General features: G+C 43.6%; 3 protein-coding genes across 3 annotated transcripts; all 3 read right to left on the bottom strand.

The window, feature by feature from the left end:
- Window positions 1-13,798: 13,798 nt before the first annotated feature.
- LOC117186659 (EF-hand domain-containing family member C2-like) lies at window positions 13,799-16,705 on the bottom strand. The gene is made up of 4 exons (XM_033387697.1): window positions 16,540-16,705; window positions 15,924-16,471; window positions 15,565-15,835; window positions 13,799-15,498 (listed from the first exon to the last, which is right to left on the bottom strand). The coding sequence occupies exons 1-4, from the start codon at window positions 16,588-16,590 to the stop codon at window positions 13,978-13,980; spliced, it is 2,391 nt and encodes a 796-aa protein (XP_033243588.1). The 5' UTR covers window positions 16,591-16,705; the 3' UTR covers window positions 13,799-13,977.
- A 17,137-nt stretch (window positions 16,706-33,842) lies between these two features.
- On the bottom strand, window positions 33,843-37,373 carry LOC108157213 (G protein-activated inward rectifier potassium channel 3). Its single transcript, XM_033387542.1, is given in 6 exon segments — window positions 33,843-34,033; window positions 34,089-34,213; window positions 34,282-34,608; window positions 34,611-35,057; window positions 35,126-35,400; window positions 37,087-37,373. Coding segments are annotated over 5 exon segments (1,314 nt in total). The 5' UTR covers window positions 37,296-37,373; the 3' UTR covers window positions 33,843-34,033; window positions 34,089-34,157.
- Window positions 37,374-39,407: 2,034 nt separating this feature from the next.
- LOC117186097 (serine/threonine-protein kinase zyg-8-like) lies at window positions 39,408-40,646 on the bottom strand. Its single transcript, XM_033386194.1, has one exon. The coding sequence runs from the start codon at window positions 40,644-40,646 to the stop codon at window positions 39,408-39,410; it is 1,239 nt and encodes a 412-aa protein (XP_033242085.1).
- Window positions 40,647-72,089: the final 31,443 nt, after the last annotated feature.

A 72,089-nucleotide genomic window follows, 5' to 3' on the forward strand; every position in this document is an offset into this window, starting at 1 on the left:
CACCCCCTTCCGCCCACACAAAGGACGAAAATCTGTTGCATCCACAATATTGCACATTCGAGAAAACTAAAAACGCAGAATCATAGATATTGACCATATCTATCAGATTGCTGAATCTGGATCAGATCAGATCATTTTTATAGCCAATAGGAACAAATCAATTTGCAGTGGCTACGCAGCGCCCGACGTCACGCTCAGACTGATTTTCTGTCTCTCTCGCACGCACTCTTTGTCGTGTCGTTTAATATTAGCGGCGTCTGCCGGAGGAGAGCCATACTGACTTAGTATCGGGTATAACTGTAGAGTTGCGGTGTCCGCAGCAACTCACAACGTTCCCCCTCGTTATACCCGATACTCAAAATGAGTATTGGGGTATATTAGATTTGTGGTAAAAGTGGATGTGTGTAACGTCCAGAAGGAATCGTTTCCGACCCCATAAAGTATATATATTCTTGATCAGCATCAATAGCCGAGTCGATTGAGCCCTGTCTGTCTGTCCGTCTGTCCGTCCGTCCGTCCGTCCGTCCGTCTGTCCGTCCGTCCGTCCGTCCGTCCGTCCGTCCGTCCGTCCGTCCGTCCGTCCGTCCGTCCGTCCCCTTCAGCGCCTAGTGCTCAAAGACTATAAGAGCTAGAGTAACGATGTTTTGGATCCAGACTTCTGTGATATGTCACTGCTACAAAAATATTTCAAAACTTTGCCACACCCCCTTCCGCCCCCGCAAAGGACGAAAATCTGGGGCATCCACAAATCTCAGAGACTATTAAGGCTAGAGTAACCCAATTTGGTATCCGCACTTCTGTTAGATCTCACTATAAAACGTATATCTCAGAATTTCGCCCCACCCCTTTCCGCCCCCACAAAGAACGAAAATCTGTTGCATCCACAATATTGCACATTCGAGAAAACTAAAAACGCAGAATCATAGATAATGACTATATCTATCAGATTGCTAAATCTGGATCAGATCGGATCATTTTTGTAGCCAAAAGCAAGAAATCAATTTGCAGTGGCCACGCAGCGCCCGACGTCACGCTCAGACTGATTTTCTGTCTCTCTCGCACGCACTTTTTGTCGTGTGGTTCAATATTAGCGGCGTCTGCCGCAGGAGAGCCATACTGACTTAGTATCGGGTATAACTGTAGAGTTGCGGTGTACGCAGCAACTCACAACGTTCCCCCTCGTTTTCTTTTAAATTTGTATTATTGCTGAGCTTTCTTTCTAATCTTTAAAATCGCGCCATAGCTTGTGGTTTTGAATCTCCTAAATCCTTTTCTTTTTTAAATGGTATTTTAACCACATACCTACCATTCTCATATCTTCTTGTTGTTTCCAAGACATCTTCTTCTAAGTCATTCTATTCACTTTCCAATTCCCAGAACCGCTCTAAGTCCCCAACTTCAATTGTTGTCGCCACAAAAAATTTATCACCTTTTTATTTGGTGCAACCGGATATAATCCATCCGAATTCTGTATTTTGACCAAGTAGTCCGTCTATTTTTACTACTCCGTCTTATAAAATACTGTTATACAGATCTACAAATCTTGGTTTGTTAAAGTTAGGGTCTGCCAACACATAATTTCGCCACTTAGTTTTGTCAATATTAAAAGACTTTAATGGTAAAGCTTTCATCAGTTTCGGAAGAATAATTGCTTTAATATTTAAAGGACCTTTATTATAATCACGAGTTTTTACCGATAAAGTAAATTTGTACTCTTTTCCGTACTAAGTTTAATATTTGCGCAGCTTCTTCTGAAATTATGGTACATTGCAACCCACAATCAATGAGAGCTCTAAGGTTTTGATAGCCCCATTCCTTGACCTTACTTTTATAAGTGCTGTGGCTAAGAACGCTTGTTCTTTTGTTAAGCAAGTGTTAAAATTTTCCCTCTTTTCGTAGGGAATAGCGAGCATCGTATGATGAAGCTTTTTATCCAGATCGTCAATACCATTTGTAGCTGTATACAAAGGGCGTGAATTTAGTACTGCTTCAATTTGACATAATAGAGTTGCCATTTCCTCATAGGTTAAATTATTGTCCCCCAATTACCCTTTTTAAGTGATATTTCACTGATTTTACCCCAGCTTCCCAAATAACGCCGAAGGTCCTGGCGGGGGAATGAAATGCCACTCGATCTGTCCTCTTTATAATATTGGCACCACTTTTATATTGTCCTTAATGGCTCTTTGGTATTCCTCGTCTAATTTGCGCGAAGCTCCCACAAAGTTGGTTTCATTATCGGAAAATATTTGTGCACATTTTCCTCTTTTTGAGAAAAATCTTCTAAGTGCAGCTAGAAATGCATCTGAAGTAAGATCGCTGACTACTTCCAAATAAATAGCCTTTGTCTCCATGCATACGAATACGGCAATAAATCCCTTATAGGATTTCTGCCCCCGGTTTTTAGAGCATCGGATATGCTAAAGCCCGGCGAAGTCTACCCCTGTATTTGTAAACGGGTGCGACATTGCAGCTCTGTGTTTCGGCAGATTTCCTATAATTTGTTCTGGAGTATTCTGTCGATACCTAGCACAGGTGACACACTCTTTAAAATTTTTCTCTAAGCAATTTCTTAGCCCAAATATCCAAAATTTTCGCTGGATATAGTTGCGCATCAGATTAATTCCACCGTGCAATGTTTCTTTATGTGCATTCCTGATAATTAGAGACGTCAAGTGACACTTTTCTAAAATCAAGGGATGTTTAACTTCAAACTCCGCGTTGGAGTTTTGCAATCTACCTCCAACACGTGACAATCCATCTTTGTCTAAAAACGGATTTAAGCTTAATAGTTTATTTTTTGTTTAAATTTCCTTTTTATTAATTAGGCTAGCTATTTCGGAACTGTATTGGATGGCTTGTTGTTGTTATACCCGATACTCAATATGAGTATTGGGGTATATTAGATTTGTGGTGAAAATGGATGTGTGTAACGTCCAGTATAAAGTATATATATTCTTGATCAGCATCAATAGCCGAGTCGATTGAGCCCTGTCTGTCTGTCCGCCTGTCCGTCCGTCCGTCTGTGCGTCCCTATCAGCGCCTAGTGCTCAAAGACTATAAAACCTAGAGCAACGACGTTTTATATCCGGACTTCTGTGATATGTCACTGCTACAAGTTTATTTCAAAACTTTGCCACACCCCCTTCCGCCCCCGCAAAGGACGAAAATCTGGGGCATCCACAAATCTCAGAGACTATTAAGGCTAGAGTAACTAAATTTGATATCCGCACTTCTGTTAAATCTCACTATAAAACGTATATCTCAAAATTTCGCCCCACCCCTTTCCGCTCCCACAAAAGACGAAAATCTGTTGCATCAACAATATTGCAGATTCGAGAAAATTAAAAGCGCACAATCATAGATAATGATCATATCTATCAGATTGCTGAATCTGGATCAGATCAGATCATTTTTATAGCCAAAAGGAACAAATCAATTTCCACTGGCTACGCAGCGCCCGACGTCACGCTCAGACTGATTTTCTGTCTCTCTCGCACTCTTTGTCGTGTCGTTTAATATTAGCGGCGTCTGCCGGAGGAGAGCCATACTGACTAAGTATCGGGTATAAATGTAGAGTTGCGGTGTCCGCAGCAACTCACAACGTTCCCCCTCGTTCGTACTAAGTTTAATATTTGCGCATCTTCTTCTGAAATTATGGTACATTGTGACCCACAATCAATGAGAGCTATAAGGTTTTGATAGCCACCATTCCTTCCCTTTATTTTTATAAGTGCTGTTGCTAAGAACGCTTGTTCTTTTGTCAAGCAAGTGTTAAAATTTTCCCTCTTTTCGTAGGGAATAGCGAGCATCGTATGATGAAGTTTTTTACAAATCCCACATAAAATTTCAGATAAGCATATATTTTTTTTTTTTACCATATTGCACGACTTTTTTCAACGGTTTCCTCTTTATCCTGCGACGTGTAAAAAGAAGTGTACCGTTATTCTAAAAATTCCATTACATCTGGCAATGCTTGGATCTCTTTTGTCCTTTTTATATGACTTTCATATATGTAATTATAAGGTATCTGTTGCGTGACCTTCCATCCATGGCCACAATTATTAGTTATTGATCTGAATTATGAAGTCTAGTGTAAGTTAGGCTAGGGCAAAGCGGGAGCGCAATAAAAGCTCGCTCTCTCGCTCTTGGCGAATTCGCCCCGCTTTGCCACCGTAGGTTAGCTAGAGTAAGAGATTTGAATTGTGAAGAAAATATAGTTGTTCGCCAACCTTGAATTAGATCGTTTTTCGCCCCGCCAAATAAATAATTTAAATTACAGCCACCCAAAGTTTTCGGTAATTGATTAGAAAAACTCTTCTAATTTTTCATGGCGCCCCCGGGTGGACTGTAAAGTGAATTATAGGCAACAACAATAAGTGACAGTGACACAAGAAATTGCAGTATACATATGCAAACATATTCGTTGCCCGCGTCGTGTGTGTGTGCAATCGGCAATCAATTTGTAAAATATCATCGCGTCGGTCGCGCCAACAATAATTTTTGTGCAAATTCTGCTACCGCCGAGGGATGCCCTGCGATAAAGACAGGAAAGTAGCAGTTGGATTCAAAGATACAAAAGAGGAATCAGAGGTATTTGTGCAGAAAATTGAAGGCTGAGCAAAAGACATTCGGATCTCTCTTTGAGGTGTCTTGTGCTGAAAACATTGCACATCGCCTTCAATTCTAGGCACAGACGTATGATATACATATGTATAGTAGAGCTTGATTGCATGCATTTTATTAGTAATTGCATAAATATAACTAAAAACACATAAATACATACATATCGACACATACAGACATATGTGAACCGCTATTTGGACGCAACAGTTTGTATACATATGTACATACAACATACATCTTTCGTTTACTGCAATCACTGTCGCCCCCCCCCCCCCCCCCCCCCCCTCCTTTTATTTTGTTCTACCTTTCTTGTCGTTAGAACCTCACAAAGTTTGTTCGTTCGTTCACCCAAGCCGCGGCGTATAGAAAATACCCACACATACATACAAGCAGCAGCACCGGTGCATTATTTCGTTTTCGCTTCTCCACAGCTGCTTGCGTTGTATTTGTTGGGAGAATTTTCGTTGCCGCTCTTGAGCTTAACGGTGCGCCAAGTGACGCGCTACCCTGTATCTAACGGGTATATTGTTTTCGACCGTCACTTGCAACGACTCTTTCCCTTGATACCTCGTGCCTCGACATTCAATTCAAATTCGTTTTCGATTATCGTTCTCGTTCAAACATATAAAAAAAATAATAATAATAAAAATAATAAATAAATAAATAGAAATAATAGTGGTTTGTTGTGTAAAATCTTCATACATAAACATTATGGCAGAAAAAAGTAAATCCACTCTTGAAGACTTAAAGATTAAGCTCAAAAGTCGAGTAAAAAGCATTCGCCGCTTAGAGGATCGATTAGATCAAGGGTCGATTCCTTTGCAATTACCGGAATTACAATGTAGATTAGATTGTTTGAATGCTTCAATTGAAAAGGCTAACCATTTGCAGGAGCAAATCGAGGACATAACAGGTGATGATGCATATGCAGCCGAGTTGGAAGAGCTGATAATTGTCACCAAAGGAAAGATAATGTCGCTTATCGCCGCCTTTGATGCAGCAAGCGAGACGAAGCCAGTGTCTTCTTCAGCCCCAACTCATGCTAGACTTCAGAAATTGGCATTACCCAAATTTAGTGGTAAACACTCGGAATTCAAAAATTTCATTAGCCTTTTTGAGAGACTAGTCCATAGCGACAACAGCATACCGGTGATCGAAAAATTTAATCATTTGATTTCGTGCCTCTCTGATGAAGCATTAGGAACAATAAAGGCGTTCCAAGTCACCGAGGCAAATTATGAAAAGGCCATGGCTGGCCTAAAACGAGTATATGACAACGATTATTTGATTTTCACGAATAATATTTCCACATTGTTCAATCTGCCGAGAATGTCGCATCAATCTGCATCATCTCTAAGAACTCTAATCGATACTGTTTCGTCGATTTACGGATCGTTACTGTCGATCGGAGATGATACAAAAATTTCGAATGCAATGCTCATTCATCTCGTTTTAAACAGAGTCGACCCAGTGACGAAACAAAAGTGGGATGAACAGCTTACTTATGAGAAGTTGCCGCTTTGGTCCGACTTTGAGAAAGTCTTGAATCGTCGGTACCAGCATCTGTCTGCTGAAGAATCAACTAAGCCAAGGCAAGACAAAGTCATGCCAAGCAAGCAACATAATCGCAGTTCATTTGCTTGTTCTTCCACTTCCACCAACAGTAGAACTCAGCTAGAACTTGTAGCTACTGCAATTCAGGAGACCATGTAGTGTCAAATTGCCCTTCATTTTCGCGTCTCTCGGTGATGCAAAGGTTTGAGTTTGCTAAGTCGGCATCCCTATGCATTAATTGTCTGCGAAAAGGCCACGCTGTTGTACAATGCAAAGCCAATAAATGTCGAGTGTGCAGCCGCTCACATCATACATTATTGCATCGATACACAGTGTCGGCTAATAGTCTCGCGTTGCCACCACCCCAAGAGAGTCCTTCTCCTCCATCAAATCAGAATCAACCTTTCACGTCACATGTTTTGCATGCGACAGCGTTGGACAGGGTAATTCTGGCTACGTCGATCGTAAGCGTCCGAACTAAGAGCGGTGAACACATTCTGGCCAGAGCTCTGCTCGACTCTGGATCACAAACAAATTTTATTACCGAGGACCTCGCTAATCGCTTACAGATCCGTAGAGAGGAGTCCTGTATTAACTTGCTTGGAATTGGTGAATCTAATTCTCAAGTAAAGGATAAAATACACACAGTGGTGAAGTCGCGAATAAATGGTAGTGAGTTCTCCTTTGATTTTTGGATCCTGAAATCAATTTCAGGTTATCACCCTGACCAGTCAGTGAATGTGACTGACTGGCGAATCCCAGAGAACCTACCACTGGCAGACCCTTATTTCTACAAGCCACAAAGAATAGATATGTTAATTGGAGCAGAATCGTTCTTTGAATTATTAGCTGTTGGTCAAATTAAACAAGGTCCTGACTTTCCAACTCTTCAGAAAACCCTTCTTGGTTGGGTTGTGTCGGGAAAATATGTTTCCAGGAGTTCTGCTCCTCAAATTACAAACAGTTTGAGTTGCAGTGAAAAGTTGCTAGTATCCATCGATAGGACCTTGAAAAAGTTTTGGAAGAAATGCCATCTACCAAGAAAATTTCCACACCTGAGCACAAGCTATGTGAAGAACACTATCGTAAGACGACTCAGGTACTATCATCAGGTCGGTTCGAAGTAAGGCTCCCGTTTAAATCAGATCCAAATTGTTTAGGCAACTCCTTTGAGGTTGCGAAACGGCGGTTTTTGTCGCTTGAAAGACGATTGCATCGTGACCCTGAGTTGAAGAAAATGTACTTGGAATTCATGGAAGAGTACCTCTCCTTAGGTCATATGTCTCCTACTGACAATACGATTCCTTCTACTCTACACTACGTAATCCCTCATCAGTGTGTTCTGAGGCCCCAAAGTACGTCTACCAAGCTCCGAGTCGTGTTCGATGCTTCGTCCAAGACGTCCTCACAGGTGGCCTTAAATGACATTCTGATGGTGGGACCTACCATTCAAGAGGAATTATACTCGACACTGCTCCGTTTCCGTCTGCACAGGTTTGCCCTGACTGCTGATGTTAAAAAGATGTATCGCCAAGTGATGGTGAACGAAGCGGATCGGCAGTTTCAGCTCATACTGTGGAGAAGAGACCCTTCTGAATCCTTGAGATTATACAAGCTCAACACTGTAACCTATGGGACTGGACCAGCCCCATTCTTAGCTATCCGGTGTTTGAAAAGGTTGAGTGAGTCTGCGAAGCTCTCATTCCCTAGAGCTGCTAACGTTATTGGGTCCGACTTTTACGTCGATGACTTGTTGACTGGTGCTGCATGCGTAGAGGAGCTAAGGGCAATTAAGTCCGAAGTGTCTCAGGTTCTTCAGACCGCAGGGTTTGAGTTGACTAAGTGGTTTTCAAACTCACCCGAGATCACCGCATCTGAGAGCACAGCCAAACCCATAATAATCTCGGATTCAGAGTCGACAAAGGCGTTAGGAATCTCATGGTTACCTACTGACGATGCCTTTAAGTTCAAAATTGACAATTCAGTTATGGGTCTCCGAGCGACAAAACGGAACATACTATCGGTGACATCAAAGTTGTTTGACCCCCTTGGCTTATTAAGTCCTATCGTTATAAAAGGCAAGATCCTATTGCAGGAGCTTTGGCTTAACAAACTAGATTGGGATGAGTCGATCCCGCTGCATTTGGAAACAGCGTGGAATAAGTTGAAAAATACACTATCTCAATTGGAAGACATATCCATATCTCGGTTTGTGTATTCCGATCCGATGTCACCGGTTCAAATACATGCCTTTGCTGACGCCTCCATGAGAGCGTATGGAGCGTGCGTCTATATACGTAGCAGAACTGCAGAAGGTTTAAAAATATCATTGTTGACTTCGAAATCCAAAGTAGCGCCGCTCAAGACCAAAACGCTCCCAAGGCTTGAGTTATGTGCCGCTCACCTTCTCGCAGATCTCTGTCACAGAATCAAGCCTCTATTAAACGTGCCCATTGAACGAGTCGTTTATTGGTCGGATTCAGAGATAACTCTCCATTGGATCCGGTCTCATCCATCGTCGTTGTCGACTTTCGTTTCAAATAGAGTGGCTGAGATTCAAGAGTGGTCAGATGATGCTACGTGGCGGCATGTACCCACGAAACAGAACCCAGCAGATATTGTCTCAAGAGGTTGTGACGTCGACGAAATCGTCCTGAAAGAGGAAGAAGAAAACTGGCCCAAGAACGCTCATTTCGAACACTCCGATGATCTTCAGCTGGAAAAGAGGAAGACTGCGGTCGGGTTGACCGCGGCTGTGCGAAGTTCGGAGCTGTTAGATGTCATCGAGGGATTCTCGTCACACCTCAAACTGCTTAGAGTGTTCGTGTATGTGTTCCGCTTTATAAGAAAATGTAAAGACCCAAGCCTAAATTTCGAAAAAACTATCTCACCGACCGAATACAATGAAGCTTTTTATAAAATTGTCGAAATCATCCAGCATCACGAGTATCAAGGAGAAATTGAAAAGGTTAGGAAAGGATCTACAATTGGTCCTAGTCTTCAGCGGTTGAACCCATTCATCCATGACGACACAGGGACTTGGTGCAACTTTTCGTTGTTGCGAGTGGGGGGGCGACTAGCCAAAGCTCCTATATCATACGATGCCAAGTTTCCTCTGCTTTTGACTAAGCGCTCGCAATTCGTGCGAAGCTATATTCGTCATCTGCACCATTCGAATTTTCATGTCGGCCCACGAGCACTTGTGAGCATCCTTCGACAGAGCGTGTGGATAGTGAACGCTCAGGAGGTCTGCCGTCAGACAGTTCGATCGTGTATGCGCTGTTTTAAATGCAAGCCTCGATTGCTGACGCAACTCATGGGGAATTTACCCGCAGATCGACTCCGTGCTCTCCGCCCACTTTCAATTTGCGGCGTTCATTTTTGTGGACCAGTGCACACGACATTGAAAATTCGCGGAAGGCCCCCATACAAGTCATACATTGCGCTTTTTGTTTGTTTTGCGTCCAAGGCGGTTCACCTAGAAATAGTTTCCGATCTAACCACTGATTGTTTTTTGTTGGCTTTTCAAAGGTTCGTCGGGTGCCGAGGATATCCCCAAGTCGTTCATTGCGACAACGGGACGAACTTCGTCGGAGCGAGCCGCCATCTCAGCGCTCTGCGGATCAGGCTCAAGGAGCAAGGAGACGCAATTCGCGACTTCGCGTCAAAGAACGGATGCGAATTTGCGTTCATACCGCCGCGAGCTCCTCACATGGGAGGGCTATGGGAGGCAGGTGTAAAAACTGCCAAGAGCCTACTCCTACGGGCGGTAGGCAGCGCGCTCCTAACCGCCGAAGAGCTCGCCACAGTCCTCGTCGGCATCGAGGCCATAATGAACTCGAGGCCGCTGGGAGCCATCAGCCAAGATCCAAGCGACGGCGAGGCCCTAACACCCGGGCACCTGCTGACAGGCGGGTCGCTCATCGCCCCCCAGCACTGCGGACTCCGGACCAGGAGAGTCTCAGTTGCTTGCGGCGATGGCGACTTGTCTCGTCAGTCAGGCAAGCGTTTTGGCAGCGATGGTCCCGCGAATATGTCCTGGGGCTGCAAATTCGGGGCAAATGGCACCAGCAGCAACCGAACCTCGAGGAAGGAGACCTCGTCATCGTGGCCGAGGACAATCTGCCGCCTCAGGAGTGGCTCGTGGGGAGGGTCATCGCCACGCACGCAGGAGAGGACGGCATGGTCAGGGTCGTCGAAATAAGGACTAGCACTGGAGCGGTTTTTCGGCGGCCCATACACAAATTAGCGCCGCTCCCAATGTGTTGAAGCCGATGCAGGCGTTCAACGGGGCCGGTGTTGCGTGACCTTCCATCCATGGCCACAATTATTAGTTATTGATCTGAATTATGAAGTCTAGTGTAAGTTAGGCTAGGGCAAAGCGGGAGCGCAATAAAAGCTCGCTCTCTCGCTCTTGGCGAATTCGCCCCGCTTTGCCACCGTAGGTTAGCTAGAGTAAGAGATTTGAATTGTGAAGAAAATATAGTTGCTCGCCAACCTTGAATTAGATCGAGCTTATCAAGTTTTTCGCCCCGCCAAATAAATAATTTAAATTACAGCCACCCAAAGTTCTCGGTAATTGATTAGAAAAACTCTTCTAATTTTTCAGTATCTTTGATTAATTTTTTCAACACTATGTGCGCGAAAATCACATTAACTTCTTCTGTTAATTGTAACTTTAATTTGATTAAATGTATTGACTCATTTATAGAATCAGAAAACCATTTAATATGTTTCGCTGAATCGTGATCTAGCAATGGTAAGTCTAGTAAACGATTCAGCTGATCCGAAAAAATTTTTCGTTTATTTTCATACCGCTTGGTCAGCAATTCCCAAGCGGCAATTTAATTCTCCAGCGGCCCAGTTAAAAGGTGAGCTACCATACTCCGTGCCTCACCCTTTATCGCGATTTTCAAATAATTGAATTTTAGAGATGTACTTAGACTATCTCTGTTTTGAATTAATTCACAAAAGATTTGTGAAAAGCCGTCCCACTCTTTTTCTTCGCCCGAGAATGTGGGTACTTCCACTTTCGGAAGATCAGGCAAATCGATATCTTCTTTTTTTATCGTCGCCCCTTTAGTATCCATGCTGTTTCCCTTAGCTACGGTTTGCATCCTAACTTCTAGGTTGCTTAACATGCTTTGAATATCAAAGTCCAACTTGCCGATCTGCTCGTTGAAGCTGTCGTTTGTTTCATAGCTATGATAAAATTCCTAAATTTTTAAGCTCAGTTTTTTACTGAGGAACTCAATTTTTTCCTTTCTCATTCTACACTCTCCCAGTTTAGCCTGATCAAACCTCTGCATGGTTTGCTCTAAATATGTCTTCAGGTTTTCCACTATTCTGTCGATTTCCTTAGATACTTTTTCTATGCTATTGTCAATTTTGGGCTCTCTGTCTTCCTTCAAAGTTTCAGTCTCCACTGATTGTAACTTTTTTCTACCTTCCCTTTCGTTAGGGTTTCATTATTTTTGGACTCTACATACTTTTTATGTATGTCCTCTATATTTTTAATAATTTTTTCGTACTGCTGTCTCTTATAGTAGTCATGATCGACTACTCTATATGCTAACAGTGCAGAATTATTGACTGTAACTTTGTTCTTAAGGTCTCCTAACCTTTGGATTACATCGCTGGTCAAATGACCAGCTTCGATCTTCTTAATCTCCTTTGCTATCGAGTCTTGAGCCTCTAATAGCTTAATTATTTGTTCCGCTTAATTATAGCTTACTTTAATTTGTTACTTAATTAGGCTTAACAAAAAAAATTTAAAATATCTGACTTAGCTGATGAATTCTGTTTCTGCTGCTGAAGTCGCTGCTCCTGATGTCGTTGTCGCTGCTGCTGGTGTTGCCTCTGCTTATGTCGCTGCAGCTATTTTCACTGCTGCTGATGTCGATGCTGCTAAAGTCGCTGTCGCTGATGTCGCTGCTAAAGTCGCTGCCGTTATTGTTGCTGGCACAGTGGGCACACACAAAACAATTTATTTATTTATTTTTTCACAGTCACAGTCAGAGCTATTTGCCACCTTTTTTTCAATTGCTAGCCATTAAGAACTTTCGATGTTTCGGATTATTATTTTTTTCTTTCGATGTTCCGGCCTTGAAAACGCCACCGTCGCGAAAAATTTTTATTTTCAATTACAATAGATATACATCTTTTGTTATCTATTAAAATACAGCCTGTCCAGCTCGTATAAACTTCCGTATCATAAATTTTTTTTATTATCTGATCACAATAGATATACCCAGTTATCTATTAAAAATACAGCCTGTTTAGCTCGTATTTTCCAAATTATTAATTGAAACTTCCGTTTCATTAATTTTTTTTATACTCTGTTCCTTCCTACAGGAGGGAAATCAGAATTCTTATTTTGCTACCTTTAGCTCTTGCTCAGTCTCAAAGGAGCTGGTTTAACTCTGTGCTCTTACCACAGGGGGAAACAACGGAGAGTCTCAAAGGACCAAAATGTTAAGACCTTAAAAGAAAAGTCTAGACATTTGCGAGTTGAGTTGTAAATTAAAAATTTTAAATTTTATTCTTAAAATCAGAGCCTTATGTGTGATCTGACAATGAGGTAGGAGGTACATTTTTGTATTTTATAATTATCGTTAGACCTACGCAAAGGATACATTTTAATGCTGCTGTCTATTTGAGTGCAAGCTTACATTAGTGTTATTTTAGGACTGCATTGGTAAGGTAAGTTCTCCACTTGTGTTTTGTTGTAGTATCTTTTAATGGGTTACAGATCTTTGTTTACACCCGAACTGTCCTTACTTATCTACTTTATGTGATTTCTTTAGAGATCCATTTTTTGGATACATGAGTGAATGTGTACAATAATATGTTTATGTTATAACATTCTGCAAGGGGCCGAAAGTGGCATGATCTCGACGATAATCTGTTCATGTTTGAACACCTCTTTTAAACAATACCATCCGCCATTTCAAAATCTACTTCAATTCCATCCTCTAGCATTTGCCGAATCCTAACTACTTCCTTATCTCGCATCTGTTCTGTTTGCCTTAGACAACCGCACGCTTAGTACCCTTCAATTACATCGATGAACATAAATTTGTCTTACGCTTTACAAATGAGTTGGTCATAAGTATAGCTAAATAATGCCAAAGATGAAAAACTATTTTTGAGCTCTAAATTGGCTTGAAAACAAAAATATGAAAACTATTGAAAATTCAATATGTTTGGAGAAACGTACGTAATGAATCATGGAAGTGTCAGTTTCGTTGGCAGAAGGGCAGATACCACCAACATGGGCGAACTAGTTGTGGGTAAGATCGTCTTACGACAGAGGCTACTCTTTTGTCCTGAGCCTTGAGTAGAGGTTTCAACCACTCAGCCACTTCCGAACTTCGTGTGCATGGTTTTATTGTTAATGCTTTTACCTCTCACTCTTTACGATGCCTCGCTGGGATTCAATGCACTGAATAACTAGAAAGCACTTGGATAAGAAGATATAAGAGTGATCTTTCGAGGCACAGCTTCAAAGGCCTGCTTAACAGTTTTTTGCCGTTCGGTCAAATCTTATTTCTGTGATTAATTTGAACATGTACAATCCCATATATGTACTTATATATAAAAGTAATATCATACAACATTTTTTTTTTAAATTTTAATACAAGTTCCTTTGAAGTCTTCCTACCAAGAATATAAATATATTTAAAAATAAAGTAGCTCATGGCATATTATACAACAAATTTGTACCCATAAAAACTGTAGCCTTATATGAAAAATAACAAAATAAACTGTCCAAATATCACATAGGCTTAGTCCGAACTAGATTTTTACATCCATGTTATTTTGGTCATTTTGTTTTTTGTCATTATGTAGCTGGAGTTCTTCAGTTGCCGATGGAGGCAATATTCTGGCACCGCCCATCATGTCTTTTCCACTCTCGTTTCCAGATGATAAATTCAGTGGTAGGTTTAATTTACTCAGAAAACAGGATAAGTTCACTAATCGGCCTTTGTGCTGGAATGGAATCTTGGGGCACAGCTCAAAAGCATGGTTTACAGGTGGCATGTCACAGCCTTTGCTACAGGACACATCGATAAAGTTCATTAGATCACAGATCTCAATCTCGTTACACTCATTGCGATTTAGAATTAATAAAATATTGTCAATCAATTCCAGTGAAAAGGGAAGACGACAGCCGCGAAGTGTGGAGCGAACTTTTGATTCAGGCAAGAATGGTTGGTTGGTAGGATTGATGTGATGGAAATGTTCCATCATGTCGTCGCGAGCGTTCCACAATGCACGCTTTAACTCTAGATGTGCTGCTGCCCGTACATTTACCCTAGAGCAACCACTTGTAGAAGTTTGTTCTGCTGAAAAATGTCGACAGAGCGTAATGATTTCGTGGTCGCTGATTACTTTGCCCAATACTCCGATTAATGCTCCCTTGAAGCTTTCGAAAGATACAAATACGTCGCGCTTGTTTTCCAAATTGTAACAATCTGGCACGCAGGTTCCCGCAAACTCAGACATACGGTTTTGAAGCGCAGAGCGGATTTTCTGCATAATGGCGGATAGGTTTGCGTGGATAAACTGCTCTGGATGGTGCTCCATAAACATAAGGGTATACTCGTCTGCAGATACCAAATGAAATATAAAGTCTTTCAGGGACATGGTGGACCCGATGAAAAAGTTCCAGGGCATATAGTATTGTGGTTGCTTATAAGAGAATTTCTCTTGTCCGGGCAATTCTATGCGAGTGCGTTTCATAAACTCGCCTCCGAGGAAACCAGAGTTACGTACGGCCACTTCTTGTATCTGTAATGTATCGTCACTCAGGTAGTAGCTTATCACAAAGATGCGTTCACAATTTTCCTTGATAGTGGAAAGCATCTTGGCACCAAACCGCAATACATAGCGATCAAACTTAATAAACTTTTTAAAGTCAGTCTTTGGCGGTTTCGGCTCCACAGATAAGCAATTTCCGACCGAGTCTTCGTAGCTTCCCCAGCCATTATATGGTGGAAGAACACGCTCTTTTTGGCGGTAGTCAGTACAGTCGTCCGATCTTGTAGGAATAGCTAGTGGTGTGAAATCTTGTACACCATAGCGTTGGCGATAATATTGCTGAGTAAAAGGGTCCAGTTCGGTAATGATCACAGCCCGACCATAGACATTTATCACACTGCCAATTTGCAGATCCCGTTCGCTATAATACATAATATCCTGGTTGCCTGTGTTTAGAGGGTCAACACAGTAACGTACGTTGCGCATATTAGTTCCTAAAACATTAAGTAGTGTTATCGGCGTCATCTGTCCTGGCAATAACAGTCCGTTAAACTCCTATAATTAAAAATATTTAATTGATGAACAGTCAATTTAACAATAATCTAATATATTTTTACTCACCCGTGCCAGACGCGCTCGTTTCAGAAATACGGTTGGTCCGTCGCGACCGGAATTGCGGATATGTGCTTCCTTGATTTCGATGGTATCGTCGGCCAAGTAGTAGCAGATTTCTAACTTGCGAACGTCCCCAAACTCCGTTCGATCATCCCAGTACGCCTGAAATTTGAGTATTTGTCGATCATACTTTAAAAATTGCGCAAAAGCATGTTTTTTTTCAATCGGGTTGACAGCGCCTAAATGTTCACGATTACCCACGGAATTAGTTGGATCGCTGTAAATGATGTTCAAAGTAAAGAAAAAAGTTAATTACGGATGAGATTAATGTAGATACAAATACATTTCTATAGAACATTTTTTACCAAGGGAATTTCATTGAATCTGGAACGGTGATGCCGCGTCTGTTTAGAAAGTCACGAGTGAACTGATCGCAGTCTATAATATGATATTGCCGATCGAAAACCTGTACAGTCATGTCGATATTCAAATCATTAAGAGACATAAACTCATTGTCACAGGGCGGCGTCTTTTGAACACGCTGACGATGGACCAGGCAACCCTGAACTATGCCGGAATTATCTACTCGAGGCTCATAAATCTCTAAAGTGCCGTCTTCTAGATAGAAATATATCTTAACTTTTCGAACCAAGTAAGGTGCATGGTAGACCTCCTGCAAAGTTTGTTTGAAATAGGCACTAAAGCAGAGAACTTTCTTGTCGTAGGCCAACCAGGGTGGCATGCGTGGACCGGAACGGGGTGGATAGATGGAAGATGCGCCGACCGGTGGGCAGCTAATGTCTATTACGTCGCCATTGGGATCAATTGGTGCGGGTTGCTGACGATCATTAAGCATGCTGAGACCCTGGATGTTCAGCAACGACTGTGGCTTGGGGTAATGGCCCTTAGAAACCTAATATTTAGAAAAAAGTTGTGGGGTGGTTTTATCTCAGTGAGTTGGTTAAGGATGGATTTACTTACGTCACGAAAAAGCGTGCCCGGAAGCAGCGGCATTCCTGGAATTCGCAGCATTATATAGCTGATTAAAATTATTTTATTTTGCGTAAGAAATATTTTAAGACGTGTTCTGTGTTCTAATGTATAAATTATATGTATTACTTGAAATGATATATGTACCAAGCGTTTTTTAGGAACAATCAGAAGTTATGTAATTCCCATAGCCTACTATAAATATCCCCAATATACTTGCTTGCTAAGATATACATGTATGCTCCGGCTATCGCATACCGCAAAAAGTGTAAAATCAATTAACAAATCGAAATAACCGTAGAAAAATGCTTGGTGTGATTTTTATGCACAACTTGATCAGGGGTGACATAGACAGCCCTGATCTGTTGAGCCGCATAAACTTCACGATTTATATTAGACTTACTAGAAATTTTATACCGTTGTTCCTTCCACTTTGTAGATCGAATTATTCCTTGCATGAACCGTTTAGGGTCTTATGCTCGGATTATAATTCCCTCTACCATATTATATCCACTAGTAATTCCCTTCTTCTTAATAAATTAATAATACTGTAGGGGCCGAATTTGGGGAAAGAGTATGGAGCATCACGGATAAGCATAGTTTTCGTTTGTAATACTTGAAAGGGCAGATCCGAAAGTGGATCGTAAGCAGCAAGCCGAAAAGCTTTCTAAAGAGAGTCAGCGCACGCATTTAAGCGGAAGACGTCCCGCTTATCTTGATCAAGAGAGTAGCGTAGGGAGAGCATAGATTAAAGCTTGACCAAAATTCCACTCAAATGGGCGAAAGATCATCCGATTATGCAGTTAAAGTTCCAAAAATCATCCGATCTTCGAGCTTTTTGTTTTGTACAGCCTAGCTGAACTTTTAGAAGTTGGACTAGAGTATTAGCAAAGAATCAATTGATCAAAGCAGATGTGTTTGTGCTATACTAGGGAATAAATAAATATATATAGTGACATATCCATAACTCTCATTATGTTTATGTCCAATTCACCCACCTCATCCACAAAAGTAACAGGACACCACCGAAGAATCAATAACTGATTCTTCCCACTCTCCAAGCTAGAGTCTACTAATCTAAACAATGGACCCCATTGATTCATCAACGCCAGAATCACGCCACTCGCGAGAAATCGATTCTTTAAAATCATGCCACTCATAAGGACCAATCAGAGCTAGTCATAAAACCAAGGAGTATCACATTCCTAGCTCCCTCATGTAATGCAACACCGATCGCCAGTAGCGGATGCCTTTGATCAAAAGCCGACGCATCCCCAAAAAGAGGCTCCAAGAGAAGGGCTCATGGAAACTAGCCAACAATAGAGAAAACAGTTCCGTTTGAGACAAGGTGACTTACAGTCAGGTCGGGGAATTCATTATCTTGTGACAAAAAGATCTTAAGTTTGTAAAATAAAAAACTTTTTTAAAAACTTAAAATCGTGTTGCGGATATGAACCAAGCGTTTCAAAAATGAAAAGAGAATTTGGTTTAATCTTTATAATTCGTATTTAATTTTGGTGGCTTAGCGGAAACCGATTGTTTGCTATGGCCAGATAGAATTTAGGCGAGATCGATATGCAACCAATGCGCAGAGGGGTTAGCATAGAACTAAAATAGACGACGGCGCCAGATCAAAGTGATTGCCGAAGTGGCAGCGGCAGATCAAGGTTATTTGCGAAGTGGCGGCGGCAGAGAGCCCCTTTAGCGGGAGAGCGCAGCAGCTCTGCAGAAAGTCAACGTTTTACAACATAGGCGGCTCTCTCTGCTCATACAATAATAATGCTTAAAGTTACGGTTATTATTTGGCGGCTGGCCCGAACATAGTGAATCACCAAGAACAGTGAAACAATAAATACAAAAATCAAAAAGTGAACCAAAATAAGTTCAAAACTAATGAAAAAAAAAAATAAAACCCAATCAACACAAACAACTACTCCATGGCGTTACCACCACTATTATTGAGTGAGATCCACTTGAACCAGGCACTGCTGTCAATACGACAAATACCTGCCTTTGACGGTTCATCTGGACAGCTGAGTTCGTTTATCAACCGAATCGAATATGTATGCGGTTTATATCCGACTGAATTCGCCAACAAAGAATCCTATTTGGAGCGACCGAGATCCAACTAACAGGAGAGGCCCAACGAATATCACAGATGATACAACCCAACACATGGCTCGAACTGAAGACGGCGCTGATCAACGAGTTCAAAAATCATACACCATACGAAGAACTCTTAAGACAACTATACTCTACCAGATTCAACGGCAGTCTTCGTAAGTTTACAGAATAATTAGAAGTAAAAGCTCTATTAATAAACAATAAGTTAAATTTGGAAAACATACCAGAAAACAATATCATTTATAGAAATGCTTTAAACAATACAATTAAAGATGTTATTACACGAAAACTCCCAGAAAGAATGTTTATGACATTAGCTAGAAAAGATATTACTTCATTTTCTAATCTTAAGAAGGCAGCGCAAGAAGAAGGAAGAAACTATTACGACAGATTCAAATACAAATAAAGATCAATCGAAATCGTGTCAATCAAATCGAAAGAATGTTGGAAACTATTATCCAAATTATAATAATACTAACTATAACAATCAAAGTCAGAATTCATCTGGAACAGGTCAGACTAATCGAACAAATCAAAATTCCCAAAATCCAGGATTATACAATGAGTTCAAAAATTCTTTGAATCAAGGTAGGGCTCAGAATTCCTTCAATCAACAAATATCTCAAAACCAAGCTAGTGGGAGTAGACCCAACCAACCTACTAAAAGAATGAGAAAAAGCCAGAGTGGTCAAATGAAAATGGACCTAAATTTTCATCAAGCCGCCTCAGACGAAACCGAGGAGGACCCTGTTTGAGATGCCATGCTTTTTTGGCACCTATGTGTTTCAAAATGAAAAGAGAATTTGGGTTAAACTTTATAATTCGTATTAAATCTTGGTGGCTTAGCGGAAGCCGAGCTTCATGTGTATAGCCTTAGAAGTGAAGCAGATGAATACATTAGCGGCACTTGATCGGAGCCCTCGTGCGGATTTCTGATCGGTAGAAAAAAGGTCCACAGTAATCTACTCCAGTGACTTCAAATGCTCGAGTTCCTTCCAAACGTTCCTTAGGTTGGTCTCCCATGATGTGTTCAACCATGCGCGGCCTAGTCCTGAAGCATCTCACACACTTGCTGACGACCCTTGACACTGCTTTAATACCTCCAATGGGCCAATATTCCAGCCGAATTTTGGATAGCAAGGCGCGAGGTCCGGCATGGAGGTTTCTTTCGTGATAATATCTTATCAGCGCAAAGGTAATGGAATGTCCCTTTGGCCGAATGAGCGGGTGCTGAGCGTCAAATCCTAGCGATGAGTTGCCAAGACGACCTCCAACTCTAAGTAGTCCAGAATGATCGATGAACGGGTTGAGCGAACTAATAGAACTGGTCCCACGCTAAGCCGAGAGTTTTGGCTATGTCGCTTCCATCATTAAACTTTAGGAACTTCTCTATGTCATCTTCAGGGGTTCCCTCAAGTACTTCCTGGTGACTGGAGCACCATTTCCTAAGTCTAAAATTACCACGGGACAGTAAAGCTGATGTTTGGTGCATCTTGTCCATGACCTGTGCGACCGAATTACCGCCCGAAATAAGGTCATCCACGTAAAACTCCTGCCGCAGAGCAGCTGAGCCAAGAGGGTAGGACTCACCCTCGTCGATGGCCAGCTGGTGCATTGCGCGGACCGTTAAAAATGATGCAGACCTCGTCCCGTATGTGACGGTGTCTAATGTGTAGGCTTGAACCTCGGACTCGATGGAATCTCGCCATAGGATGCACTGATACAAATTGTCGGGTGGAGACACTCGTACGCAGCGGTACATTTTACACATGTCCCCAGTGAGAGCGACTGGATATGTTCGAAAGCGAATCAATATGTTAAACAATGCAGGCTGAATAACAGGACCCGTCATCATCACATCATTTAGAGAATATCCAGTTGATGTAGCTGCGGATCCATCGAAAACGACACGGAGCTTTGTCGTCGTACTGTCGTCCTTTAGGACACAGTGATGAGGCAAGAAATATTTGCAGAGGCTACGGGAATCAGGGTTGACTTGGTGCATATGATGCAAATCAATGTACTCCCTCATAAAGGCGGAATACCGCTCCTTGAGTGTAGGATTACGCTCCAGTTTTCGCTCCAGACTGATGAACCGTCGATAAGCCTGAGCATAAGATTCTCCTAAACGATCAGTATTGTTATTTAGTGGCAGACGAACTGCAAACTCCCCGGATGGCAACCGTGAAAGGTGGCTTACGAAATGTGCTTCACAATCGTCTTCTTCTTTGGTATTCAACCCAGCCTCCACACAATTCTCGACTTCCCAAAATATACGAAGAGTTTTATCCAACCTTGCTTCCATCTCAGCTATCGAATCTGGACAATTGTGCGTGGCCAAAAGCGCCGAGCTTGATACCTTCTGTCCACCGCCAGATACGATCCACCCAAGCCGGGTCTTCTGCAGAAGAGGCAGTCCATCGGTGAGTTTGATTTTCCCTACGCAGAGGAGATCATAAAAAACGCTCGCACCAATGAGAAGATCAACCCGTTGAGGATTGAAAAATGCAGGATCAGCGATCTGAATGTTAGATGTAATACTCCAATCGGATACATTTACTGTCATACTTGGTTGAGAATCGGTAATCGTGGGGGCGATGAGAGCAGTAAGCGTAGTTGTGTAAGCAGAGGTGCGAGAATGCATACAAATGCTTATGGTGGATCCCTCAGTAGAAACGCTGGTATCGCCCAGCCCAGACACAAGTGCAGACGATTGAGTTCTCCTAAGCTGAAGCTGCTGGGCGAACCTGGATGTGACGAGATGCAGCTGCGATCCTGAATCTAAGATGGCACGACAAGGAACTAAAACGCCAGACCGATTATTCACGAGAACCACGGCTGTAGCCAGAAGCACGACATCAGAGTGAAGACCTTGGGCAGCAAGAGAGGTAGACGAAGGTAGAGGCGAGCTGCTAGCAGAATTTTGAGCAACGGAAAGAGTGTCCGGTTGAACGGCCAGATCGGGAGGAGTAATACCTGGGCAGCTTTGTGTTGTGGGCTATATATGCAACAAACTATGATGCCTACCGCCGCAAACTCGACATTTTCCACTATTGCATGCGCGGGTCCGGTGCCCCGGTTTTAGGCAATTGAAGCATAGGGAAAGCTTCTTCACTTCTTTGTGGTGCAGCAACGGTAAGAGATTTCCGAATATCTTGCACGAGTATATTCCATGGCCCGCGGAGTGGCAAAAGACGCATACAGACGGGTCGGCGGAAGAGTTGGAAGCTACAAACGTTTTCTTAACCTGCGTATAGGAATGCTTTTTTCCCACCTGATGGCTACTAGCGTGTGTCGCTGTAGCATATTCCAATCGCTCCATTTTCTGGCAGCGTTGCTGCAAGAATTCGTAGAATCCCTCAGCTGTAGGTATAGCATCTGACGATGTGTGCTCCTCCCATTTGGTTTGCATCTTCGAATCCAACTTCTGCAGCAGCATGTTGATGACCATGAATCCTGAAATCTACTCAGCAGTTCCCAATGTCTGCAACGCTCGCATGTGTAAATTGACTGCATCCGAAAACTCCCGAAGCCTTTTAGCAGAATGCGAGTCTACCCTCTTTAGCCCAAGAATCTTCTTGATGTGTGCCTGGAAAACAAGTCTTTTGTTATTAAAGCGTTTATTAAGTATATCCAGAGCCGCACGATAATTGGCACTGGAGAGCTCCAACGATCGAACCGAATCCAAAGCCGCATCAGCGAGGCAAGAGCGAAGGTGCTGGAATTTCTCGAGGTCACTGAGATCCGCATCCCCTTCAATCACCGATTTGAACATTGCCATAAAATCCGAAAACTCGACGTATCCGCCAGAAAACTTAGGCACCTTCAGCTCAGAAAGTCGCTGCTTGTGAGCCATGATGATGGTGCTATGTCCGAAATGGTTTGGCAGAGTCCTAGAATGGTCAGCGGCGTGTGACTGGCTTACTTCAACAGCAGCCAGCAACTCAGCTTTCAACGATATGAAAAGAGTATCGAAGTTTTCGCGCAGCTCACTCCCAATCTCGTTTTGATCGAGAGCCTCCAATTCATTATGGGCCTTTTTGAATTCCTCTCGAATTTCTGCCAACATATCAAGGCGCACCTCGACTTCCGCGGCGGTCAGCTTATCGATTTTATTCCCCGCGAAGGATTCGCCAAGCCTGTGCAATCGATCATATAATGACTGACTTTTACGCTTATACAGACTCAGTCTGGAATCAGCCACCACAATATTTCCGCCCGCGCCTGTATTCGGATCGTTGTCCATGTTAACCGTTGTGCAAGTCGACACAACAACGGAAAATGACATACCGCTTAAGCGACGATGTATAGACGCGAGAGCGAGAATGCAAGACACGAAAAGTCAAGAACCGCGGCTGCAGCTGCGCAGAGAATGAGAGATTCGACGCTTAAAGTACCGGAATTTGTATATAAATATTCCAGCCGCACTCTCACTGAATTTGCACTTTAAACTGTTTTTCAACGTGCACCCAAATGTATTTGTTGGTAGTTAAACTACCCAACAACAAAATATTGTATAATTAATAAGTGTTTTTAACGGAACGCGATTAAGCAATGGTTTTATATCACGTCGGGGGGTCACCAATGTTTGAGATGCTAAGCTTTTTTGGCACCTCTGTGTTTCAAAAATGAAAAGAGAATTTGGTTTAATCTTTATAATTCGTATTTAATTTTGGTGGCTTAGCGGAAACCGATTGTTTGCTATGGCCAGATAGAATTTAGGCGAGATCGATATGCAACCAATGCGCAGAGGGGTTAGCATAGAACTAAAAATAGACGACGGCGTTAGATCAAAGTGATTGCCGAAGTGGCGGCAGCAGATCAAAGTAATTGCCGAAGTGGCGTCGGCAGAGAGCCCCTTTAGCGGGAGAGCGCAGCAGCTCTGCAGAAAGTCAACGTTTTACAACATAGGCGGCTCTCTCTGCTCATACAATAATAATGCTTAAAGTTACGGTTATTCTTCAGCGGCTGGCCCGAACAGACCCTATATAAACATTACTATTAATAAAAGAATATTGAGGTGTATCGCTGATTCGGGATCATCGATCAACATCATGAAAGAGAACTACACAGATTCCGAGATAAAAGACGATAACCTTGCAGTCCATACCATCAATGGACCTGTCCGTTTAACTACAAGTGTAATGAGAAATGCTAACAAAACATGTCCGTCCGAAAAAAACTTCTACATTAATTTTTCCGCAAATTATGATATTTTATTAGGAAGAGAATACTTGATGGCAAGTAAAGCCGTCATCGATTAGAGAAATGAAACTGTAACATTAGGAGCTAGGTCGTACCCAATCATTCAGACCGGAGAAGCTGTTTAAGCCGGCAAGACCGTACACAAGTGCACTGATCCATCTACAAAAGAAGAAAAGATCGCACATAAGTGCCTTGACCCATCACCAGAGGGAGATCAATACTTCGCTTCAGCTCTAGTCAGTGAATTTAGGGAATGTAATCAATTAAGATTAGATCATTTAAACGACGAAGAAAGGGAGGCATTGAAAAAGGTCATATACGAGTTAAAAGATGTGCAGTACAGAGAAGGTGACAATTTGACTTTCACAAATACAATCAAGCACGAAATCAAAACTCAACATGAAGACCCGGTCTACAGACGACCATACAAGTATGCCCAGATACATGATTAGGAGGTAAACCAGCAAATCAAATGTCAGTATTTCACGACAATCGATTTAGGAAAAGGTTTCCATCAAATACCCATGGAACCTAGCTCAATCCCCAAAACTGCGTTCTCCACTAAGCATGGACATTACGAGTTCACTCGTATGCCTTTTGGTCTAACCACTGCCCCCGCTACCTTCCAAAGATGTATGAACAATCTGTTAGAAGATTTAATCTTCAAGGATTGCTTTGTATACTTAGATGACATCATTATATTCTCCACTTCATTGGAAGAACAACTGTTGTCACTAAGAAGAGTATTTGGAAAGTTGAGAGACGCCAACTTGAAGTTACAAATGGATAAATGTGAATTCATGAAAAAGGAAACTGAATTCCTAGGTCATGTAGCCACTACTGAAGGAATAGTACCAAATCCAGGCAAAATCTCTGCCATAGTCAAATTTCCAATACCGGAAGCGACTAAACAAATAAAGACATTCTTAGGTCTGTGTGGGCTCTACAGGAAATTCATTCCTAACTTTGCAAACATAGCAAAGCCCATGACACTCAAACTAAAGAAAGGAGCTGTTATAGACACCAAGGAAGAAAAGTACGTCGAGGCATTTGATAGACTAAAAGTACTCATCACCTCAGACCCTATCCTTGCGTTCCCAGACGTTGACAAAATGTTCACGGTAACAACCGACGCTAGTAACATAGCATTGGGAGCGGTTTTGTCACAAGAACACAAACCGATCTGCTACGCAAGCAGAACCCTAAATGAACATGAAATAAACTATTCAGCCATCGAAAAGGAATTATTAGCGATCGTATGAGCTACCAAGTATTTTCGTTCATACCTATTCGGCAGAACATTCGAGATACAAAGCGATCATAAACCCTTGATTTGGTTAAACAACCTCAAGGAGCCAAATATGAAATTACAAAGATGGAAAATAAAACTGAATGAGTTCGACTTTAAAATAAACGAGGGGAACGTTGTGAGTTGCTGCGGAGACCGCAACTCTACAGTTATACCCGATACTAAGTCAGTATGGCTCTCCTCCGGCAGACGCCGCTAATATTAAACGACACGACAAAGAGTGCGTGCGAGAGAGACAGAAAATCAGTCTGAGCGTGACGTCGGGCGCTGCGTAGCCAGTGGAAATTGATTTGTTCCTTTTGGCTATAAAAATGATCTGATCTGATCTGATTCAGCAATCTGATAGATATGGTCATTATCTATGATTCTGCGTTTTTAGTTTTCTCGAATGTGCAATATTGTGGATGCAACAGATTTTCGTCCTTTGTGTGGGCGGAAAAGGGTGGGGCGAAATTCTGAGCTATACGTTTTATAGTGAGATCTAACAGAAGTGCGTATACCAAATTTGGTTACTCTAGCCTTAATAGTCTCTGAGATTTGTGGATGCCCCAGATTTTCGTCCTTTGCGGGGGCGGAAGGGGTGTGGCGAAATTTGGACACGAAACGGTCAAGGTCCGATATCACAGGAGTGTGGATACCAAATTTGGTTGCTCTGGCTCTTATAGGTTCTGAGATCCTTGAACTCATATTTTGCAATTGACAAAACCGACCATGAAACCTGTGTGTTAAAGAGAGACAGAGCGAGAAAGAATGAAATTGTTTTCTTGATTCTGGCTATAATAATTATACGATCTGGTTGAGATTTTACACTCTAGAACATATAGTCATCCTCTACGATTCTGCGTAGAGTTTTTGGTTTTATCGTATTTTTAAAAATGTGGATGCCACAGATTTTCGTCCTTTGTGGGGGCGGAAGTGGGCGGGGCGAAGTTTTGAAATATTTTTGTAGCAGTGACATATCACAGAAATCTGGATCCAAAACATCGTTGCTCTAGATCTTATAGTCTTTGAGCACTAGGCGCTGAAGGGGACGGACGGACGGACGGACGGACGGACGGACGGACGGACGGACGGACAGACGGACAGACAGACAGGGCTCAATCGACTCGGCTATTGATGCTGATCAAGAATATATATACCTTATGGGGTCGGAAACGATTCCTTCTGGACGTTACACACATCCACTTTTACCACAAATCTAATATACCCCAATACTCATTTTGAGTATCGGGTATAAATATCTACCAGGCAAGGAAAATCACGTATCGGATGCCTTATCAAGGGTAAAGATTAATGAAAATCTTCTTGGAGAAGCTTCCAATAGCGTTGGTGCAACTGCGCATAGCGCACAGGAAGACAATCTAAATCACATTGCCAGCACGGAAAGACCAATTAACTATTACAATCGGCAAATTGAGTTAATAAAAGGCAACGAAGATAAGGTAGAAACAAATCGCTATTTCCACAAGCTAATCATCAAGGTCACATATAAGCAAATGACTAACACCTTAGCAAAGGATATAATAAGGGAATATCTGTGCACCAAAAAGAGTGCATTATATTTCCATAAAGAAATAAACTTTCCTCCATTCCAAAAGGCCTATTTAAAAATCATTAATTCTAACAATACAACCAAAGCTATTAAATCAAGCACAAAACTTATAGATATTCAAAATTACTCTGAATTTAAAGAAACCATATTAAAGAATCATAAAGGCTTACTCCATCCAGGGATAGAGTAAGGTTTAGGTGGAAATTGGTTTAGGGGAAAATATTATTACCCGGATTACCAAAAATTAATTCAGAATATCATAAACGAATGTCCCACTTGTAATATTGCCAAAACAGAGCATAGAAATACGAAGTTGGCATTCGAAACCACACCGGAAATATTGAACATCCGAGAGAAATACGTAAAGGATTTCTACATGGTCGGTAACCAACAGTTTCTATCATGTATTGACGTATACTCGAAGTTTGCCACTCTAGTAGAAGTAAAAGGTCGTGATTGGTTAGATACAAAAAGAGCCATCGTGAAAGTTTTTAACGAGATGGGCAAACCAATTGAAATCAAAGCTGACAAAGATTCAGCTTTTATGTGCGCAGCATTGCAACCATGGCTGAATGCGGAAAACGTCAAAATTGAGATCACTTCCAGCAAAAATGGAATATCTGACGTTGAAAGATTTCATAAAACACCTTCAGCTCAGAATGTCGCTGCTTGTGAGCCATGATGATGGTGCTATGTCCGAAATGGTTTGGCAGAGTCGTAGAATGGTCAGCGGCGTGTGACTGGCTTACTTCAACAGCAGCCAGCAACTCAGCTTTCAACGATATGAAAAGAGTATCGAAGTTTTCGCGCAGCTCACTCCCAATCTCGTTTTGATCGAGAGCCTCCAATTCATTATGGGCCTTTTTGAATTCCTCTCGAATTTCTGCCAACATATCAAGGCGCACCTCGACTTCCGCGGCGGTCAGCTTATCGATTTTATTCCCCGCGAAGGATTCGCCAAGCCTGTGCAATCGATCATATAATGACTGACTTTTACGCTTATACAGACTCAGTCTGGAATCAGCCACCACAATATTTCCGCCCGCGCCTGTATTCGGATCGTTGTCCATGTTAACCGTTGTGCAAGTCGACACAACAACGGAAAATGACATACCGCTTAAGCGACGATGTATAGACGCGAGAGCGAGAATGCAAGACACGAAAAGTCAAGAACCGCGGCTGCAGCTGCGCAGAGAATGAGAGATTCGACGCTTAAAGTACCGGAATTTGTATATAAATATTCCAGCCGCACTCTCACTGAATTTGCACTTTAAACTGTTTTTCAACGTGCACCCAAATGTATTTGTTGGTAGTTAAACTACCCAACAACAAAATATTGTATAATTAATAAGTGTTTTTAACGGAACGCGATGAAGCAATGGTTTTATATCACGTCGGGGGTCACCAATGTTTGAGATGCTAAGCTTTTTTGGCACCTCTGTGTTTCAAAAATGAAAAGAGAATTTGGTTTAATCTTTATAATTCGTATTTAATTTTGGTGGCTTAGCGGAAACCGATTGTTTGCTATGGCCAGATAGAATTTAGGCGAGATCGATATGCAACCAATGCGCAGAGGGTTTAGCATAGAACTAAAAATAGACGACGGCGTTAGATCAAAGTGATTGCCGAAGTGGCGGCAGCAGATCAAAGTAATTGCCGAAGTGGCGTCGGCAGAGAGCCCCTTTAGCGGGAGAGCGCAGCAGCTCTGCAGAAAGTCAACGTTTTACAACATAGGCGGCTCTCTCTGCTCATACAATAATAATGCTTAAAGTTACGGTTATTCTTCAGCGGCTGGCCCGAACAGACCCTATATAAACATTACTATTAATAAAAGAATATTGAGGTGTATCGCTGATTCGGGATCATCGATCAACATCATGAAAGAGAACTACACAGATTCCGAGATAAAAGACGATAACCTTGCAGTCCATACCATCAATGGACCTGTCCGTTTAACTACAAGTGTAATGAGAAATGCTAACAAAACATGTCCGTCCGAAAAAAACTTCTACATTAATTTTTCCGCAAATTATGATATTTTATTAGGAAGAGAATACTTGATGGCAAGTAAAGCCGTCATCGATTAGAGAAATGAAACTGTAACATTAGGAGCTAGGTCGTACCCAATCATTCAGACCGGAGAAGCTGTTTAAGCCGGCAAGACCGTACACAAGTGCACTGATCCATCTACAAAAGAAGAAAAGATCGCACATAAGTGCCTTGACCCATCACCAGAGGGAGATCAATACTTCGCTTCAGCTCTAGTCAGTGAATTTAGGGAATGTAATCAATTAAGATTAGATCATTTAAACGACGAAGAAAGGGAGGCATTGAAAAAGGTCATATACGAGTTAAAAGATGTGCAGTACAGAGAAGGTGACAATTTGACTTTCACAAATACAATCAAGCACGAAATCAAAACTCAACATGAAGACCCGGTCTACAGACGACCATACAAGTATGCCCAGATACATGATTAGGAGGTAAACCAGCAAATCAAATGTCAGTATTTCACGACAATCGATTTAGGAAAAGGTTTCCATCAAATACCCATGGAACCTAGCTCAATCCCCAAAACTGCGTTCTCCACTAAGCATGGACATTACGAGTTCACTCGTATGCCTTTTGGTCTAACCACTGCCCCCGCTACCTTCCAAAGATGTATGAACAATCTGTTAGAAGATTTAATCTTCAAGGATTGCTTTGTATACTTAGATGACATCATTATATTCTCCACTTCATTGGAAGAACAACTGTTGTCACTAAGAAGAGTATTTGGAAAGTTGAGAGACGCCAACTTGAAGTTACAAATGGATAAATGTGAATTCATGAAAAAGGAAACTGAATTCCTAGGTCATGTAGCCACTACTGAAGGAATAGTACCAAATCCAGGCAAAATCTCTGCCATAGTCAAATTTCCAATACCGGAAGCGACTAAACAAATAAAGACATTCTTAGGTCTGTGTGGGCTCTACAGGAAATTCATTCCTAACTTTGCAAACATAGCAAAGCCCATGACACTCAAACTAAAGAAAGGAGCTGTTATAGACACCAAGGAAGAAAAGTACGTCGAGGCATTTGATAGACTAAAAGTACTCATCACCTCAGACCCTATCCTTGCGTTCCCAGACGTTGACAAAATGTTCACGGTAACAACCGACGCTAGTAACATAGCATTGGGAGCGGTTTTGTCACAAGAACACAAACCGATCTGCTACGCAAGCAGAACCCTAAATGAACATGAAATAAACTATTCAGCCATCGAAAAGGAATTATTAGCGATCGTATGAGCTACCAAGTATTTTCGTTCATACCTATTCGGCAGAACATTCGAGATACAAAGCGATCATAAACCCTTGATTTGGTTAAACAACCTCAAGGAGCCAAATATGAAATTACAAAGATGGAAAATAAAACTGAATGAGTTCGACTTTAAAATAAACGAGGGGGAACGTTGTGAGTTGCTGCGGAGACCGCAACTCTACAGTTATACCCGATACTAAGTCAGTATGGCTCTCCTCCGGCAGACGCCGCTAATATTAAACGACACGACAAAGAGTGCGTGCGAGAGAGACAGAAAATCAGTCTGAGCGTGACGTCGGGCGCTGCGTAGCCAGTGGAAATTGATTTGTTCCTTTTGGCTATAAAAATGATCTGATCTGATCCAGATTCAGCAATCTGATAGATATGGTCATTATCTATGATTCTGCGTTTTTAGTTTTCTCGAATGTGCAATATTGTGGATGCAACAGATTTTCGTCCTTTGTGTGGGCGGAAAAGGGTGGGGCGAAATTCTGAGCAATACGTTTTATAGTGAGATCTAACAGAAGTGCGTATACCAAATTTGGTTACTCTAGCCTTAATAGTCTCTGAGATTTGTGGATGCCCCAGATTTTCGTCCTTTGCGGGGGCGGAAGGGGTGTGGCGAAATTTGGACACGAAACGGTCAAGGTCCGATATCACAGGAGTGTGGATACCAAATTTGGTTGCTCTGGCTCTTATAGGTTCTGAGATCCTTGAACTCATATTTTGCAATTGACAAAACCGACCATGAAACCTGTGTGTTAGAGAGAGACAGAGCGAGAAAGAATGAAATTGTTTTCTTGATTCTGGCTATAATAATTATACGATCTGGTTGAGATTTTACACTCTAGAACATATAGTCATCCTCTACGATTCTGCGTAGAGTTTTTGGTTTTATCGTATCTTTAAAAATGTGGATGCCACAGATTTTCGTCCTTTGTGGGGGCGGAAGTGGGCGGGGCGAAGTTTTGAAATATTTTTGTAGCAGTGACATATCACAGAAATCTGGATCCAAAACATCGTTGCTCTAGATCTTATAGTCTTTGAGCACTAGGCGCTGAAGGGGACGGACGGACGGACGGACGGACGGACGGACGGACGGACGGACGGACGGACGGACGGACGGACAGACGGACAGACAGACAGGGCTCAATCGACTCGGCTATTGATGCTGATCAAGAATATATATACCTTATGGGGTCGGAAACGATTCCTTCTGGACGTTACACACATCCACTTTTACCACAAATCTAATATACCCCAATACTCATTTTGAGTATCGGGTATAAATATCTACCAGGCAAGGAAAATCACGTATCGGATGCCTTATCAAGGGTAAAGATTAATGAAAATCTTCTTGGAGAAGCTTCCAATAGCGTTGGTGCAACTGCGCATAGCGCACAGGAAGACAATCTAAATCACATTGCCAGCACGGAAAGACCAATTAACTATTACAATCGGCAAATTGAGTTAATAAAAGCCAACGAAGATAAGGTAGAAACAAATCGCTATTTCCACAAGCTAATCATCAAGGTCACATATAAGCAAATGACTAACACCTTAGCAAAGGATATAATAAGGGAATATCTGTGCACCAAAAAGAGTGCATTATATTTCCATAAAGAAATAAACTTTCCTCCATTCCAAAAGGCCTATTTAAAAATCATTAATTCTAACAATACAACCAAAGCTATTAAATCAAGCACAAAACTTATAGATATTCAAAATTACTCTGAATTTAAAGAAACCATATTAAAGAATCATAAAGGCTTACTCCATCCAGGGATAGAGTAAGGTTTAGGTGGAAATTGGTTTAGGGGAAAATATTATTACCCGGATTACCAAAAATTAATTCAGAATATCATAAACGAATGTCCCACTTGTAATATTGCCAAAACAGAGCATAGAAATACGAAGTTGGCATTCGAAACCACACCGGAAATATTGAACATCCGAGAGAAATACGTAAAGGATTTCTACATGGTCGGTAACCAACAGTTTCTATCATGTATTGACGTATACTCGAAGTTTGCCACTCTAGTAGAAGTAAAAGGTCGTGATTGGTTAGATACAAAAAGAGCCATCGTGAAAGTTTTTAACGAGATGGGCAAACCAATTGAAATCAAAGCTGACAAAGATTCAGCTTTTATGTGCGCAGCATTGCAACCATGGCTGAATGCGGAAAACGTCAAAATTGAGATCACTTCCAGCAAAAATGGAATATCTGACGTTGAAAGATTTCATAAAACAATAAATGAAAAATTAAGAATAATATCTAGCGAGGATAATCCAGAAGATAAATTCACAAAGTTTGAATTAATCCTTTATACTTATAATCACAAAACTAAACATAATACAACGAATAGGACACCAGCCGATATATTCATTTATGCAGGCACACACGACTATGATACACAATTTAACAAAGTGAATAAAATCACTCAATTGAATAAAAATCGTATAAACTATGAGATAGATACCCGCTATAAACAGTCACCTCTAGTTTCATTTATGCAGGCACACCCGACTATGACACACAATTGAACAAAGTGAATAAAATCACTCAATTGAATAAAAATCGTATAAACTATGAGATAGATACCCGCTATAAACAGTCACCTCTAGTTAAGTCGAAAGTAACGAACCATTTTAAAAGGACAGGCGAAATTAGACAGGTAGACGAAAACCATTATGAAGAAAAGAATAGGGGTAGAAAAATTACTCCCTATAAATCAAAATTCAAAAAGAAAAAGAAAACTAATAATAGTAAATACAATAATTACAGAGAATCGGAAGATAATAACGGGAATAAAGAACCGCAACCTGATTAGATCAATGATCATCCTCATGTTCGCGATTCTATTGACAAATGGGCAAAACGTCGAAATAAACCCAATAAAATTCCCCGTACGGATATCTTATATTCAATACTGGAACAATAAACATACCAATTAATTACGAATATCACTACCTTGCAGTAAACATAACAAAAACTGAGGAAACTTATGCAAGCCTATTAGAAAAGGCTAACAATTTCAAAGAAGTAATTCAAATACAATATTTAGTAGATAAGTTCACAAGGGAAATAAACGGGCTGAAAATAGCCAAACACAGTAAAAGAGTACCAACATTCATTTCGATTTCGTTTACGCCATTTTTCTAGAGCTTTTTGTTTTTTCGCAAATTTTTTTTCGGGTGAGTTGTAATAGAGTTGCTGAAATTTGGCATTGTATTTATGGCTAAGACATGGGGCATACCATACATCTGACCCACACCCACATTTCATTAGATTCCCGCCCAGCCCTGCCCTGCCCTGCCCCTGTCAGCCAAAGGGGAGCGCTGCGCTGTGATAAATGTGATAATAAATATTCGAGTTGTTTCTTTGAGTGTTATAATTTAGTGTTGATTAGTTTGCGCAAATAAGAGTTATTGATTCAATTTCAATTAAAAGGATATGAATGTTGAGCCTTAGCGCCAGATCAGATCCAATCCGATCCGTAACCGTAACCGTCACCGTCGCCGTAACCGTAGCCGTAACCCACCGCAGTGGCAGTGGAGTGTCGCCCACAAACAAAAGACTTGAGCAACGAACTTGTTTTTTAGGTGTGCAACATTTTTGGCACCTTTTTGCATTGATATGCCCGGATTATTAATGATGCCTAATGAGTGGGTTGGACCGCAAAGCGCTGCAACTGCAACTGGCACTGCCACTGCCACAGAAACTGCCCCTCGTACCTCCTACCTTTACCTTGCAGCGAGAGAGAGGCAATCATGTGTCATTTGTATGGACTTCTAGGGACATGCAATTTGGACTCGAGCGTTTATTAACTTATTTTCGTATGGGTAAGAGCAGTTTAGCTTTGCCTTAAGTGTCGATAGAGTGGAGTGGAGCCTCTACAAGGGCACCGAGAGCTGCCAGCGCAGACGACGGTCCTGGGGCGACTGGTAGCCGGAACTGGAACTAGAGTGCCTCGAACGGATCGTGGGGGAAGCTGGAAGGGAACAACATTGAGTAAGCAGTACAGCTAACAGACTGATGAAACTCACATAGAACAGAGACAGAGATTACAAACTATAGCAACATAACATGGAAATACAAGACACTGGACGTGAGCTCTAGGAAGCCTGATCGGAATGGTTGTGGGACAGCTGACGCATGGTGAAGGTGGTTTCTGCGGGACAAAACGGCGACAACACATTAGGGAGAAAAGTTACAGGTGTATCGGCCGGCATTCTATACCTGGTGTGCGGAAGCCCTCCTGGATCTTGTAGATCTCGTTCAGCTCACGAGCGCTGCACAGGGGCGTGTCCACCTGAGTGGTCTCGTTGAAGCGACCATAGTCGATCTCATAAGCCTGCAGATCCTTGTTGTACAGCACTACAGGATCGAAACGGTGGCCCCACAGGATCTCGGTGTTGATATAACTCGATCTGGCCTGGGTGGACTGGCCCGTCGACTCCACCGTCCCCTCGAGTATGACCACAATCTCGAACCTATCCTGCAGCATGTCAGTAGCATTCAGATTATACAGCGGCGAATTCTCGTCGATCTTGTGCTCGATGATCAGATGAAGAACAAATCAGAGCCCGAGTCGTCGCTGCCGATTTCAAGCTCCGTGAAGTACTGCGTCATCACCTCGCCCTCCTTGGTGCTCTTCGTGCGAATCAGCTGGGCTCTGACGGCGGCGCCGATGATGTGGGACTTCCGCATGTCACCCACCCGGAACATCAGCGATAGGCAGCCGTCGCGCTGGCAGATGACGGCCTGCTTGGAGAATAACAGCGTCTGGGCGCGCTGCTTTGCCCGGGTCATCTTGGCAAAGACCATGCCCGCCATGAAGGCCGAGGACATCACGCCATAGATGGACTGGAAGCACATCATGAATATGGCCTCGGGACACTCGGGAGAAGTGGTCCGCACGCCGTAGCCAATTGTGTGCTGCGTCTCAATGGAGAACAAAAAGCAGGAGGTGAAGCCATCAATGGCCGACACACAAGGCGCCCATCCAGACTCCTCTGGGAAATGCAAAATGTTGTGATAATCTCTAATTAAGATCGATGGAGGTTTCGGTTCCTTCACTCACCTTGATTGTCCGGCATGTGCAGCTCCTCCAGATCCCCGTGTGTGTAGATGATCAGCCACCAGATGAGCGCAAAGAACAACCACGAGAGTATGAAGCTCAGCGCAAAGGCTAGCAGCGTCCACCGCCACTGCCAGTCCACCATCGTTGTGTACATGTCCTGCAGAAAACGGACCCGCCTTCTCTGAAGGTGCTTCTGCACCACATTGCAGTCACCGTTCTTGAACACGGCCCTTCTGCGCACTCGCCGCATGCTTCCAGGGCGAAAATTGCGAGATCTGTTGTAGGGAAAAGCAAAGATCGATCAAAAAATGCAACTGTTTTCCCTGACTTCACAGGGAAGGACGATTTTGGATAATGCGACGAAATAACATGCGAAAACCTGTTATCAGAAAACTATGGATACTTTTTATTGCCAAGCTCAAAAGTATGCACCATTTAATGCTTAAGCTCTGTAGAATACATCGGAGAATACATGTAAAATTGTTCCCTGACTGAGTGGCTTGCATCAAAATTATTGGAAAAATAAATTGATTTGTTCCGAAAACTACAAAAAAATGGGCATTCGACTCGGAATACACTGTGTCTCTACACAAGGGTCACATATATTATTCGTATGCCAAAAACGATTTTATACATATACTATTCTCGTATTGAGTGATTTTATTGTCTGACTGACAAAGTTGATTCGGCCTCAACTTAGAGCCGAAATAAATAAACAAAAAAATACATAAAGTTTGCTAATCGAAAATGGTACTTTTTCTAAAAGTTTCATTAATTTTTTCCCAATTTTAGGAAAATTACATAGAATTGAATCGGCATACTTGAGGGATATTCAAGCTCAGATAAATTTCAAGTGAAGACCTCTTCCTGATCTAGAGTTTATTTTGTAGAGAATTTCAATGCCATTTGCTGTCCATGATTTATTCAAGTGACATCTAGAATTAGATGCCCAGACATCGTCTGTTTAATTTGTGTAAATTAAGTGTGCACATTTGCACTCGCTTCATTTGGACAGAGCCCGCGAGAATTGCATCTTATTAACAATGCCAATGTCGGAAGGCGACCAGATCAGAACCAGACCCAGAACCAGAGAAATCGTAGTCTATCTCCTCCGATAACTGGCTTAATTGCAGCTCACCCACAAAGTGCCTGATTTATTGTGTCTACTTATTGCCACAAGTTGTCACTATGCGATTTAATAGGGCAGGCTGCCCGTGCCTGTCCGCTCTGGGCAATTGCAACACCCACATGTGATGGCAACGCTCAACTGCAAATTGTATTAACCCCCCCATTGACACTCGAAGTCAAAGCCAGAGACAGAGCCGATTAATTGGCATTGTGCCGGTTGCACTAGCAGTCGTTAATCGAATTTAACGCTCGGTTAGAGGAATATACATATGTATGTCAGTAGTTCTGTAAGATGATTCATTATCGCGCTGTGTGGCTTCTTGATTGTTTTCTTTACGCTGAACCGCCAACGCAGTACCCGAAAAATCTCTAAAGCTGCCGACACTTGATAGGCAAGGAAGTGAATGAGAGATGGGAAATGAGCCCCAGTGGGAAACCCTCAGCCAAAGCGTTTAGCGAGTGACAAATGTGAGAACAAATCACCGAGATTTAGGAGAGACAGTGTATAATTCGCCCCTAGCCCTGCCCCTAAATCAAACAGAATGCAATCTGCAGTGAGGAATGTATAACAAAAAGAGACTGTGGGCGGAACAAGATAAATTACAACCGCAAACGGAGAGGAACACTCTGCTAATCAGCTAGACAAAACAACCCATGAGATGCGACAACGTGACACGCAGTCACAACAGCCTAGAGGCACAGTCCCATTGATTGTCGGCAAGTTCAAGTTGAATGTCAGACCGCTTGACGAGCTAATTACTGTCCGGAAAGACATACTCTACAGACGGAACGGAACGTTTCTTTAGACAATTATCATAATTAGATATGCGCACCCCTTGGCCAACGAGTGGCTAGATCCTTTGAGGGTCTCGTAATAGACTCCAGCCTGGGAGGGCGTGTGCGAGATGCCCCTCATGTACTGACGCTTCCACTCTTTCATGTGGGCGAAGGTCTCCTCCTGGTCACCGCCAGCATTACCGACTATGGTCTCGGCATCGGCAGGATCGTGCAGGACCTGGACATCGCTAAGCGGCACCTGCATATTGAAAGACTGACTGCTGACTCTGACTGCTGACTTATGACGTTCTGACTTCGCGCAACCACACTCGACTGAACTTCCTCGCCACACGCTTCCAGCCAGGCCAACATCAGGGCGCCCTAGAGTTGGCTGATCCAATTAGAGACCCTCTAACTAATGCTCAACTATTGACTGAGCTACTTAGACTAGGCAAATACCCGTCGGCCCCTCAAACTCAGACTCACCTGCAGCTCGGCTGGCGCTGAAATGCCTTGCCATTTGGGGCTACTCCATAGAAGCTCGCGGGGCGATTGGGCACTATGGTGATGGGATACGATTGCGGATTGCTGATCACACTGTCCAGGGAATCGGGATCGGCCTCAATGCCCCTCTTCAACGGCTGGGTGGCCTTCTCGTTGCCATTTGTTGGTGTTGTCGCTGGAGTGGCTGTTGCTGCTGGGGCAGCCGAGTGGCTCGAGAAATTGAAGCGCATCTGTGGGATGTCGGTTGGAGGAGTCGCTTGAGTTACTTTTTCAATTAAATTTATTTAAGTACGAGTATGTACGAGTACGAGTATCAGTATCTCCCCGAGTGGGCAAACAGAAACTTGTGATAAGTGCAAGGCAGGTGCGAGAAATGTCAGCTGATTCTGATCAGATTTTTGCGGATGTTGTAAGCGTAAACAAGAGATGAACGTAACAGAAATGAGAATCACTGAGCAGAAATCAGGGATTACAGTCTTTTTCTGCACTATTTACAAAATCAAACATGAGAATACCATAACTGAATACCTTAACAAAGCACCATGCAAATTGAATTGAAATTAGCTGGCTAGGCACGTTTCAGCTTAAATAATTGTAGCACCTTTTTATGAGCAAACGAAATGTTCAATTAATTGACACCTTTAAGCCTATCATTTGTTTGATGTTAGATGGCCTTTTTTTATGCTAAAGACCTCCAACATTCATATAACTGTGGCCCGGTATCGATTCAACTAGAGCGACGAATCGGTCACACTCGAAACAGATATAATTTAACGATCTCTGCAGAATGGGATTCGCTTTGTTTCAACGCCGCGCGTCTGGTCGGGAATGAGGCGAGCCCCAGAGATCACAGGGCACACAACATACAACACACTGCGGACAGAGACAACAGAAGCTGCGACCACGACCGACACCAGAAACAGCGATGACAGCAACAACGACTGCGACTGCGACACCGAGAGAGATCCGCAAGTCAGTCCAATGGATTAAATGACGGCCGACTGCCGACTGCCGCCTGCCGCCGACAGCAAGAAAATTTTTCAAACTAAACAAAAGTTGTGAACAGAAAGCGGTGCTGTAAATGAGCTCGCTTACACTCACACATGTCAGACAAGAGAAGTACACAAACAGACACAATGACACTTTTCACATTGCAGATTGGCGATGCTCACAGCCACAGATACAGATACAGATACGTTTACAGATAGAGCCGACAGATAAAACTGACGGCTGCTCTGCCACGGAATAAGTTCAATTGAAATGATTCGTAAATTGAAAACGAAGCGGAAGATAAGCGTGATAAGCTCTCCTTATCTGAATTTTAAGAGTGGATGTCACTGGAGAGAGAAGAAATGAGGAGGCAGGCGACCTTGAGGCGCAATGTGCAGGGGGTGGCGTACACGTAATATTTAGTATGCGCTGCGCTGATTAATATCTGTGATTGCTGCAATCGCAAACAAATGAATGAGTATAAATATATCACTCACTATGTACTCCCTATTTTCTTAAGATTTTACTCCAACATCCAAGCAACTCCGTTCGATTGTCGCCTTCGAGTACAAGGTGGCGTATACGTAATGTTTGTATGAATCTCTGTTTAAGCGAGATTCTTTTCCTCCGACCTTTGCCTGCATTGTGCGAATACTGGTATCACTTAATAAGGCTCGTAAATTATATAGAAGTGTACGCTCGAATACAGAGAATCACGGTGTGAACAAAAGTTATGCGTAATTAATTTTGAAAGCGTTTCACCAATTAAAATTTGACACCCAGAACATAAATCATTGACCATTGAGCAACGTTTGAACATTGTTCTTAGCCACGTTTCAATGTTATTAGAGCACATTTATAAAGATTTGGAATACTTTTTTGTTTATCTTTCAGAATCTGTTATGCTGCCACTGAGCATAAAGGGGTGCTGGAAAATCTCAGCAGAAGTGAGTCGCAAGATTGGATCCTTTACCAGCAGCGCGTCGATCAGACTCTTGGCATCCTCGCTGATACAGTCCTTGAGATCCAAAGGAAACTGGTACTCACTAACCACAGCATCGTTGCAGATATCACGAATATCCGTGTAGCCCTTGCCGAAGGGGTGCTGAATGAACAACATACAAAAGAGAGTGACACCAAAGGACCAGGTATCCACCCGGTAGTCGTATTTACAGCCAAGAATTATCTCGGGAGCTATGTACCTTGCAGTTCCGACAAAGCCGTTCATCGCTCCGTCCTCGAAATAGGTAGCCGCTCCAAAATCTGCGATCTTAGCAACTAAAACACCGGCAGCGAAACTTAGGAGCAGGTTATCGGGTTTTATGTCGCGATGGATGATTCCATTGGCGTGTATGTAGGTCAGCCCACAGGCGACGTCTCTCATGACCCTGTGGACTGTGGGCTCGGGAATCCTGCCTTGGCGAGCCCTCATATCTTGCACACTGCAGGCCATGCACTCGATCACAAAAAATGTGTACGGGTACCCCGGCCTGTGAACGGTGAAAATTAGATCAACGACGTTCGGATGGGTCTGCAGCTTGCGCATGATCTCCACTTCTTTGTACTTGGCATCACGATTGAGCATGTACTTCTCGTTCACCACCTTGACAATGCATCTCCGGACTTCGTTCGTCTTGGGCTTAGCCAAGCAGATAGCGGTCGTTTGGCTATTCACTAACCTGAAGCGTTCATCAATGTAGATCGCAACGGAGTCGGGAAGGACCTTTGGCATCGTTTCATTAGAGGCCTTCCGACTGTTAATCCAGCGTGGTATCGCTGTCCGCAGCCGTCCAAAATGTCTACTCACAGAGTAGTCCATTTCGATGAACCTCTCGTACCGGCAGCAGCAGACGACGATGTCCCCATCCAAAAAGGAATCCAGAAAGGTAATCGGAGTGCCATTAGTGCGCCATATGTGTTCGATGCCCGATCGGAGCACGACATGTGAGTGCAGGACGCGGGTTACGTCCTCCAAGAGTATGCCAAAATCTTTGTATTTGCATGGGGACACAGAGAGCATGACGCCTCGGAAGAATGGATCCCCATTTCGGAGAAAACAGACACGGACCGTCTTCATGGTTCCCAATCGATTGACCACTGCCAATGCCTTCGTAGAGTCCATCTTGTAAAATTTTAAATAAAAGAAAATTTCATTTGTTTGTTTGTTTGTGTGTTTGGTGTATAATGAACTGACTCTTGAAACACTTCCGAAATGTCACCAGCCCGTGATCCAAAATGCTAGCCTGCTCGGTTTCTATGCGGTAGTGCTTTTTTCAATTCTCTTCCGTCATGCCCATCATGTCCATGCCCATGGCCGTGTCTAGGGGAGGTGGCTTGTGTGCGGGGTCACAATGATAACCGTGTGGCTCATTTATGAGACAGACTCGAGCTGGGTTTCTGGATGTCCGGAAACAATTTGTGGCTCTCAACGAGAAATTTCTTGCCCTTGAATCACAGTTTCTTGGGCTCAAACTCTTGAGCGAATCGCCTAGACGGAAAATTCCGCATAATGATACCAATCTCTTGCAACCTAATCCGATTGGTACGCCTGCCTCCCACCTTCATCCATCGGAAGCATTTGCTAATCCGTGTGGTCATGCCTCGCCGTTATCTGTAAATCCGCCAACGGTGGCTCCGGTGTTCTTTACACCGAGCAATTTGCTTCCTTCGAGCATCCAAGTTCCCAACAGCATCAATCCCATCCCTGCAGTTTCTGCTGCCGTCACTTCTGACGTGGTGAGTGCTCCTAGTGCGGGTGTGTTGGTTGCTGGTGATGTCTTGCCAATTCCTGCTCCAGCCGTTGCTGCCAATTCTTCTGCCACAGGACCGAGATCTCTTTTAGGAGTTGCTCCACCATCTCCATCTCGCTCGGGACTTCAACTTAGAGCAGTGGTCCCTCGGAAAGCAATATTTGTTTCTCGTCTTATTCCTGAGGCTACAACGGAGGATGTTAAACAACATCTTTCCTCTAAACTTAACACTTCGCCTGATGATATAGTTGTGACTAAATTTACATTAAAACATAAGCGCAACATATCATCCTTTAAAATTCTTCTCCCTGTTTCTTTACTATCCAGTTCTCTAGAACCGTCAATACGGCCTGAGCATACAATTATTCATGAGTTCCTTCTCAAAGATTCAAACTCGAGTCCAAAAATTACCGAACCGGCTCCAAAAAACTGATGTACCATTTTTCCATGCACTATCAGAACGTTCGCAGTTTGTTGGGCAAATTGCGTCAAATTCATACTAATAGTGCGTCCATACGCGATGCCATCGCGTTTACCGAAACCTGGCTTAACTCTTCTGTCAATGATCATGAAATTTTCGTTGATGTTACACTATTTATAGAATGGACCGCCCATCTTTTGCAGGTGGGGTTCTGATTGCAGTTAAATCTGTTTTCTCATCTGAGTTATTCCCATTCAATAACATCCATGGAATTGAATTTGTTGCAGTCGAAGTTCGTGTTGGCTCGGCATTTTTCTATTTAACCTGCTCCTACATTCCTCCCAGGTCTGATGCTGAGCTTTACTTACACCACCTCTCAGCAATTAATACTGTCGTATCTGCATTAGGGTGCAATGATCGAATTATTGTCATGGGGGACTTTAACCTCCCATTTCTTTCTTGGCTGCCTTGTAATGACGCTAACCTGTTGTTTCCCAATTGCCATAATGACTTTATCAATGGGCTAACGGATATTTCCCTTGTCCAAATTAATGCCATTAAAAACATTAGGGACAGACTTCTTGACCTCGTTTTTGTTAACGATGGTTCTCTTGCTACGGTATCTAGAGCAAGCCCAATATCTCTCCCTGAAGATCCTTACCATCCAACTTTGTTGATATCACTGGAGTGTACACAATCTGGAGGTGCTGACAGTTCCATGGCTCCTTGTCACATAAAGTGTTTTCGCAAAACAAACTTTATCGATTTAGATCTACATCTCTCGCGTGTTGATTGGTCGTTTCTTTATTCATTACCGAACATAGATGCAACTGTTAACTCGTTTTATAGTTCTATTTACTCCGCCCTTAATACGTTTGTTCCAGATATCACTGTACCTGTATCGTCCAAGCCTCCCTGGTTCTCCAAGTATTTGTCATACTTAAAAAATAATAAATCCCGGCTCTATAAAAAGTACCAGAAGTCGGGCTCCACGTTGGCCTTAGCTCTATACTCCTCCGCTCGCTCTCTGTTCCTTGCCGTCAATAGTCAGTGTTATAATCATTACCTTTCACAATGTAGTAGTAACTTTCGTAGTGATCCTAAAAAATTCTATTCGTTCGTTAACTCTTAGCGCAAGTCAAACGTTTTCCCTCCGTCCCTTCATTACCAGAACAAAACAAAAGCTTCTGCTGTTGGTATTGCAAATTTATTCGCTAACTTTTTCCAAACAACGTACTCGTCTCATATTTACAACGCATCCACTCCGTATCCGTACCAGCTACCTCAAGCTAACAGCATTTTTCTGCCCTTTTTCGAGGAAAGCGTTGTTCTGGAAGGTTTGTCATCTATGGACATATCGTTTTCTGCGGGTCCAGATAAGGTACCAAGTTGCATCTTAAAACACTGTGCCCAGTCCCTTTGCAAACCCTTGACCTTTCTCTTCAACCTCTCCTTGGAACAGTCTTGTCTCCCAGTAATTTGGAATGAGTCCTACATCATTCCGCTTCACAAAAAAGGTTCAAGATCAAACATTGAAAACTATCGTGGTATCGCAAAGCTTTCCGCCATCCCGAAGCTTCTTGAGTTCCTGGTCACCCGGCAACTGCAACATCTTTGTTGCAGCTTGATATCTCCGTCGCAACACGGTTTTTTCAGACATCGTTCAACATCGACTAACCTTTTTGAGTTTTCTAACCTAATCCCCCGTGGTTTTCAAATTGGTTTGCAGACGGATGTAGTTTTTACGGACTTCAGCAAGGCATTCGATTCTGTGAACCATGCTCTGCTTATTCAAAAGATCTCTTTATTAGGGTTCCCAACGAATCTTCTAGATTGGATATTGTCCTATCTCTCTAACCGTACTCAACGTGTTTTGTTTTCTAACGTGTTGTCAAATACTGTTAATGTTACTTCAGGTGTGCCACAGGGAAGTCATCTGGGCCCGCTTCTGTTTATTTTATTTGCGAACGACCTTCCTCAAGTTATAACATACTCTACTACACTAATGTATGCTGATGATGTCAAAATCTGTCTTTCTTACTCTGATTGGTATTTGCACACACGCCTTCAACTTGATCTAAGTGAACTACTATTGTGGTGTTCAACTAATCTTCTTTTTCTGAACCTTTCCAAATGCAAACTTATGACATTTTACCGTCGCGCTCCTCATTTTGTCTCATATGTTCTAGGAAATCATGTCCTTGAGCGAATTTCGAGTTCAAATGACCTCGGAGTCCTTTTTTATCATAAGATGTGTTTCAACACCCATATAGCTGCAACTGTAAATAAAGCTAAGGGTGTTTTAGCGTTCATCAAGCGTTGGTCCAAGGAGTTTGACGACCCGTACGTTACGAAACAACTGTACATCTCGTTAGTACGTCCTATATTGGAGTATTGTTCTTGTGTGTGGAGCCCGCAGTATAAAGAGCAGCAGGCTGTTATTGAATCCGTGCAAAAGCAATTTTTAATTTTTGCCCTTCGGAACTTTAACTGGGACTCGGGTAGAATCTTGCCACCCTACCGGTCTAGGCTAAATCTTATTGACCTGCCGTCGTTGCACCATCGCAGAATATGCAATGGCGTAATGTTCGTGCACAAGCTCCTTCTTGGGACTGTTGACTCCCAAACTCTCTTGGGTCAGATTGACTTGGCCGTTCCATCTAGACCTACCCGTACTTTTAGGCCTATCCGTCTACCCATATGTAGGTCTAATTATGCTGATCATGAACCTTTTAGGGTTTTATGCCATAATTATAACTCCCTCTGTCAAAACCTATCCCCTGAACTGTCTCTTAAACTAATTGCATGCAATATTTATAATCATTTAAATTTAGCTAACTTTTAACTTATCTTTTTCCGCCTTTAGTAACTAAGTACCATTATTAACAGATAATTTGTTAATTTAATAAATAAATTAATAAATAAATAAATAAATAATAAACATAGGTTCAGCTTATAAATACTTATTTGGAACATTGGACCAAGAAGATAGGATAGAACTAGAAAACAAAATAGACAGTCTAGCCAAAAACAGTATCCAAGCCAATGAGTTAAACCTAGTAATAGAAACGATAAACAAAGGACTTGAGGCCATAGATAATTTAAACGAAGAGAAAAATAGAAATCAACAATTAGAAATTTTAATATTTAACCTCCAACACTTCACAGAATACGTTGAAGATATAGAGTTTGGTGTGCAGCTATCTAGACTTGGTATATTCAACCCAAAATTATTAAAACAAGATAACCTGAAACATATAAATTCTAAGAAAATATAAAACATTTAAACTTCAACATGGCTAAAAGTAGATTCTAATGAAATATTAATAGTTTCCAATATTCCAAACGAAAGCATTAACACCCCAATATACAAAATAATTCCCCATCCAGATGAACACAATAATATTTTAACAGAAATAACATCTGAAGAATATTATGTTGATTAAAACAATGTATTCAATAAAGACACTAGACAAATAATAAAAGACGATTGCATAAATGGCATCATACAACAAAAACCTGCAAAATGCCCTTATACAAAAACATACAAGAACATTCAAGTAAACTATATAGAACCAAACATTTTAGTAACATGGAATCTTCCAAGTACCAAATTAAACCAAAATTGCCTAAATAAAGAGATCATTATAGAAGGAAATAATATTATTAAAATTTACAATTGCTCAATCCAATTAAACGAATTAGTAATAACCAATTCAATGCTTGATTTTACACAGAATGTCTACATTAGTAATAACATAACTAGATTAAAACCATTGTCTTATGTACAGGCAAAAGAAATAATCATAGAACACACAAAATTGTATAATGTATTACAAACAATAATTATAACTGCATTCATTATAACAATAATAATTATAATTATACATGTAACCATTAAATTTAAGAAACGTCCTAAGACATTCAATGTAAAAGGCATAAGCCCGACAATAGAAGAGGAAGAAGACCCGACCTCAACTGTCATACGTGACACCCCGTCACTATACCCGAGGGTAATCGCCTAGGGACAGGCTAATAACAAACGTTGGGGGAGTGACATATCCATAACTCTCCACTTCACTTTGATCAAAAGCCGACGCATCCCCAAACATCGGTCCAGGCACGTACGCCACCGACACGAAGATGCAGCCGAGGAAAGCAACACCCGTAGCCAGAGTCGAGAGCTCCAAGAGAAGGGCTCATGGAAACTAGCCAACAATAGAGAAATCAGTTCCGTTTGAGACAAGCAGACATACAGTCAAGTCGGGGAATTCATTATCTTGTGACAAAAAGATCTTAAGTTTGTAAAATAAATCTTTTTTAAAAACATAAAATCGTGTTGCGGATATTTAACTATATGTATATTTAGCCAACGAACAGTTCTTTCATTTACGGCATACCTTGGGATTCGAATTTCAATTAAGACCGAGAGTCAGGAGAAATTACCCACCAAAGCAGTGAAGAGAAAAAACAGATCGGGTATGTCAGAGATTAATTAGGAAAGTGTTCGAGGTGATATGTATAGATAAGAATTTGTGTTATAGGACGGCGGCCCGTAAACCCGTAAATATCCGGTGTGGTCTACGAGAATTGTATTGTCGGCGGATCGAAAAGACCAGCAGTAAACCCTCGGAACACCCTGATCAGCGGAAGTCGCCGCTTGGCGTTGGCCGTCGAAAGCCTCAACAACCGTGGGGATGCACGGCGAAAACCAAGAGGCGCCTCGGAACCCTTCTGCCGGCGTCAATGACGCCAACCGTTTTATCGAGCCTTCAGTGAAAGTGTGGTCAGCAGACCGACTTCGAAACGGATCGGCAACGTTAAGCCATTCTAAGGAGCTAATGTACCTCATCGTCATCTGATTTAGCTATGCCAGCGACATCCAGTAATGAATTCGGATTGATAGCATTATTGTGGGATTCTTCCAGAGGCGCCATTCTACTCAGCCTGACAGACATATCTTCCGAGTAGCTGTTCCCGACCACGTCAATAGAGGATCATTGTTACTCGTCGATGGCACGCATCGCTTTTTTTTCCATAGATTTCATATGCCAGGCCAAACTGTTCTCTTTAGCCATATGATGTATACCGTTTTTATATTTAGTTCTGTAACTCAGCCAACATAATGGTTTTGGAAACTAATGGGTATGAGAGCAACATTAAATTTTTTTCAGATTTCAAAGCAGTACACTCCAGTACGCTCACGTGCATCTACTCTAATTAAATATCCTTTCTTTTCCTTAGAAGTACACACCAACGTCGTCATTGAGCTCAACGATCACGGATGGAGTAAGCGGTACTAGCCTATCAAAAGCGCTGTGAGTTTGTAAATAAGAACAAGTACATATGTGCACTGAGCTGAGAAGTAACCTGCGTGTTACCTGTATTTTCCTATTGATATCACCTTTATAATTCAGTAACCATCATTTATTGGTACATCTCACCCCCTTAGAATCTATTACCCATATATGATTGTCATCGTTATAGCTTATTCATCTTAGCATTTCTTCTAAAATCATTATTTGGGTATAAAGCTTCAGACTAAAAAAAAAAAAATAATGAAGTCAACTATAAGTTAAGAAACACCACAAGAATGGGATTATATGATAAGGGATTTAATGAAGTATATATATATAATGATATTGATTTTGAAGGTAAACTATAATATGTTCTAAATTCAGCAGTCCGTCCTCAGACAGGTATGATCGAAGTGGGGGGATAAAAACTGTTTAGCGTTGCTCAAGGGTCTATACGGTCAAGTTAACTGTATAGCATAGGTTGGGAGGGTAGAGAAGATAGAGATACTCACTAGCACCGGAGTTTCTCATTATTTGAATAAGGTAATTGATATGTATGTTCGCCACCTTCCACAATCAATTTGTTAGTTCAATAACCAATTCCTTGCTCCGGTTAAACCTGGATTCTGGTGTTATTATTATGTTTGTTTCTGTTCAGGCCAGCAGTAAACAATTTCCGCGCACTGTGCCAACTCCGTGCGCCCCGGTCCCAACTCGCACTAGCGCGCTCGGAAGGGCGCTCGGAAGATTTACGATCCACTATCCACCCGGCGCTCAGGCCATCATAAAGCATAGATCATAAGGCCTAGCTTAGTTACGTTTCCACCGCCGATTCAAACGGCCGAACTACCGCGCGACCCCAGAACCAAATACACACCTACATATCACGAAACACAGCTGCGAAGGAGTCGAAGACACATTAGTACCGATCTTGGAACGGTTGTGAGACACATTTAGAACATTGGAAATTGCCGCCCGGTTACATTGTCTGGTGAGGCTGTGTTGATCTAAGGATGGATTCACATTCAAGTTCATGCTTGAATTCGGAACGGAGCGATGAGCTTTGAAACAGTGAATATTTTGAAAATATTCCCTTCAATCAAGCGTAGGAGACCGTCCGAGAACTTCTGCGAAGGGAGCTGAAGGGAAATTACTTTTGTAAAAAGACCCCGAGTCTTCTACCAGTTTGATAGGTCGTCTGAAAATTTGTCTCGAAAACGATGAGATTTGATTCATCAACTGAGGCACTGAGGCCGAAAATGGTTTCCTGCCCGAGAAGAGAGCCACAGATGTTGGTCAGTGAGCCACTTAACTGGATGGACGGAAGGATATCTGCTCCAATCAGGACATCTATTTGTGAAATCTCATAGAACGTCGGATCCGCTCATGAGAGGTTCGGCAGGTCTTTCAAGAACCTTTGCGAGTTCGGATGCGATGGAATATTCGCGGCCACTTCCGGAATAACGCAGACTGTGGCATTTAGATGTAAGCCCGGCTTAGTCGGAGAGCGAATGGAAAAACTGCAGAGCTTCTTTGACTAAGCGGATACGGCATTATTTAGGCCGGAGACCTGTGCCTGTATACGTAAGAATGGCAATTTGATCATATCAACAAGACGTTCCGTAATGAACGTCGCCTCGGAGCCAGAGTCGATCAGAGCGCGGGCGTGGAAATGTTTCCCCAGATGGCAAATATTAACGATGGCCGTGCCTAGAAGGATAGCCCTCGTGCGGGTGGCGAAATACGCCTGAACGTTTGGCTGAGCTTCGGACGAACTTGTATTTTGCACGCTTGGTTCTCGTAGATGTAGCTCGGGCCACGCTGAGGAATTTTGTACCGTTGTGGAAATCGCTTTGCTGGAGTTTGCTGGATTGCTACGGAGTAGCAGCGTGTGGTGCCGGTCTCCACAAGTGATACAGTTGTGGCCGCTTTGGCATGCTCGTATCTGGTGGCCCCTTGCGAAGCAGTTCAAACAAAGCTGCTTTTGCTTAATGTAGTCGGAGCGGGCGTCAGCGGACATTTGAAGGAAGTGAAGGCATAAACGGATTGGATGATTCTCTTTGGAGCAGAGATCACACGTGCTCCTCTTTTGATTCACTGTGGTCTCAAACGAGTGGACACTCCTAGGATAAGGACTTCCTTAAAACCGAAACGGATTGCTTCTGGAATTGTCTGAAGTGGGTATGCTCGCCCTGGAGTGGGCCTGGATCGCCATGCCTGGATGGCCGTCTTTGGTCACTTCGAGAGACAGGTACCGCTCCGCCAGGAACTTGTCCATGGCGTGCCAGGTGGGAATTTCGGACTTATGCGTCACGGATTGCTCCCAAGGCTCTAAGGTCGTCTTTGGCAGCTTAGCGGAAATGAGGTACACTAAAACTCCGTCAGCGAAAACGCTGTCTGTGGAGACCTCGGAGTGGGTGAGTGTCGTGAGGCACTTGTGGACGGCCCTCTGGAGCTCTTTTAGCGCTGCTGCTGACTCGGTACGGATTTGGGGCAGACTGAAAAGGAATAATCAGAATGTATCAGCCTTTTGTTTTGGAAACGCTCACGGAGGGCGTTCCATGCGGACACGAAACCCTCGTTCGTGAGCGTTGCCTGTGCCACTATGTCGTGGGCCTCACCGCTCGTCTTCTTGTTGAGGTGGAACAGTTTTTCCACTGGAGCCAACCTGGGGTTTTCTATGTAGATGGCGGTGAACAGGTCTCGGACCGTGGGCCACTGCTGGTAGTCCCCACTGAAAACTTCAGTGTCACATGGAGGGAGGCGGCAACCGCCGGAAGTCAGCACTTGAACGACCAGTTGCGGCGTTTGAGGGACAGTCGGGTTGTCGAGCTGATCGTTCAGTTCGGCAAGGCATTGCGAGTAGACCGCGTAGCAGTCATCGTACATCCCTTGGACGTCAGTTACCCCTTCTGGATCTGCTTCCGCTCTCGCCCCCACACAGGCCTCGCCCACAGACTTCGGAGTTAATCTCGATGGACCTGGGAGAGCGAGCGGGTTGGTGTGCTAGCATCCGGGGAGGGGCGTAGTGACTGAGCCGTTGGAGCTGGGTGGATGGGTCAAACTCAGCGAACTCACCCGCTTAATCTTCTTGCGAGATTTTTTGGCATGGTTGGCTGATGGATTTGCGATAACGCGTATCAGAGTCACAAAGCAGTTGAGCGGAAATGGAGAAGTGGAAGTTCTGAACGACGAACCGTGGATATGTGGTCTTGGTGGAATTTATCGCGAGTACTTATATTATAAAATAACCACTAAGCGAATCCACTGGGCAATAGACTACTTTGCGGGCACAAAAGCACCAGGACTTGACGGGGTATTCCCAGCCATGATGCAGGTGACCAAAGAGGCGATTATCCCATGGCTCTCTGCAATATTCACAGCTTGTATAAGTACTGGCTATATCCCTATCCAATGGAGAACCTCGAGAGTTTTCTTCCTCCCAAAGGCTGGAAAGTGCAGCCATGCGAGTCCCAAGCACTATAGACCGATAAGCCTTGCCTCCTTTATATTAAAAACACTAGAAAAGCTGATGGACTTACACATCAGGAATGAGGTAGGGGGACTGATGTCAACCAACCAGCATGCCTATACTAAAGGGAAATCGGTGGAGACCGCACTACACTCGGTAGTAGCTACCATTGAGAAAGCCCTTCACAATAAAAACTATGCACTGGGAGTATTCGTGGACATCTCCGGAGCATTTAACAACGTGGCTACGAAAGCAATAACAAATTACCTGGTAGCGACTAATACACACCCAGCAATCAACCTGTGGAGAAGGAACCTCCTAGGTTGCAGACGGGTGCAATCAGAGTGGGGCACAGCTTCCATGGTGAAAGAGGCACACAGAGGCACACCCCAGGGTGGAGTCCTGTCGCCCCTCCTGTGGAATCTGGTGGTCGACGACCTCATCAAGAGATACGAAAGGAAGGCCCCAATAATAACAGCTTATGCGGACGACATAAGCATACTTATTACGGGTGTTTGCCCATCGACCCTCAGCTCACTAATGGAACGTACACTCAGGGAGATACGCGAGTGGGCGGAAGAAGTAGGACTCAGTATCAACGCGGACAAGACGGACCTCATCCTCTTTACCAAGAGGTACATGGTACCGATATGGACCCCCCCGAAGATCAATCAAACTAGGCTAACCCCAAAAACACAAGTCAAATACCTGGGAACAGTACTGGATAGTAAACTGGCATGGAAACCCAATGTATTGGAAAGGGTGAAGAAGAACACCATTGCGCTTTATGCATCCAAGAAGATGCTCAGCAGCACATGGGGCCTGTCTCCGGCTCTGATGCATTGGATTTACATCTCGGTGGTGCGACCAACTCTGCTGTATGGAGTCTTAGTGTGGTGGCAAGCTACAGGAAAGAAAACGTATCATAAGCTTATGGAAAGGACTCAGCGACAGGCTCTGCTCTGTATTACAGGGGCGCTGAGGTCAACCCCAACAAAAGCACTCGAAACCCTACTTGGAATCGAACCCCTAGATATCCACGCTCGTCTGACTGCAGGAAAGGCAGCACAACGCCTCATTGCTTCAGGAAATATGTCGCCACAAGGATACGGGCATAGTTCAATTGGAAGGGAAATGACCAGATCAACTGATTACATGACCCCCCAAACATGCCTCGACGTAAAAACAACCACGTCTTTGGGACCTGAAGACTGGAAAATCTGAAGAGACCAAGCTGAGCACCTCAATATATATACGGACGGCTGCAAGATGGACGGAGGAGTAGGAGAGGTCTATACTGTACAGACCCTGAGATAAGGATGTCATATAAGCTACCGGACCATTGCAGCATATTCCATCAGGAAAGCAGCAGAGTTCGCTCTTCTCACTGAACGAGCACACGATGCGGTCAACCTATTCGTCGACAGCCAAGCGGCGATAAAATCCATGCAGTCGTCCGCGGTCAGTTCCAGAAGTGTCTTGGCGAGCAGGGAGGCACTAGATACCCTAAGCACGACAAAGTCAGTGCGGATCTACTGGATTCCCAGCCACCAGGACATCGAAGGAAACGAGACGGCGGACGTACTAGCTAAGGAAGGCGTCGGGCTGGCGAATACGAGAACCGAGAACGTGCCAGTCTCCCTTAGAACGCTGCAAAGCGATCTAGAAAAGCAGGCCGGATCACAAGCCGAAAGTAGGTGGAGGAGTACCACCGCCTGCAGAACCTCGAAAATCATGTGCAAGGACCGCAATGATAAACTCAGCCACTTCCTGCTGCACCTACCACGGAAGTACTGCAGATTATTAGTGGGAATATTAACGGGCCATTGTCTGGCTGCGGCGCATGCAACAAAGCTAGGCATCACAAGCAAAAACAGTTGTAGGAAATGTGACGAACCTGGGGCAACCGAAACCCTGGAACATCTCATCTGCAACTGTCCTGCTCTCTTAAGGGCAAGGAGGAAGTACCTGGGCGCGCCAGTGCTGGCATCACTGGAAGATGCCTCCAAGAAGACGCCACAGCAACTACTGGCCTATGCGAAAAATACCTCGATTCTCGAGGACTTCAAAATCCCCTAAACACTGCCGCGACGGTTCATACCCCCCTATCCGGATAACTAAGGGCCTATGTGGGGCCCCGCTGAGGGCCGTCCGGGTCAACCTAACCTAATATTTTTCTTTGAATTTTATGACGACACATTTACATTAATTGGCTATTGGCTCAGATTGGCGCGATTTGCTATGGGCTATTGGTAATCGTAGATCAGACCACTCCGTAGGGTACCTCCCAAATAAAATGACATAGGTATCCGAAGAGTGGTCTGATCGTGATAAAAAATAGATGTTGGCCGATGCGCACACCTAACCGATTAGCACACAAAATTTCACGAAAATTGGTCGAGCCATTTCGGAGGAAGTTACCAAAAATTTTGTGACACGAGAGTTTAATATATTAGATTATAATTGATAAGTAAATCCCCCAATACTTATAGTAGATAATATTTTTACTGAACTGAAAAAATGTTTCCTAGAAATAATATACATGGCAAAACAACGTTTGCCGGGTCATCTAGTATTGTACAAAAACATAATTTACTCATGTATTTTGTGCGTCGGTAAGTCGCTTTTAGTAAATACGCTCTCACATTACTCTCATTTGCAGCCGTATCTTTACTAATCATTCTCTGATATTGTCAGGACAAGCAGCTTAAATATTGTAAATTATTGCCAGTGGTGCGGCCCAAAAGAAATGCATATTGTTGTTGTTGTCATTTCCAACGTCCACTGTAAAGATCATTTTTTACCGCATATGTATATGCAGCAGAATTCTTTCGTCTCCTTATGTCTCAATCTCTCGTACTCGGCTTAGCAGCGGCCCCGAGCAGCTCTAATGCTCTCGGGCTATCCGACTCTCTCGCTCTCGTCTAAGCTTGCTGCATAGGGCCCGGCAATTTGGTCCGTCAGCCCTTGCATTTTCAGTCTTGAGCTAATCGTCGCAGCTATTAGATTAACATTCTCGCGTCATTCGTTCGCCCAATCACCCCCATATGTACATACGCGATAAGTTGGTTTACTTATGCAAATAAATTGTGAATTATATACAACCTCTCGACTTTCATTAAATTCAAAATTGCAACAGTTATTAAAAACGCTTAAGAGCTTAACATTTGGTGAGCCCGACGTGATTGTGCAATAAATAATCCATCAGTGCAATCACAAACTAATATAGCATTCAAAGGTCTAAACTAATTGCCATCTCAACCAGTGTCATCGACCACATAAGTTATCTATACATATATACACCGCCCTCCCCTGCATATTCGGTAGTGCACGTAGCTGTTGGCTTGACCTTCTCTTTTCGGTCATCTTCCCGCAAGAAACGTTTCTTACACTGCCTGCCTTTGTATATACGGCTTGTACATAGCTGTTCGCTTGCTGTGCTCGGTTATTGTCGTCTATTGCTCGTGTTACTCTTTGCGATCATCTTCCCGCTAGAGACGTTGGTCTCCCTGCTAACGCTGCCGCTACCATGGAAATTAATGCTGCTAACGAAATTCCAATGACCAGTGAGCAAAACAGGGTGTCTTTTTTGAAGCTCAAGTCAACGGAATTATGCGTGAAAATGAAAAGGTTAGTTACCGCCTGGCAGAATGAGTCGTCGGACTGTGACTACTACATGCTCGTGGTAAAACAAGAGCAAGTCGAGAAGTTGATCGGCAAATTTGAGATTTTTCACGGCGAGCTTGAGGAATTGAATCGCAGCGAAATTCACAGTGGATTGTGTGACATTTTTAAGTCACTTGCCAGCTCGCTGAAGGCTGCGATTATGAGGGAAATGGCTAAGAGTAGCGGCCGCATGCCGCTTTATTCTACCTTGGCTGGAGGAAACCCTACGGTTGAGTTTGCCGGCTCGCAATTTCTACCTCACCGTAGACAAGTACCATCCCTGCCTCCTTTACAATTGCCGACGTTTAGCGGCGGGTATGCGAACTGGATTGACTTTTATTCAATGTTTGCGACCATCATCAACAGCCATCCGGACTTAACAAACATAGAAAAGATCCAGCATTTGCGTTCCTGTCTGCGGGATTCGGCATTGGAGACGGTTCGGTCGCTAGAAATCTCGAATGGCAATTATGCTGTGGCATTAGATTTGTTGGAAAACAGGTTTAATAATCGGCGATTGGTCTTTGAGGCACACATCAATGAGATCTTGGCGCTCCAGGCTGTATAGCCTTGGTCAGTGGTCATGCTTCGGGAACTTTCGGACAGATTTAATTCTCATATGCGTGCGCTCCAGGGTTTGGGCACTACTGAGCAGATCGCAGGATGCATCGTCGTGCAGGAGCTTCTCCGAAAGCTGGATCCAGCGAGCCAAGAGAAGTGCGAGGAGCGATCCCGCATTCGCAAACTTGATTCCGTCGTGGGAATCTATGGCCTCTTTCTTGGAGCAGCGATGCAGATCATTGGAGACGATGGACTTTTCTATGGCAAGCTATGCGTCGAGCAGTCAGGTGGGCAGAAGTAGAAAGCATAATAAGTCTAGGTCCACATTGGTTACAACGAACCAAACCGTAGCACGCTACGGTTCAGAAATTTAAAGCGCTGTCCCCTACAAATCGCCATAAAGAAGCCAAGCGGCTTTCGTTGTGTATAAATTGTCTCAGAACAGGGCATCGATTACTTCAGTGCACCTCGAGCAACTGTCGTCCCTGCGGGGGTAGACACCATACCCTCCTTCATTTTGGTAGCCCTGAAAATACCGCAGTCCAAAGGAAATCAGCGCCGTATACTCCATCTCAGTCTGCGCTGTCTGAGTCGACGCCGTCTGAGCATACCACTGAGCCCTCTACTTCAGAGTCTACCTCGTCTGCCTTATTGCCCAAGATCTCAGTAATGATGTTGTTTTACTTGCCACGGCCACGGTCTTCGTCAAAAATTTTTGTGGACGTTGACATGCAATGACTGCATCTTTCAAGAGGCGATGCAGTTACTGCACCGTCAAGTGGCCCGTGTGACACCAGCAGAAGGCTGTTACGCGCGGATCCCAGGCAAAACGCAGCCCTCCTCCCGCCCAACCGACCGAGGGGCGCTGCCGCATGACGCGCGGTGCGTAGCCGAACCAAACGCGAACATGCAAGAAAGATAGCTATTAGACTAACATTCGAGGAAAATTAGTACTAAACTTACTAAGAAACTAAGCATGCAATCAAAGTACAATTACCACTACAGTTACTAATTAATAGAAAGGTGTGTAAGGATTAATAATTTAATAAGAGGAAGAGAATTAGTGGTGGATATAATATGGTAGAGGGAATTATAATCCGAGCATAAGACCCTAAACGGTTCATGCAAGGAATAATTCGATCTACAAAGTGGAAGGAACAACGGTATAAAATTTCTAGTCAGTCTAATAGGAATCGTGAAGTTTATGCGGCTCAACAGATCAGGGCTGTCTATGTCACCCCTGATCAAGTTGTGCATAAATATCACACCAAGCATTTTTCTACGGTTAACTAAGGATGGGAGGTTTACTAATAGTAGTCTACTAGAGTAAGATGGGAGTCTTACACCCGCATCCCAGTTAAGGCCCCGCAGAGCAAAGAGTAAAAAGTTTTTCTGTACTGATTCTATACGGTCCTGGTGTACTTTGTACTGAGGGCAGCATACACAGGAGCCGTATTCTAAGATCGGACGAGCAAGCGAGGTATAGAGAGTCTTTGCTATATAGGGGTCGTCAAATTCCTTGGACCACCTCTTTATAAACCCAAGCACGCCCATGGCCTTATTTACCATGGTAGAAATGTGTTCGGAAAACTTTAACTTGGGGTCTAACATAACACCCAGATCATCCACCAGGGTAATTCTCTCAAGAGAACCACCAAATAGGGTGTAGGGAGCCAACAAAGGGCTAGAACGATGAAATGTCATAACTTTGCATTTCGAGGCATTAAGGTGTAACAAGTTTGCACAACACCATGACTGAAAGTTATTGAGATCGGATTGCAAGCGAGAATGAAATGTCCTTGTACTGGACACAGAGTTTAACGTCATCCGCATACATAAGTACTCGAGAGTATGTTAATACTGAAGGTAAGTCATTAATAAAGAGTGTGAAGAGTAAGGGGCCTAGATGGCTGCCCAGTGGTACTCCCGAAGAAACCTTTACTGGTAAAGAGAGGGAGTTTGTAAAGAGTCAAAAAGTCCTCTTTGAGACCTGGAACAAAGATAGCTAGAAATCCATCTCAGGAGGTTGGGCGGAAACCCTAAAAGGTCAAGTTTATGCGCTAAAAGGGAATGGTTTACAGAGTCGACTGCTTTACTAAAATCGGTGTAAATAACATCCGTCTGTAAGTTACCTTGAAAGCCTTTAATAATGAAAGAGGTAAACTCTAACAAGTTCGTGGTAGTTGATCGCTGCCTTATAAGTCCATGCTGAGTGGGAGATATAAGTGACTTGCAGAGATGTTGCAAGTGCGGAGTTAAAACCCTCTCAAACATTTTAGGAATAGCGGATAACTTTCCTATACCTCTATAATTTTTTGCATCAGACTTGCTACCTTTTTTATGGAGAGGAATTATAAACAATATCTTCCAGATCGGGGGGAAGCAAGAAGAATCAATGGATAGGGTGAATAGTTTAAGCAAAGGTCCACACAGAGCCTCGGCGCAGTACCTGAGTACACAACCTGGAACACCGTCTGGACCCGGTGAAAACACCGGCTTAACTAGTCGAAGATCATGAAGTAAAGAACATTCATTTAACAAGGGACTGAAAATGCCGTTCGACCTCGGTAAACCGTATGGGTACGGATGACCAGAGTAGCTTTCCTCAGAGTAGGTGGTTTGGAAGAATTGGGCAAAAAGATCGGCAATTGCCTGATCATTTTTGCGGACGTATTACAAAATGATAGCGAGGATGGGTGTGCGGACGTTCTACGCTTACTGTTTACGAAGCTGTAAAACTGTTTAGGGTCCTGAGAAAAACGTATCCTGCATCGAGATAGGTAGTTCTTATAGCATTGAGCATTAAGAACTGAAAAGTTTGACCGAGCTAATACATAGCGAGAGTGAGAAGTAGGAGAACCCACTTCTTGAAATTTTTTATAAAGTCTTGATTTTAAGTTTTTTAGACTGGATAACTCTTTGGTAAACCAAGGGGGTTTTCCAGATCTAGTCGGACAAGAAAGTGGGACACAAGAATCAAAAAAATGTGCCAAGAGCATTGTAAAAAATTGTTGTGCCTTTTATGACATCAGTGCACAAGTACAAAGCGGACCAATCAAAATCCCTAATGAGGTTATTAAGCTTCGCAAACTCGGCTTTACGAAAGCAGCGGACACGTTCGGGCAGCCTACTCGACCGATCCAATACAGTTGGTCCTATATCTAGCGACACCTCGAAAGTAGGGTGGTAGGCGTCTTCAGGTATAGTGAGCGGAAGGGCTCGGGTTAACAACACTATGGTCGGATCCGATACAAAGCACAGATCAAGCAATCGACCCAAGGAATTTTTCACATGGTTGACTTGAGACAGGGATAGGTCAAGCAAGCCGTCAACAAAGTCATGTCGTGACATGGACACTAGGATACTAGACTCGTTTACCGAAGACCAAACAGTTCCTGGCAAGTTGAAGTCACCAAGAACTATCATACGATCTTTATCAGATAGCGAAGAAGAAACAGCGGTTAAAGCGGACAAGTGCTGCTCATAAATTGAAATATCCGAAGAAGGTGGGATATACGAGCAAGTAATGAATATAGCGAAAGCGGGAAGAATCAGTTTTACACACAGGAATTCCAGTTCCTGTTGAACTTGGACAGTGAAGTGTTCCGACGTGAAGTAAGAGTCCACTGCAATTAGAACCCCCCCTGCACGTCGAGACGAACGGTCCTTTCTAAAAGTTGTGTACCGACCTGCAAAAACCTCGGAACTAAGAATGTCCGGCTTTAACCAGGTTTCAGTAAACACAATAACGTGGGAAGCAAATGCAACACTATCCCGGAAAAGAATGCTGAGCTTACTACGCAAGCCTCTTACATTCTGATAGGTTACTAAAAGAGAAGTTAGTTTTTTGGAAAGGTGGAAGCAAGACGGGAAGTTGAGGAAGAGGAAGTTGAGGTTGAGGGTGGCACACTTGAAAGATTTGGAAGGGATATGGGGGGCCTATTCTTCTTCTTAGCCTTAAACTCCTTCACCACCAAATGCTTCGGCCAAAATTTGGCGGAGCAAATGGTGTCAAATTGAGTTTGGGAGATGCTTATCTTAAACGAGGCTATCTCCCTGGCATAAGAGAAGTTAAATTTCTCCACCTTTAAACCCACGGCTTTTATTTTGCTTTGAATAAAAGCAATAACATCATTAGATGTGAGTTCAGGGGCCAGCCGTGAAACAAAAACTTGTCGTTTTGGTGGGACTCCCACCAGTGGTTTAGTCACCACAGGGATCGGGATAGACGGGACAACTAGCGAACTTGCGGACACCACGGACACGGACGCTGCAGACGTACTTGGCTGCACATTCTCCGAGGCGATGAATTCGGCTACCGAATCTGCATCGCCAGCAGCTGTCGTTGCCCTTGGAGTGGCAAACGAGATCAACTGCTGCACACTTGGAGTGGTCGGAGTCAGTTTTTCGGCGGCGCACGGCTGAGTGACGGTTGGCAATTGCAGATCCCGCGGAGTGACCTTTTTGCGCCTCGGAGACTCATTCAGCAGTTTTAAACCGCTAAACTGAGCCTCCATGGCTAGGAGCCGATCGTATTGGTTTTTAAAACCAACGGTCAGCTCCTTAAAGCCACTCCGCGTCTGCCTCATGAAAGCCACCATGTCTTTCTCCACCGCACGGCATGCCTCGCAACTGTAATGCAAGCCATTACGTTTGGCTATAGCATCACTCACGAGGCCAGAAAATCCAGCGCATTTTGCGTGCACTACGCTGTCGCAGAGCCAGCAGGGGACATTCGGCTGATCGTGGGTGATCTGCTTCTTACAGCTTTTTTTGGCACAGACCACAGCGTATTCCATTTTATTATTTATTTATATACTATTATTTGCAAAACAAATTGGTATCAGACCAATGTGCCAGACAACGCTCAAAGCGGAATTGGTAAAAAAAAAGAGAGCAGAGTGGAGAGCGGCTATAGCGAGAGCTACTAAGCAGAGAGCGCTATTGCTCGGAAAGTTTGAAGAGCGAGAGAGAAAGAACAGTTATTGAAGTTGGGGTGATAGCGAGAGAGTGATAAAACAACAAAAGCTACCAGACGAAAGCGGACTGCAATGCAATGTAATGCGTACTCACTCACTGCAACAACACAAACACAAGCACAAGCACAAGCCGACGCCGAAAAATAAAAAGTTAAATAATGTTTTAACACAAATCAAAAGGCATGCACTCGCGTAATAGAAAAGGTTTCCAGATTGTTGTCTGGTTAGGAAGTATAATTAGTTTAGGAAATTTAGTTAGGAAAACACCGGCTGTTTATTCAAAACAAAAGGAAAAAATGCGGAGCGCAAAACAAAAACACGTCTGATCACTACGAAAGATAATCGGAAGAAATCGTTCCGGAGTTTATATCCCTGCCGAGCGTTGCTGGATTCCGGCTCCCAGTTGCATCTAATAACTTCCCGTTTCGCGAATCGACTGAAATCATCGACTGCAGTCTCGGGAATAGGCGACTCTAACTTCGTCACGGATGGATTTTCGGTCAACGTTAGCCTGCACTCTCGCTCATTGGAATACTCAACTCTCATCACTGCCATTGTAGCCTCTAGCATAACCGATCGACAGCCAAGCTTTGGAATTGACACTCAAAACTGGAACATTCCATCGAACATACCACTAGCAGATCCGGAGTTTCATAAGCCGCAGCGCGTCGATCTGCTAATTGGCGCAAGTCTGTTTTCGAACTCCTGTGTGTTGGTCAGGTCAAGCTACTGCCAGGATTGCCTTCAATTCAGAAAACGCGCTTGGGATGGGTCGTATCTGGAGGTTGTTCCCGTTTAAAAGGTTTCTCTTTAATGGTCTCTCGCGCTCGGGCCGTAACAGCTGAGGATACTAGTTCAGAGGATCGGCTTAAGGTGCTTCTTCGGAGGTTTTGGGAGGTAGAAAATTGCATGGAACCAATGATAAAGTCTACCAAAGAAGAGCCAAATTATGAAGCACACTTTGTGCAGCATTTCCGTCGATTACATAAAGGCGATTATTGTGTTCGTCTGCCAGCTAAATATAATTTGAATCTCCTGGGAGAATCTTACAATCAAGCGCTTCGTAGATTCCTGACCCTTGAGAGAAAGTTAGATCGTCGCCCTGATGTTAAATCTCAGTATGCAGCATTCATAAAGGAATACCACCAAGTTCTACCACCAAGCTGCGCGTCGTTTTTGATGGATCCGCTTCAACTTCATCTGGATATTCCCTGAACGAATTTTTTAATGGCCGGTCCCGTAATCCAACCCAAACTGTTTCATATTCTTGCTCGATTTCTGTCATACGCCGTTGCGATTGCGGGAAATATCTGTAAGATGTATCGGTGTGTAAGAGTCTCGACCGAGGATAGCAACTTGCAGTGTATTCTGTTGAGAAACTCAAAGGAAGAGGACTTGCGTGTGTTTCAATTAGACACCGTTACTTATGGGACGAAGCCTGCCTCGTATTTATCTGTGCGAGCGATGCATCAGTTGGCAATGGACAAGCAGAGGACGTTTTCAGTTGGAGCTGAAATCCTTCGCCGTGACTTCTACGTGGATGACTTGATATCTGGAGCCAGCTCTCAGGAAGAGGCTGTCCGAATTCGGGAGCAAACTGTTGGAATTTTGTCTAGAGGTCAGTTCAGATTGAGGAAATGGTGTTCGAACGTGCCTGCTGTGCTGGATGGAGTTCCGGAAGAGGAAAAGGAAACATTTTTGGAGTTCGACGATGGCAGGCATGTGACCAAAACTTTAGGACTTACTTGGGATCCGGTTTTTGATCAACTGTTATTTTCGTTTTCGGCCCTAGAATCTTCTTCGAGTTCCTGCAGGCGCTCTGTTTTGTCAACTATAGAGTGATTCTACGATCCTCTCGGACTAGCTGGTCCCGTAATTACTAAATCCAAAATCTTACTTCAGCGTTTGTGCCAAGAGAAGTTGTCCTGGGATGAAAACCTTTCAGTCGCACTGAACACCGAGTGGCAGGAAATATGCACCAGTTTTGGTCAGATTCGTCGACTTGAATTTCCTTGGCTTGTACTCCTTCCAGACTCAACGCTGGAAATTCACGGATTTTGCTATGCCAGCATTGAGGCTTATGGTGCATGCATTTATGTCGTGTCAAAGGGTCAGCATTCTAGCAGTCACTTACTTTGTGCCAAATCTCGTGTGGCTCCTTTGAAGACACTTACAGTTCCAATGTTGGAGCTTTGTGGAGAGGAGTTGCTGGCTAGGCTCATATCTGAGATAGCTGGAATGAATGTCTTCAAGGGAAGGTGTTACTGTTGGTGTGATTCTGCCGTTGCGCTTTCTTGGATTCGGGACGAGCCGTCAAGATTTAACACGTTCCGGACCTCCGGATATTGCCACCACAGGTACTAGGCCTGTGGTGCCCAAACTACTGGTGGGAGTCCCACCAAAACGACAAGTTTTTGTTTCACGGCTGGCCCCTGACCTCACATCTAATGATGTAATTGCTTTTATTCAAAGCAAAATAAAAGCCGTGGGTTTAAAGGTGGAGAAATTCAACTTCTCTTATGCCAGGGAGATAGCCTCGTTTAAGATAAGTATCTCCCCAACTCAATTTGACACCATTTGCTCCGCCAAATTTTGGCCGGAGCATTTGGTGGTGAAGGAGTTTAAGGCTAAGAAGAAGAATAGGCCCCCCATATCCCTTACAAATCTTTCCAGTGTGCCACCCTCAACCTCAACTTCCTCTTCCTCAACTTCCCGTCTTACTTCCACCTTTCCAAAAAACTAACTTCTCTTTTAGTAACCTATCAGAATGTAAGAGGCTTGCGTAGTAAGCTCAGTAAGCTTGCTCGTATGTTCCACCTTCTACAGATATCGCTATTTATGAGCAGCATTTGTCCGCTTTAACTGCTGTTTCTTCCTCGCTATCAGATAAAGATCATATGATAGTTCTTGGTGACTTCAACTTGCCAGGAACTGTTTGGTCTTCGGTAAACGAGTCTAGTAACCTAGTGCCCATGTCACGACATGATTTTGTTGACGGCTTGCTTGACCTGTCCCTGTCTCAAGTCAACCATGTGAAAAATTCCTTGGGTCGATTGCTTGATCTGTGCTTTGTATCGGATCCGACCATAGTGTTGTTAACCCGAGCCCTTCCGCTCACTATACCTGAGGACGCCTACCATCCTACTTTCGAAGTGTCGCTAGATAGGACCAACTGTATTGGATCGGTCGAGAAGGCCACCTGAACGTGTCCGTTGCTTTCGTTTTACGAAGTTTACGAAGCCGAGTTTACGAAGCTTAATAATCTAATTAGGGATTTTGATTGGTCCGCTTTGTACTTGTGCACTGATGTCATAAAAGGCACAAACATTTTATACAATGCTCTTGGCACATTTTTTGATTCTTGTGTCCCGCTTTCTTGTCCGATTAGATCTGGAAAACCCCCTTGGCTTACCAAAAAGTTATCCAGCCTAAAAAACTTAAAATCAGGACTTTATACAAAATTTCAAGAAGTTGGTTCTCCTACTTCTCACTCTCGCTATGTAATAGATAAGTCAAACTTTTCAGTTCTTAATGCACAATGCTATAAGAACTACCTCGATGCAGGATACGTTTTTCTCAGGACCCTAAACAATTTTACTGCTTCGTGAACAGTAAGCGTAGAACGTCCGCACACCCATCCTCGCTATCATTTTGTAATACGTCCGCAAAAATGATCAGGCAATTGCCGATCTTTTTGCCCAATTTTTCCAAACCACCTATTCTGAGGAAAGCTACTCTGGTCATCCGTACCCATACGGTTTACCGAGGTCGAACGGCATTTTCAGTCCCTTGTTAAATGAATGTTCTTTACTTCATGATCTTCGACTAGTTAAGCCGGTGTTTTCACCGGGTCCAGACGGTGTTCCAGGTTGTGTACTCAGGTACTGCGCCGAGGCTCTGTGTGGACCCTTGCTAAAACTATTCACCCTGTCCATCGATTCTTCTTGCTACCCCCCCGTCTGGAAGGAATCGTTTATAATTCCTCTCCATAAAAAAGGTAGCAAGTCTGACGCAAAAAAACTATAGAGGTATAGCAAAGTTATCCGCTATTCCTAAAATGTTTGAGAAGGTATTAACTCCGCACTTGCAACATCTTTGCAAGTCACTTATATATCCCACTCAGCATGGACTTATAAGGCAGCGATCAACTACCACGAACTTGTTAGAGTTTACCTCTTTCATTATTAAAGGCTTTCAAGGTAACTTACAGACGGATGTTATTTACACCGACTTTAGTAAAGCATTCGACTCTGTAAACCATTCCCTTTTAGCGCATAAACTTGACCTTTTAGGGTTTCCGCCCAACCTCCTGAGATGGATTTCTAGCTATCTTTGTTCCAGGTCTCAAAGAGGACTTTTTGACTCTTTACAAACTCCCTCTCTTTACCAGTAAAGGTTTCTTCGGGAGTACCACTGGGCAGCCATCTAGGCCCCTTACTCTTCACACTCTTTATTAATGACTTGCCTTCGGTATTAACATACTCTCGAGTACTTATGTATGCGGATAATGTTAAACTCTGTGTCCAGTATAAGGACATTTCATTTCATTCTCGCTTGCAATCCGATCTCAATAACTTTCAGTCATGGTGTTGTGCAAACTTGTTACACCTTAATGCCTCGAATTGCAAAGTTATGACATTTCATCGTTCTAGCCCTTTGTTGGCTCCCTATACCCTATTTGGTGGTTCTCTTGAGAGAATTACCCTGGTGGATGATCTGGGTGTTATGTTAGACCCCAAGTTAAAGTTTTCCGAACACATTTCTACCATGGTAAATAAGGCCATGGGCGTGCTTGGGTTTATAAAGAGGTGGTCAAAGGAATTTGACGACCCCTATATAACAAAGACTCTCTATACCTCGCTTGTTCGTCCGATCTTAGAATACGGCTCCTGTGTATGGTGCCCTCAGTACAAAGTACACCAGGACCGTATAGAATCAGTACAGAAAAACTTTTTACTCCTTGCTCTGCGGGGCCTTAACTGGGATGAAGGTGTGAGACTCCTATTTGGCGCTAAAACTGGCATTGGCACTACAGCCATCCGCCTTTGCTGATGTCTTCAATAAGTGTCTCCTAGAAGGTACCTTCCCCCGATAGGTGGAAGACACAGAAGCAATTGCTGCTCAACAAGCCAGGAAAACCACCAGGCGAGCCTTCCTCGTATAGACCAATTTGTCTCCTAGACAACGCGGAGAAGGTATGCGAAAAGCTCATCGCACGTAGGCTCTGTCGTGCTATTGAAGATGCCGGCGGCCTGTCGCCCAACCAAGTATGGCTTCCGGAAAGGCAGATCAACTCTGGATGCTATAAGCATTGTCACCAACATTGCGGAGAACGCCATCAGCGGGACGCGGTGGAGAGCAGGCAAAAAGCAGTACTGCCTGCTGGTCACCCTCGACATTAAAAATGCGTTTAATACAGGCTCTGCTCTGTATTACAGGGGCGCTGAGGTCAACCCCAACAAAAGCACTCGAAACCCTACTTGGAATCGAACCCCTAGATATCCACGCTCGTCTGACTGCAGGAAAGGCAGCACAACGCCTCATTGCTTCAGGAAATATGTCGCCACAAGGATACGGGCATAGTTCAATTGGAAGGGAAATGACCAGATCAACTGATTACATGACCCCCCAAACATGCCTCGACGTAAAAACAACCACGTCTTTGGGACCTGAAGACTGGAAAATCTGAAGAGACCAAGCTGAGCACCTCAATATATATACGGACGGCTGCAAGATGGACGGAGGAGTAGGAGAGGTCTATACTGTACAGACCCTGAGATAAGGATGTCATATAAGCTACCGGACCATTGCAGCATATTCCATCAGGAAAGCAGCAGAGTTCGCTCTTCTCACTGAACGAGCACATGATGCGGTCAACCTATTCGTCGACAGCCAAGCGGCGATAAAATCCATGCAGTCGTCCGCGGTCAGTTCCAGAAGTGTCTTGGCGAGCAGGGAGGCACTAGATACCCTAAGCACGACAAAGTCAGTGCGGATCTACTGGATTCCCAGCCACCAGGACATCGAAGGAAACGAGACGGCGGACGTACTAGCTAAGGAAGGCGTCGGGCTGGCGAATACGAGAACCGAGAACGTGCCAGTCTCCCTTAGAACGCTGCAAAGCGATCTAGAAAAGCAGGCCGGATCACAAGCCGAAAGTAGGTGGAGGAGTACCACCGCCTGCAGAACCTCGAAAATCATGTGCAAGGACCGCAATGATAAACTCAGCCACTTCCTGCTGCACCTACCACGGAAGTACTGCAGATTATTAGTGGGAATATTAACGGGCCATTGTCTGGCTGCGGCGCATGCAACAAAGCTAGGCATCACAAGCAAAAACAGTTGTAGGAAATGTGACGAACCTGGGGCAACCGAAACCCTGGAACATCTCATCTGCAACTGTCCTGCTCTCTTAAGGGCAAGGAGGAAGTACCTGGGCGCGCCAGTGCTGGCATCACTGGAAGATGCCTCCAAGAAGACGCCACAGCAACTACTGGCCTATGCGAAAAATACCTCGATTCTCGAGGACTTCAAAATCCCCTAAACACTGCCGCGACGGTTCATACCCCCCTATCCGGATAACTAAGGGCCTATGTGGGGCCCCGCTGAGGGCCGTCCGGGTCAACCTAACCTAATATTTTTCTTTGAATTTTATGACGACACATTTACATTAATTGGCTATTGGCTCAGATTGGCGCGATTTGCTATGGGCTATTGGTAATCGTAGATCAGACCACTCCGTAGGGTACCTCCCAAATAAAATGACATAGGTATCCGAAGAGTGGTCTGATCGTGATAAAAAATAGATGTTGGCCGATGCGCACACCTAACCGATTAGCACACAAAATTTCACGAAAATTGGTCGAGCCATTTCGGAGGAAGTTACCAAAAATTTTGTGACACGAGAGTTTAATATATTAGATTATAATTGATAAGTAAATCCCCCAATATTTATAGTAGATAATATTTTTACTGAACTGAAAAAATGTTTCCTAGAAATAATATACATGGCAAAACAACGTTTGCCGGGTCATCTAGTATTGTACAAAAACATAATTTACTCATGTATTTTGTGCGTCGGTAAGTCGCTTTTAGTAAATACGCTCTCACATTACTCTCATTTGCAGCCGTTTCTTTACTAATCATTCTCTGATATTGTCGGGACAAGCAGCTTAAATATTGTAAATTATTGCCAGTGCTGCGGCCCAAAAGAAATGCATATTGTTGTTGTCATTTCCAACGCCCACTGTAAAGATCATTTTTTACCGCATATGTATATGCAGCAGAATTCTTTCGTCTCCTTATGTCTCAATCTCTCGTACTCGGCTTAGCAGCGGCCCCGAGCAGCTCTAATGCTCTCGGGCTATCCGACTCTCTCGCTCTCGTCTAAGCTTGCTGCATAGGGCCCAGCAATTTGGTCCGTCAGCCCTTGCATTTTCAGTCTTGAGCTAATCGTCGCAGCTATTAGATTAACATTCTCGCGTCATTCGTTCGCCCAATCACCCCCATATGTACGTACGCGATAAGTTGGTTTACATATGCAAATACATTGTGAATTATATACAACCTCTCGACTTTCATTAAATTCAAAATTGCAACAGTTATTAAAAACGCTTAAGAGCTTAACATTTGGTGAGCCCGACGTGATTGTGCAATAAATAATCCATCAGTGCAATCACAAACTAATATAGCATTCAAAGGTCTAAACTAATTGCCATCTCAACCAGTGTCATCGACCACATAAGTTTTCTATACATATATATACCGCCCTCCCCTGCATATTCGGTAGTGCACGTAGCTGTTGGCTTGACCTTCTCTTTTCGGTCATCTTCCCGCAAGAAACGTTTCTTACACTACCTGCCTTTGTATATACGGCTTGTACATAGCTGTTCGCTTGCTGTGCTCGGTTATTGTCGTCTATTGCTCGTGTTACTCTTTGCGATCATCTTCCCGCTAGAGACGTTGGTCTCCCTGCTAACGCTGCCGCTACCATGGAAATGAATGCTGCTAACGAAATTCCAATGACCAGTGAGCAAAACAGGGTGTCTTTTTTGAAGCTCAAGTCAACGGAATTATGCGTGAAAATGAAAAGGTTAGTTACCGCCTGGCAGAATGAGTCGTCGGACTGTGACTACTACATGCTCGTGGTAAAACAAGAGCAAGTCGAGAAGTTGATCGGCAAATTTGAGATTTTTCACGGCGAGCTTGAGGAATTGAATCGCAGCGAAATTCACAGTGGATTGTGTGACATTTTTGAGTCACTTGCCAGCTCGCTGAAGGCGGCGATTATGAGGGAAATGGCTAAGAGTAGCGGCCGCATGCCGCTTTATTCTACCTTGGCTGGAGGAAACCCTACGGTTGAGTTTGCCGGCTCGCAATTTCTACCTCACCGTAGACAAGTACCATCCCTGCCTCCTTTACAATTGCCGACGTTTAGCGGCGGGTATGCGAACTGGATGGACTTTTATTCAATGTTTGCGACCATCATCAACAGCCATCCGGACTTAACAAACATAGAAAAGATCCAGCATTTGCGTTCCTGTCTGCGGGATTCGGCATTGGAGACGGTTCGGTCGCTAGAAATCTCGAATGGCAATTATGCTGTGGCATTAGATTTGTTGGAAAACAGGTTTAATAATCGGCGATTGGTCTTTGAGGCACACATCAATGAGATCTTGGCGCTCCAGGCTGTATAGCCTTGGTCAGTGGTCATGCTTCGGGAACTTTCGGACAGATTTAATTCTCATATGCGTGCGCTCCAGGGTTTGGGCACTACTGAGCAGATCGCAGGATGCATCGTCGTGCAGGAGCTTCTCCGAAAGCTGGATCCAGCGAGCCAAGAGAAGTGCGAGGAGCGATCCCGCATTCGCAAACTTGATTCCGTCGTGGGAATCTATGGCCTCTTTCTTGGAGCAGCGATGCAGATCATTGGAGACGATGGACTTTTCTATGGCAAGCTATGCGTCGAGCAGTCAGGTGGGCAGAAGTAGAAAGCATAATAAGTCTAGGTCCACATTGGTTACAACGAACCAAACCGTAGCACGCTACGGTTCAGAAATTTAAAGCGCTGTCTCCTACAAATCGCCATAAAGAAGCCAAGCGGCTTTCGTTGTGTATAAATTGTCTCAGAACAGGGCATCGATTACTTCAGTGCACCTCGAGCAACTGTCGTCCCTGCGGGGGTAGACACCATACCCTCCTTCATTTTGGTAGCCCTGAAAATACCGCAGTCCAAAGGAAATCAGCGCCGTATACTCCATCTCAGTCTGCGCTGTCTGAGTCGACGCCGTCTGAGCATACCACTGAGCCCTCTACTTCAGAGTCTACCTCGTCTGCCTTATTGCCCAAGATCTCAGTAATGATGTTGTTTTACTTGCCACGGCCACGGTCTTCGTCAAAAATCGTTCCGGAGTTTTAGTTCCCTGCCGAGCGTTGCTGGATTCCGGCTCCCAGTTGCATCTAATAACTTCCCGTTTCGCGAATCGACTGAAATCATCGACTGCAGTCTCGGGAATAGGCGACTCTAACTTCGTCACGGATGGATTTTCGGTCAACGTTAGCCTGCACTCTCGCTCATTGGAATACTCAACTCTCATCACTGCCATTGTAGCCTCTAGCATAACCGATCGACAGCCAAGCTTTGGAATTGACACTCAAAACTGGAACATTCCATCGAACATACCACTAGCAGATCCGGAGTTTCATAAGCCGCAGCGCGTCGATCTGCTAATTGGCGCAAGTCTGTTTTCGAACTCCTGTGTGTTGGTCAGGTCAAGCTACTGCCAGGATTGCCTTCAATTCAGAAAACGCGCTTGGGATGGGTCGTATCTGGAGGTTGTTCCCGTTTAAAAGGTTCCTCTTTAATGGTCTCTCGCGCTCGGGCCGTAACAGTTGAGGATACTAGTTCAGAGGATCGGCTTAAGGTGCTTCTTCGGAGGTTTTGGGAGGTAGAAAATTGCATGGAACCGTCGATTACATAAAGGCGATTATTGTGTTCGTCTGCCAGCTAAATATAATTTGAATCTCCTGGGAGAATCTTACAATCAAGCGCTTCGTAGATTCCTGACCCTTGAGAGAAAGTTAGATCGTCGCCCTGATGTTAAATCTCAGTATGCAGCATTCATAAAGGAATACCACCAAGTTCTACCACCAAGCTGCGCGTCGTTTTTGATGGATCCGCTTCAACTTCATCTGGATATTCCCTGAACGAATTTTTTAATGGCCGGTCCCGTAATCCAACCCAAACTGTTTCATATTCTTGCTCGATTTCTGTCATACGCCGTTGCGATTGCGGGAAATATCTGTAAGATGTATCGGTGTGTAAGAGTCTCGACCGAGGATAGCAACTTGCAGTGTATTCTGTTGAGAAACTCAAAGGAAGAGGACTTGCGTGTGTTTCAATAAGACACCGTTACTTATGGGACGAAGCCTGCCTCGTATTTATCTGTGCGAGCGATGCATCAGTTGGCAATGGACGAGCAGAGGACGTTTTCAGTTGGAGCTGAAATCCTTCGCCGTGACTTCTACGTGGATGACTTGATATCTGGAGCCAGCTCTCAGGAAGAGGCTGTCCGAATTCGGGAGCAAACTGTTGGAATTTTGTCTAGAGGTCAGTTCAGATTGAGGAAATGGTGTTCGAACGTGCCTGCTGTGCTGGATGGAGTTCCGGAAGAGGAAAAGGAAACATTTTTGGAGTTCGACGATGGCAGGCATGTGACCAAAACTTTAGGACTTACTTGGGATCCGGTTTTTGATCAACTGTTATTTTCGTTTTCGGCCCTAGAATCTTCTTCGAGTTCCTGCAGGCGCTCTGTTTTGTCAACTATAGAGTGATTCTACGATCCTCTCGGACTAGCTGGTCCCGTAATTACTAAATCCAAAATCTTACTTCAGCGTTTGTGCCAAGAGAAGTTGTCCTGGGATGAAAACCTTTCAGTCGCACTGAACACCGAGTGGCAGGAAATATGCACCAGTTTTGGTCAGATTCGTCGACTTGAATTTCCTTGGCTTGTACTCCTTCCAGACTCAACGCTGGAAATTCACGGATTTTGCTATGCCAGCATTGAGGCTTATGGTGCATGCATTTATGTCGTGTCAAAGGGTCAGCATTCTAGCAGTCACTTACTTTGTGCCAAATCTCGTGTGGCTCCTTTGAAGACACTTACAGTTCCAATGTTGGAGCTTTGTGGAGAGGAGTTGCTGGCTAGGCTCATATCTGAGATAGCTGGAATGAATGTCTTCAAGGGAAGGTGTTACTGTTGGTGTGATTCTGCCGTTGCGCTTTCTTGGATTCGGGACGAGCCGTCAAGATTTAACACGTTCCGGACCTCCGGATATTGCCACCACAGGTACTAGGCCTGTGGTGCCCAAACTACTGGTGGGAGTCCCACCAAAACGACAAGTTTTTGTTTCACGGCTGGCCCCTGACCTCACATCTAATGATGTAATTGCTTTTATTCAAAGCAAAATAAAAGCCGTGGGTTTAAAGGTGGAGAAATTCAACTTCTCTTATGCCAGGGAGATAGCCTCGTTTAAGATAAGTATCTCCCCAACTCAATTTGACACCATTTGCTCCGCCAAATTTTGGCCGGAGCATTTGGTGGTGAAGGAGTTTAAGGCTAAGAAGAAGAATAGGCCCCCATATCCCTTACAAATCTTTCCAGTGTGCCACCCTCAACCTCAACTTCCTCTTCCTCAACTTCCCGCCTTACTTCCACCTTTCCAAAAAACTAACTTCTCTTTTAGTAACCTATCAGAATGTAAGAGGCTTGCGTAGTAAGCTCAGCATTCTTTTCCGGGATAGTGTTGCATTTGCTTCCCACGTTATTGTGTTTACTAAAACCTGGTTAAAGCCGGACATTCTTAGTTCCGAGGTTTTGGCAGGTCGGTACACAACTTTTAGAAAGGACCGTTCGTCGCGACGTACAGGAGGGGTTCTGATTGCAGTGGACTCTACCTTCACGTCGGAACACTTCACAGTCCAGGTTCAACCGGAACTGGAATTCCTGTGTGTAAAACTGATTCTTCCCGCTTTCACTATATTCATTACTTGCTCGTATGTTCCACCTTCTACAGATATCGCTATTTATGAGCAGCATTTGTCCGCTTTAACTGCTGTTTCTTCCTCGCTATCAGATAAAGATCATATGATAGTTCTTGGTGACTTCAACTTGCCAGGAACTGTTTGGTCTTCGGTAAACGAGTCTAGTAACCTAGTGCCCATGTCACGACATGATTTTGTTGACGGCTTGCTTGACCTGTCCCTGTCTCAAGTCAACCATGTGAAAAATTCCTTGGGTCGATTGCTTGATCTGTGCTTTGTATCGGATCCGACCATAGTGTTGTTAACCCGAGCCCTTCCGCTCACTATACCTGAAGACGCCTACCATCCTACTTTCGAAGTGTCGCTAGATAGGACG

This window comes from Drosophila miranda, chromosome XR, assembly GCF_003369915.1.
Source record: "Drosophila miranda strain MSH22 chromosome XR, D.miranda_PacBio2.1, whole genome shotgun sequence".
Classification (NCBI taxonomy): Eukaryota; Metazoa; Arthropoda; class Insecta; order Diptera; family Drosophilidae; genus Drosophila; species Drosophila miranda.

Bases quoted from the DNA above. Each gene is read 5' to 3' on its own strand.
- LOC117186659 (XM_033387697.1), bottom strand. From the start codon at position 16,590: ATGCTGCGAATTCCAGGAATGCCGCTGCTTCCGGGCACGCTTTTTCGT. The intron at 16,472-16,539 runs GTAAGTAAATCC...TCTAAATATTAG, and splicing joins CGGGCACGCTTTTTCGTGAC to GTTTCTAAGGGCCATTACCC. The intron at 15,836-15,923 runs GTAAAAAATGTT...CATCATTTACAG, and splicing joins GATTCAATGAAATTCCCTTG to CGATCCAACTAATTCCGTGG.
- LOC117186097 (XM_033386194.1), bottom strand. From the start codon at position 40,646: ATGGACTCTACGAAGGCATTGGCAGTGGTCAATCGATTGGGAACCATG.